The sequence below is a fragment of the Rana temporaria genome, chromosome 1 (assembly GCF_905171775.1).
Source record: "Rana temporaria chromosome 1, aRanTem1.1, whole genome shotgun sequence".
In the NCBI taxonomy this organism is placed as follows: Eukaryota; Metazoa; Chordata; class Amphibia; order Anura; family Ranidae; genus Rana; species Rana temporaria.
This window is the reverse complement of record NC_053489.1, coordinates 216,088,758-216,160,846: the sequence shown is the minus strand read 5'-3', so window position 1 is coordinate 216,160,846 and position 72,089 is coordinate 216,088,758. Positions and strand designations below refer to the sequence as shown.

The following is a 72,089-nucleotide window of genomic DNA, read 5'->3' as shown; positions in this document are numbered from 1 at the left end:
TCTTTAAATGACTGATTTATAAGCTGTGTGATTGGAGGCGCCAGGATGTCGGCACATTCCTTCAGTAGCTTGGTGGAAATGATGTCATTGGGTGCTGTGCTGTTCCGCAACGCACCAATGATATTTTTGGTGGTATTGACGGAGATTGGTTCCAGAATGAACTTAGTTGATTGTAGAGGATTTCTGTCGGTGTTTTGTAGTTGATTGAAGAGGGGGCTGAGTGGAGTATTGTTTTGCAGAATACTTACCCGAATTTTTTCAATTTTGTTGATGAAGAAATCCGATAGTTCATTACAGAACTCTTGGGTGTCTGAAGTGGGGACTTCAAGACATCCCGGATTCATGGTCTGGGTGACCATCCTGAAGAGTTCTCGTGGGCGATTCATTGCGCTGTTAATCACCATGGAAAAGTGATGTTTTTTGGCTTTGAAAATTTCTTTGTGATATCGTGTTGTTACTGCTTTGTAGAAGTTGAGGCGGTCTTCTGAAGGACTTCTTTTCCAGGCGGCTTCCGCCCTTCTGCGCTCTTGCTTCAGTAGCGACAGCTGGTTATTAAACCAGCTGGACTTTTTTTCCCGGCTGCGGACTTTGCGCTTTGGTGCTGCTAAGTCGGCTGACTGTAGCAGAGCTGCATTTATGGCATCCAGTGTATCTGAGGCTGCTAGCTGAGGAGGAATAGCCCCAATTCGGTTTCCCAAGGTAGATTTGAAGAGTTCCGAGTGGAGCTTCTTCTGAGATCTAGCCCAGTGTATTGTCACCGGCTTGGGTGCTTTTATAACTAGTGGAATTCTGGGAATTATGAAGCTAATTGCATGGTGGTCTGTCCATGGCAAAGGTTCATTACCCAAAATGTTTATTTTCAGATTTTGTCTGAAAATTAGGTCGAGTGTGTGACCTGAAGCATGCGTGGGTCCGCATATAAGTTGCTGTAGTCCTAACCCTTCCAGGTGGTCGATGCAGGCCTCCGCGATGGGATCCTGTGAGGAGTTGGCCCACCGATTGAAATCCCCGAGCAGCAAAAGATGATTGCTGTTGAGGGAGTAAGTGGATATGAACTCCGTTAATGCTGGTAGCAACTGCGATTTGGGCCCAGGGGGCCTATAGCAGAGGAGAATGTGAACGGTCTCCTGGGAGTGAGATTGAAGTTGAAGCGTAAGGGTTTCCATAAAGGGTAGAGGATTTTGAAGGACCGGTTTAGTGATTGCAATATGAGACTTATGAATCACCGCCAGGCCTCCTCCTCTTTGCCCTATTCTGTTTTCCGTTAAGATGCGATAATTTGCTGGTACCAGTTCTCCGAGAATGGTGTTGCAGTCGTCTGAAAGCCAGCTTTCTGTAATAAAGAGGCAGTCTAGATCGTTTTGTAGTAAGAAATCATGGATTTCTGATCGGTGTTTTACTGCCGATCTAGTGTTAAGCAACGCACATGAAATGTGCTTGAGCTGTGTTGAATGGTTGAAATTTTTGATGATCGATCGACGATCGAATCTCAAGAGTTGATCTGTTTTCAAGGCTTTTGTGGTGACGGCAGGTAATATTGTTGCGAATTGTCTCAGACCCCAAATGGTTTCTGCAGAGTATCGCAATTTAACCATTGTTGCCAGTCACCGTGGGCGGGGGTGCGGGTGTTGGGTGAGAGAGGATTCGCAGAATCCTCGCTCTCGGCAATTTTTGGTCCAGAGGAAGGCAAAAAAAACCCTGGGCAAGCTTGCCAATGTGCTGCGGCAGGGAAAAAAATTCCTTCCTGATCCCTAAAGGCGATCGGATCAAACCCTGGATCAAAGACTGTTGGCTTAAGGAGGGGAGAAGGGGGGGATGCTGGGTGTCACTGCTGCTGGGGTGCACCAAGATGGCCGCCAGGCAAAACACAGGACCCAGGCTGGGGGGGCAGTCGATCTGGTCGCTGAACAGGGGGTGGAGGGGACCTCTAGGGGTGCGGGGGCGATAATCCAGAGAGATCTGCACTATTGGTAGCAAGTGCAGGGAGAACGGTCGGCGCGCCGGTAGGCCGCAGCTGAAGCCGCAGACTTTCCTGAGGCGCGGCGGCCGCGAAAAGGAGCAGGCTGGCGCGGGCGTGTAGAAACGCCGAAAAGCGCCGAAAATACACCCAGGGGGGTGTCTGGGGGCCACCACAATCGTGGGTGGCCGTGCGGGCGGCGATGCCGGGCGAAAGACGGGGCAGAGAGCCGCAGTGTGGGGTCTGTGTGACGGCTGCCCTGAGAAGGACGGCCGTCAGTGGTTCCCCAGGATGGCAGGCCCTGAGAGACAGGGTCTTACCTGCGGAGAAAGATGGAGTCCACGAGGAGAGAAAGGAGCTGGTTCCTGGTTCCTAGGAGCTGTTCCTTGTGCAGCACAGGTATGGAGAGTCTGCCTAGCTTCTGACTGCCAGGTCAGGGTGAGAGCAGGCTCGTAAGCGGAAGGTCCGAAGCACCCTACTCCACCGCTGACACTGACTGACTGTCAGCTCCCCACTTTCTTTTATTTAAGCCCTTGTTTGTCACTTTTTGTATTTTTATGTTTGTACATGGTTATTGCCCGTGTAGGTCCTCGGGCCTGCCCTGAAAGTCTTGGGAGGGGGTGGACATGGCCTTCTGGCTTGGTTCGCCCTCTCTCATAGGGTCCCCTTTCGGGGGAGCACCACCAAGTACTTGGGTGGGTCTGTTTCGGCAGACCTTCCAGAGAAAGGGGTCCACCTGGTTTCGGCCAGACGGACCAAGTGTAAAGTACCCCCGTCTGGAGCTTAACGCCCCGGGGATCAGGGCAAGGCCCTCTGATTTTAGAGGGCTTGTGTACACCCGTTGCACATTTTTGTGTCACCTCTTTATGTGTGTGCACATTTTTTGGGCACAGGGTGACGTTTTCTAGTGTGTTTCACACGCCATGGGCTTTCTAAAAAAAAAAGTTGTTTTTCCAGTGTGGACGTCCGACAAAAGCCGACCAGCTTCTGTCGGAGAGACCGACATACCCACGGGCCGAATGCCAGCCATTTTTTTTAACCGCCCGTTATCTCCCAGCATTTGGCCCGTGTGTACCTGGCTATACTGACATGATTAACCCTTTAATTGCTAGCTCATCCCCGGTGACTGGACATTAACTATTTAATTGTTGTCAGATCACTGATGGAAGCACATGATTAACCTTCTTGTAGAATCAGGCCCATATTAAATGAATGTCCCACCCCTAATTAAAGTACATGCTCTGCCTGGACGCACAGAAAAAAAGGTGCCCCTAAAAACCTTTTTGAAATGGGCAGGCCCGTCGGAACTAGGGTTGCCAACTCATCCCTTTAAAACAGAACACATATTAATTACACAGGTTCTGTGGCTGATTAAGGAGGTAATTAAACTCACTTGGTGCCTTATTTGCATTAAATTAGCCTCAGAACCTGTGTAATTAATATGTGTTCTGTTTTAAAGGGATGAGTTGGCAACCCTAGTTGGAACTAGACAGGCAAACCAAGCAATTGCTTGGGGCCCCGAGCTGGCCAGGGGCCCCCAAGCAGGGTCCGCGATCCGAATGGGTTGGCCTGTTCGGATCGGCACAGATTGCGATCCGCAGAGCGCACCGCGGCCTTAGGAAAGGCCGCGGCTTTGGCCTAGCTCCGGAGCGGTCGCCATCTTGGTACACCCGGCAGCGGTGCGCGCTGACGTCATCACCCCTCTGCTCGTGGATCTTCTAGTCCTACGAGAGCGCGCAAAGCGATGTATTCTGCAACAAGTGCAGTGAGTAGGATCATCATTTTTGGACTGGCTTTTATTATGCTAAAACTACTGGCTAATGGCTATTATTACTAATATGTGGGGGCAATGTTATACTAGTACTACTGGCTATTATTACTAATGTGGGGGCAATGTTATTTATACTAGTACTACTGGCTAGTATTACTAATGTGGGGGCAATGTTATTTATACTAGTACTACTGGCTATTATTACTAATGTGGGGGCAATGTTAAACTACTGGCTATGGCTATTATTACTATTGTCGTGTGGGGGCAATGTTATACTACTGGCTATTATTACTAATGTGGGGGCAATGTTAAACTACTGGCTATTATTACAAATGTGGTGGCAATGTTAAACTACTGGCTATTATTACTAATGTGGTGGCAATGTTAAACTACTGGCTATTATTACTAATGTGGGGGCAATGTTAAACTACTGGCAATTATTACTAATGTGGGGGCAATGTTGCACTTGAACAGTGATGGTGATGACGAGTGGGGGCAATGGTGGACATTACGTGATAAGTGGGGGCAATGGTGGACATTACGTGATGAGTGGGGGCAATGGTGGACATTACGTGATGAGTGGGGGCAATGGTGGACATTACGTGATAAGTGGGGGCAATGGTGGACATTACGTGATGAGTGGGGGCAATGGTGGATGCAAGTATAAGTATTGCGGGATGCAGTAATTTCAACACAAAACGGAGCTTATTTGCTTAAATACAGTATTTGTAAATCCGACTGACTGTTTAAATGTTAAATTAAAATCAGAGGTGTTCTGTTGTGTGGGGCTCTGATGGGGGACACCTGTTGTGGGGGGCTCTGATGGGGGACACCTGCTGTGGGGGGCTCTGATGGGGGACACCTGCTGTGGGGGGCTCTGATGGGGGGACACCTGTTGTGGGGTGACTCTGGTGGGGACACCTGCTGTGGGGTGGAAGGGGGAGGGGGGAGTAAGAAGTATGTTGGATTTAGTTATTGTGCACTTTTTTATTTATATTAATTGATTTTATGGTACAGTGGTGTTTTTTGCAAATGTTCATCTGTTCGTATTTGGATCACTATGCTGTGGTTCCTGTAGGCTTTGCGGGCGTTCGGGGGGGGGGGGGGTTTGGGGCCTCCATGTCCATTTTGCTTGGGGCCCCCAAATTCCTTCAAACGGCCCTGGAAATGTGTTCCCTTTACCCTTCCTTCTCACTCTGTCCTAAAATTCTCAATTCTTAATATCACACAAACCGTCCTCCGCTCTTCCAAAGACCTCCTGCTCTCCGGCTTCCTTGTCTCCTCCTCCACCCTGAGTTTAGAGAGGTATAGAGTGCCTTGAAAAAGTATTCATGCCCCGCAAAAGTTTCCAATTTTGTCATGTTACAACCAAAAACGTGAATGTATTTTGTTGGGATTTTATGTGATAGACCAACACAAAGTGGCACATAATTGTAAAGTGGAAGGAAAATTATAAATGGTTTTAAAAATGTTCTACAAATAAATATCTGAGTGTGACATTTGTATTCAGCCCCCCCCCCCCCCCCCCCCCCCCGAGTCAGTACTAGTACTTTGTAGAACCACACAAGTCGGTCCGACTTTGAAAATGCTCCCTGTACTACTTTTGGTCCTACATTGATCCTACTTCAGCCCATTGAATATCATTGAAGTCGGACCAAAGTAGTATCCTGTTCATGAAAGTAGGATGGATGTAGGACCAATGTAGGATAAATGTAGGACCAATGTAGCAGAGCAAAGTAGGATGAAAGTAGTGTAGTAGTGTGAACCCAGCCTCAGACAGCTCTCATAGGGAAACATTGATTTTCGCACGTCATGCTACATGAGGCTCCCAATGTAGGACCGTTTGTCGGACAAGTGTGAACCCCGCCGGGTGGGGGGCCGCTTTCTTCTTTAGTTCTTTCACAGCGGCCCCCTCCCGGTCTTCCTCCGATGTCTTTGGCGGGCGGGGGGGGGGGGGGGGGGTGGTGTTGCCTGGGCTTCTGTCGCCTTCTGCCTTCTCCTTCTTCTCTGTTGACACGTCACTTCCTCCCGCTGTAATGCCGTGTGCGGCAGCTCGCACCGACATATACAAGTCTCTTATGACGTCACAGTCCCATCATGCTCCGTGCACCCGGAGCATGATGGGACTGTGACGTCATAAGAGACTTATATAAGTCGGTGCGAGCCGCCACACACGGCATTACAGCGGGAGGAAGCGATGTGTCAACAGAGAAGAAGAGGGCAGAAGGAGAAGGCAGAAGGCGACAGAAGCCCGGGCAACACCGCCCCCCTGCCCGCCGAAGACATCGGAGGAAGACCGGGAGGGGGCCGCTGTGAAAGAGCTAAAGAAGAAAGCGGCCCCCACCCGGCAGAAGAGAACCAGACGGCGGTGAAGACTGGACCCCCCCCCCCCAGAAGACGTCGGGAAGAAGCAAGCCCCCCCTCATGAAAGAGCTAAAGAAGAGAGGGGGGGCCCCGGAGCTAACTAATAAAATATTTTAAAAACCTGTGTAGCGTGTTTATTTATTTTTAACACTTTACTTCCAGGTGAATGGGTAGGGGTACGATGTACCCCATACTCATTCACCTAGGGTGGGGGGCCGGTATCTGGGGGCCCCCTTGTTATAGGGGACTCCCAGGTACCGATAAGCCCCCCACCCGCAGACCCCGACAACCAATGGCCAGGGTTGTCGGGAAGAGGCCCTGTCCTCATCAACATGGGGGCAGGGTGCTGTGGGGTGGGGGGCCGCAGTGCGCCCCCTGCCCCATAGCACCTACCTCCCCATGTTGAGGGCATGCGGCCTGGCACGGTTAAGGAGGGGGGGCGCTCGCTCGTCCCCACCCCCTTTCCTGACCGGCCGGGCTGCTGCTCGGATACGGGTCTGGTATGGATTTTGGGGGAACCCCCTTGCCATTTTTCGGTGTAGGGGGTTCACCTTTAAATCCGTACCAGACCCATGGTCCTGGTATGCTCTTGGAGGGGAACCCATGCAAGTTTTTTTGTTAAAATTTGGTGTGGAGTTCCCCCTCAAGATCAGTAGAATACATGTCCCATGCCAAAGTCAGAGCGTGCAAGACTGCGTTCCGACTTTGATCCTACTTCAATGATGTTCAATGGGCTGAAGTAGGATCAAAGTCGGACCAAAGTAGTACAGGGAGCGTCTTCAAAGTCGGACCGACATGTGTCAGACCAGTTAAGACGGCTCCCATAGGGAAACATTGCTTTTCACACGTCATGCGACATGAGCTCTCAATGTCGGAGCGTTTGTCGTACCAGTGTGAACCCAGCCTGAAACTTCTCCACAACATTTTTCCCTTGCCTGTCTGGTGTGTTCTTTGGCCTTCATGATGATTTTTGTTCATTAACCACTTGCCCACCAGGTAAATTCTGGCACTTCTCTCCTTCATGTGAAAATCACAATTTTTTTGCTAGAAAATTAATCAGAACCCCCAAACATTATATATTTTTTTTTAGCAGACATCCTAGGGAATAAAATGGCAGTCATTGCAATACTTTTTGTCACACCGTATTTGCGCAGCGGTCTTACAAGCGCACTTTTTTTGGATAAAAATCACTTTTTTGAATTAAAAAATAAGACAACAATACATTTTGCCCAATTTTTTTATATATTGTGAAAGATAATGTTACGCCGAGTAAAATGATACCCAACATGTCACGCTTAAAAATTGCGCCCGCTCGTGGCATGGCGTCAAACTTTTACCCTTAAAAATCTCGATAGGCGACGTTTAAAAAATTCTACAGGTTGCATTTTTTGAGTTGCAGAGTAGGTCTAGGGCTAGAATTATTGCTCTCACTCTAACGATCGCGGCGATACCTCACTTGTGTGGTTTGAATACCGTTTTCATATGCGGGCGCTACTCGCGTATGCGTTTGCTTCTGCGCGCGAGCTCGTCGGGACGGGGCGCTTTAAAAATTTTTTTTTTGGTTTTCTTATTTATTTTTATTTAGTTTTATAATTTTTTACACTGAAAAAAAAAAAAAAAAAAATTGATCACTTTTATTCCTATTACAAGGAATGTAAACATCCCTTGTAATAGAAAAAAGCATGACAGGTCCTCTTAAATATGAGATCTGGGGTCAAAAAGACCTCAGATCTCATAATTAGACTTAAATGCAAAAAAAAAATAAAAAAAAAAAGTCATTTTTTCAAATGACAAAAAAAAAAATGTTTCTTTAAGAGGCTGGGCGGGACTGACGTTTTGACGTCACTTCCGCCCAGCAGAGCTATGAGGACGGGTGAAGGAGATTTCTCCTTCAGTCCCGTCCCCGCTCAGCTGCCGGACACATCGGATCCCCTCCGCCGCTACCGACGGCTCCGGTAAGCGGCGGAGGGCGCGGGAGAGCGGCGGGAGGGGGGGGGGCCCCTCTCCCGCCACCGATAACGGCGATCTCGCGGCGAATCCGCCGCGGAGACCGCCGTTATCGTGTACACCACCGCCCCCTGAAAAGATGAATATCTCGGTTGTGGCAGCAGCTGCTGCCGTTATCGAGATATTCAACTTTAAAAAGGAGGACGTCTTTTTGACATGGGGCGGTGGTCAAGAGGTTAAGGTTCTCTAACTTACACACAGGTGGACTCTATTTACTAATTAGGTGACTTCTGAAGGCTATTGATTCCACTAGAATAGATTTTAGTTAGGGGTATCAGAGTTAAGGGGCTGAGTACAAATGCACACCACACTTTTCAGATATTTATTTGTAAAAAAATGTTGAAAATCATTTATTATTTTCCTTCCACTTATGTGCCACTTTGTGTTGGTCTATCACGTACAATTCAGAATAAAATACATTTACCTTTTTAGGTTGTAACATAACAACATTTTGAAAATGTCAAGGGGTATGAAAGTTGGAAAAGGTAGATACTTTCGAGTTATACAGTATAATAAACAGATCAATGCTATCTAGCCTGTCACAGGCAGACCTCTTTATCCTAGTAGCTCAGTAATTTGATTAGGAAGGGTCTGAGCAGCTTTCCCAATGGGTCAACTTGGTACCCTGTGGGCCCTGAAACTGAGCTGAGAAACATTTCCTCTTCCCCAACAATGTACCCTCATAGTCCCCAGAGAGGCTGTCAGGGTGATTAGGGAGCACAAGGGGTCTATTGGTGTGCTTGCCAGCAAATCTCCTTTGCAGGTGTGGAGGCAAAGTATTCAAGCTTGGCTGCCACCTCCTTGCTCCTATTGGAATTAGAGCGAGTACCATCTTGGACTATGCAGTCTGATCCCAGAAACACTACTTATTTTTAAACAATCAGAATTTTTACACATAAAAAGTTACTAAACCCACAACAGTAAAATCTGTACTCGTCGCTCTCTTCGCCGTATTGCGTTCCACGCTGGAATGCATACGGCGACCGCGCACCGACGTCATCGCCCGGCGCCGCGTGCGTTCCAGCGTGGAACGTGAAAGTGCCGAGCGTAATCAACGCTTCATTCGGCACACATGCCTGGCTCCTATAAACAGAACAGCCTGTGTATTACAGGCTGTTCTATTATTGTCGGCCGTAGCCGGACCATGCTACAAACAAACTACTGGCAATACTCCCCTGAACTGAATACGGATCCATGCCACCACTAAGCTACAACTTAACCCTGCTAAGTTCTCACTACTTGGATCCACGCTGCCATCCTTACTGCAGTTGCTGGGGACACCCTAAGAAATCTTCCACTAGGAGACCTTCTTTTACAGAATCCCTTGCTGCTACAATACTCTGCTTACTGAAGAACTGTCATCCTCTGCAAACAGATAAGTACCATTACTATGTTACATTTATTGCTCTAGAATTACCCGGTTCACATGTAGCCTTACTAAGTATCGTATTTGAATCTGGCTCTAGTTTATACTACCGTGCTGCTTGGTATTACTTATAGGGTCTTCATGTAACACCTGTGGAATATCTTAAAAGGACATACAACCTTAAACCAATTAAGCTACTGTTGCCTCTCTCAAGTATATGCTGGTTGCATACAGTATTTTTATATGCTACGGGCTTGACATTTGTTCTTTATAGTATAGGCCCCCCTGGCCTAAATTGCTGAACATGTTCGCTATACCTTTTTAAAGCTAAGGGTTGAAGGTATCTACTACCTCCTCCCTTAGTAGCTCAATGTATTCCTATATGTGAGTGATATGATGTAGTGAACCCCCAAACTCTTTTTCTCTGATTAGAGTAACGCCTAGGGTCCCGTACTGATAATCACTTTACATAGAGTAGTGCACATTCAGATCCTTTCCTTAATGCAGTTGTGCTTCACTCACATTCATCGTAGCCTTTTAAGGCTAGGGTTGACAGTCAGAGTAGAATAAAAAGTCCTTTTACAAGCTTTAACCAGACACTGATAGAAGTCACAAGGCTGCTATATACTGCTGATGAGAAAAGGTATTTAGCAGTTTATATTTACTAAAACTATTGCATTTCCATGTGCTGGCCACTGAGGGAGACCAGATATAGTGAATACAGGATCCTGGGTTTAGTAACACTTTAAAGTTTAGCGCTAATAAATACACCTTATGTGGTTACACCCACCTATCATCTACTTATTGAACTGTGAATGTATCTACTTGTTGGAATGATCCATTTACCTTTATCACTTTGGAGATTTATTTGGACTTCATTCACCCATTTGTTTATACATTGATTGTTGTGCTCAATTTGCATCAATCATCATTTATTAGCGCTGCACTTTTTGTTTCACTATTGCTTGGTACTTTGTTTGTTTTTGTGCTAGCTGCTTCCTTATCTGTATTTGGTTTAGTGCAGTTTTTTCCCCTTCTTTCGCACTTTAAAGTTTCTTCTTGTATTCATTAAGTACCTTCCTACACACATCTTGATTGAACACAAACTAATATCAGATTACATGGCTGAAGCAGTAAAGATCTGCTAGTTGGCTAGAATCATATTGAACACAACCAAGAAAACCTTATGGCTGACGCCATACCCAAAGTACACCTTATTCATGTTAGGACTTGTGTGATCTCTTACAAGAGAAAGTCACTCAAAATAGTCAGTGGGGATGCACCTGAATTGATTTCTCAAGATAAAAAGAGGAGACATTAGGATATTTTGGACATAAAACAAACCAGAGATCAGGCCAAGAAAGCCATATATTTTAATGTGAGGAAAGATTAGGAGATCAAAAACTCCTCTTTCGCTGCCAGCCAGAAGTCTTTACTGGTGGATGCTTCCTTCCAACTTCAGGTATGGCTGACTGCTCTCTGCTGTTCTAGATAACTCTTACTTCAAATGGCAGACTTCATAGTTCAGCAATGCATTGCTTAGATATTTACCTCAAGGCAGCTAGGACAAGCAAATTGCAATGACATCTAAGAACTATGTTTGTGTTCATTTTTCGCATTTTTGTAATTCTATATTGGCATGTGGTGCTACCAGAACTTACAAGACTTGTATCTAACAAATGCATGGATTCAATTGTCTTATGGACTTCCCTGCCTCTTTTTTGTTTTCTGCAGCTGTGGGTCATTATAAAGAGTTGTGCATTGTATGCTATTTTATTATGATTAAAGCAGAGTTCCACCTAGAATTTTTTTTTTTTACATTTTCACAGTACTTTATGTGTATTAAAAAAGATTTGGAGTAAAAAAAAATGTTTTAACTCACCAGAAATGCCCTGTTGCTATGTGGTGGCTCCTAATCTGCCACTTCCGGGTTTGCGACACTCTGCATCACTTCCTCCCTCGCCTGTGCTCCTGGAAAATGTGAGTCAACATTTCCCAGGAGTCAGTGGTAAGTACTGCGAGAAAAAATTGTGTTATATCTCAATAGGAAATTAAGTGATTTAAGGTGTATCCTCTTAATTGCCATCACAACGGGGTGGGCACTTCCACCGCCACCACCCGTTGTGATGGCAATATGAGAAGTTTCCTGCGCCACTTACTGCACATGCACGAGAATGGGCGGTGCATGTTGGTAATACAGCAGCACCGTATCCTGTCAGATTGTTAGTTCGTTTACTAACATCCAAGGCATAGCACCCGATTTTCCACAGTTCCAAGTCCTCCCATGTTTAAAAGTGTAAAAAAAAAAAAGGCAAAGTAAGACCACAGACAGCACTGAGAAAACCTTCTTGAAAGTAGGCCCCCAATTAAATTATGCCTTGGAAGGTGGAGAAGGGGTTCTATCTTTCATTAGCTTCTGGGTCAGTCATATTTTGAATGCCTAGGTTTGCAAAGTAGTCTCCAGGCTACAAAATGGAATACTAGTCTGTTCCCCTGGAGCATTTGTGTATGTCCTATCTCCAGCTGACTCCCCAGAGGGTGACAATACAATTGGACGGCCATCAAGAAACTCTTGGCACTAGGGCTAATTATTCACACTCCAACTATGGATAGATTCAGATAGTTCTATTTGAGCCAATTTACTGTTGCCAAAGCCTAGGTCCAATTCATCCTGGACTTTAAGGCTCACAATGTACTCTTTTTCTCTTTCGTTAATGGACGGACACAGCTCCAAATAATTTTGACAGTAGGGTTATGTTCCGTCTATCAGGAGAGGACTAGGCAGACATGTTAAATGGTTAAAAAAAATGTAATACAGCAAAGCTGAACAGCACTGCCCACTTAACCCCTCACTCTGCAGTCAGAAGCTCAGTTTTTTTCTGCCTAGCATAGGAGAAGGACCTGGCTCCCTGGGGGCCCATTGGTCCTAGGAGAACTTTTTATTTTTTGATCTATTATCAACTGCCGGCTGGGTGACAGGCTGGATAATATAGATCCTTGTAGTCTCCCCAGTCCCGCCATCGAGCATGAGCAGACCTTTAGCTGCATGCGGGGTCGGCCACGACATGCCCCATTATTTCAGGGGTGGCCGGTGAGCTTCATGCTCCAGGGCTCACTTATGACCGGGCTACTGCAGTCCGTGTCACGGTGGGCCGTGGCTGGCAGCTACCCCATACTATATGGCGGTGGGTCTGTCAGGAATGCATCCAGCAGTCCTCGCAGGGATGGGTAAGTAGGTTCCTTCTGCTCTGGCAGGATGGAGAAGCTGGGCTTTCCTGGGGTGGACGTTTAGGCGGTCTCTCGCCCTCCTTTTCCTTCCCCCCCTGTCCTGCCCTCCTTCCCATGCGTTGCTGGGCCTGCTATTTCCGGGGGGCTCCGGGTCCTGTACTGGGGAATGTGTGCTGTGGTGGGGTCCGCTGACTGTGTGGGGTGGTCTGCCATTAGGGGGGTCTCCGCTTGGAGGCTCTGCGTTGCGGCCTTCTTTTACCTCAGATTCGCGCCGGCGCCATTATCCTGGGGCCGCACTGTATTTATTTCAATGCAGCTGGCGGCCATTTTCTTGTAGCCGCACTGTTTCTATTGTAATTTGCAGTCGGCTGCCATTTTCTTGTAGCTTGTGCTCTTTTTTCATGAGGCGAACAGCGGCCATTTTGTTTTGGCTTCTAGTGCTCAGATGGCTATTTCTGTACGGTGCGAACGGCAGATCACCTCAGAGACTCCTCAGGCACACACTGAGCTGTGTGCTAGTGGCGAACTGCAGCGCTAACAGTAACCAGGTCAGGGCGGTGAGTTCTTCTGGGGTTAACCCCTCGGTCTCTGGCAGCAAGGAGGGTGGGTTGTTCATTTCAGATACCTTGACTTGATTCCTGTGTGACTGTCAGGTTAGCAGTATGGCATCAGAGGCTGGCGCTGCTTTCCCAGAAATTCCAGTGATAGCACCTGGTCCCCCAGCACCTGCAATACAGGTAGACGCTTTGTCAGCGGTCCTGGAATCATTGGTTGCCAGGGTGGAAGTGGTGTGTGGGCGTAAGGGGGTAAAAGTGCCCCTACCATCGTCTGGGGACAGCTCTGATTCAGACTTGGGCCTGGCCGTGGCCCCTGTTCTGAGGTGTCAGAGGACGCAGACCGCGACCTTTCGGACAGTGAGGAGGACTCTGTCTGGGGCAGCGCAGGAGAAGGCGCTTCTGGGAGCACTTATAACTGCGGTGCGGGAAACCCTCAAATTGGAGGATGCGCCTGGGGCATCTGCTGAGGTGCGGGTCCGTTATGGGTCCCGCAAGTCAACCCGCACTGCTAAGGTTTTTCCTTTTCTGTCTTATTTTGATAAATTTATAGACAAAGAATTGGAGCGGCCGCAGAGGACCTTTGCGGTCCCAAAACGCATGGCGGTCCGTTACCCTTTTGAGGAAAGCCTTTTGAAAAAATGGGCATCCCCCCGGTATCTAGGTTGAACAAGTTCACCACAATTCCGGTGGAAGGGACCCCTGCTTTTAAGGACCCTACTGTCAGGAGGTCCGAAGCGGTGGCCTGGTACATATTCACCATGCTTGGGTCAGCATTGCGACCAGTATTGGTCTCGGCCCTGATATCACAGACTCTTACCGAGTGGCCAAAATTGTTGCAACGCGAGCTGGAGAAGCAACAGGCTTCCCCGGTCTGTGTGGAGTTGGCTGACCAATTGGTGCATGGTCTTACCTATGTATGCGATGCAGCTTTGGATACAGCTCCCTTGCTCTCCAGAGCCTCAGTATCTGCGGTGGTACTACATCGCCTAATTTGGCAAAAATGCTGGTCCGCAGACCAGATTTCCAAGAAGGTTCTGGAAGATTTCCCCTTCAGGGTGAGAGGCTATTTGGAGCTTCGCTGGACGACATTATTAAGAATGACATTGGGGGTAAGAGTACCTTACTCCCACAATATAAAAAGGGTAAGGAGCCACTCCATAGGTCAGGGTCCTCCTTCTCTGCTCAGAAGTATTTTTGTCAGTCTGGGCCCGCAGGTAAGCGTTCCCAGGCTGACAAGGGGCCAGCTGAGTAGAGGTCGACCCATATATCGTCAGGCCGATATATCGGCTGATATTTGGCCATTTTGGAGAAATCGGCATTGGCCGATTTTTATCCAAATTAGGCCAATATTTTACATGGCCGCTAGCGGTGCCACGGATCCGGAGCTAGGCCGAAGCCGCGGCCTTTCCTGATGCTGTGACCGCGGCGGCAATCCGCGGATTGCCGCCGCGGTCACAGCATCAGGAAAGGCCGCAGCTTCGGCCTAGCTCCGGAGCCACGGCCATCTTGGTACACCCAGCGCGGCGGCCCTCCTCTCTGTTTACACCCACAGAGGAGGAGGGGCCCGCGCTCGTGGGACACACACCGCTCTCTGGTGTCTGTAGCAGGGGGGGTGTCTATACTGGAGGGAGAGGGGGTCTGTACTGAGGGGGGTGACACCATTTTTTTTTGCGCCAGTGGCAATTAGTGCCACTTGCCATCCAGTGCCATCTGCCAGTGGCAATACCAGTGCCACTATCCAGTGCCAATTAGTGCCACCTTCCATCCAGTGCCATCTGCCAATGCCACCTGCCAGTGCCAATATCCAGTGCCAATTAGTGCCACCTTCCATCCAGTGCCACCTGCCAGTGCGATCCAGTGCCACCTACCAGTGCCAACTAAAGCCATCAGTGCCACCTGCCAATGCCAACCAGTGCTATTGCCACCCAGTGCCACCTGCCAGTGCCAATTAGTGCCACCTGCCAGTCAGTGCCACTTGCCAGTGTCACCTGTTAGTGCCACCTGCCAGTGCCACGTGCCATCTGCCAATCAGTGCCACCTGACAGTGTCAATTAGTGCCACCTGCCAGTGCCAATAAGTGCCACCTGCCAATCAGTGACATCTGCTAGTACCATCTTTCAGTGCCATCCAGTGCAACCTGCCAGTGCCAATAAGTGCCTCCTGCTAGTGCCATCTTCCAGTGCCAATTAGTGCCACGAGCCAGTGCCACCAAAAAAAAAAAAAATTGGCCTAAAATATGGGCCACAAAAATCGGTGGCCCAGATTTCTAAATATCGGCATCGGCCAGAGAAAAACCCATATCGGTCGACCTCTACAGCTGAGGGGAAAAAGCATCCCTGGATTCGCAAGCAAAACAAACCTGCGAACAAATCTGTGACAGCATGTAGGTTTGCCCCTGCCCGACTCTCGGGTGGGGGGTCGCCTTCGCAAGTTTGCAGCTCGATGGACCTCCCTACTTTCCGACCAGTGGATTTGCGAAGTGGTTTCATCCTGATACAAAATAGAATTTCTTTCTTGCCCACCAAACAGATTTTTCCCCTCAAACGTTCATCTTCTTCCGGCTCGTCGGGACGCCCTATTGGGGGCAGTGCAGGACTTGCTGAGGCACGGGGTAATAGTACCTGTGCCACTCCTGGAATGGTTTCAGGGGTTTTACTCCAATCTGTTTGTAGTCCTGAAAAAGGACGGGGTCCGTCCAATCCTGGATCTCAAGGCCCTCAACACCTTTGTGAGGGTACGAAAATTCAGGATGGAATCAATTCGCTCAGTGGTCGCTGCACTTCATCCGGGGGATTTTCTGGTGTCTTTGGACATCAAGGACGCATACTTGCATGTTCCAATATATTCCAAGCACCAGAAATGTCTGCGATTTGCAGTAGGGGACAGCCACTACCAGTTCGTGGCTCTCCCTTTCGGTCTGGCATCAACACCAAGGGTTTTCACCAAGGTGCTCGCCCCAATTCTGGCCTATCGTGGGCTACTTGGATGACCTCCTGCTCAGAGCCGCTTCGGGCTCAGACTTAGAGGAGGATGTGGCAATCGCCAGTCAGACTCTTCAGGAGTTCGGTTGGGTACTGAATCTACAGAAGTCAGTGTTGGTGCCGACTCAGCGCTTGGAGTATCTGGGGTTAATTCTGGACTCCTCAGAGGCAAGATTTTTCCTCCCCTTGGAGAAGTTGCAAACTCTTTGGTCTGCGTGAGGTTACTGGCATCTCGCAGGTGGTCGACACTGTGCTTCTGCATGCGAGTCCTGGGGCTCATGGTGGTCACCTTCGAGGTGGTACCATATGCTCAATTCCACACTCGTGTCTTGCAGAAGGAAATCTTGTCCAAATGGGACAAGTCTCCGTTGTCCCTGGGGGAGTCAACTAGTCAGGGCTTCCCTGGTATGGTGGCTGAGGTCTCCAGGCCTTCAGTTCAGGAGGTCGTTCCTTCCTTTTGACTAGACGTGATCACGACGAATGCCAGCCTGACTGGCTGGGGGGGTGTCTGGGGTGTTTTGTCAACACAGGGTGGATGGACGCAGAAGAAATCCCGTCTGACAATCAATGTGTTGGAACTTCGGGCGATCAGACTGTGCCTCTCCACTTGGTCTAAAAAATTATAAAATCAATAAAAATAAATAAGAAAACCCCAAAATTTTTTTTTTAAAGCACCCCGTCCCGACGAGCTCGCGCGCAGAAGCGAACGCATACGCGAGTAGCGCCCGCATATGAAAACGGTGTTCAAACCACACAAGTGAGGTATCGCCGCGATCGATAGAGCGAGAGCAATAATTCTAGCCCTAGACCTTCTCTGTAGCTCAAAAAATGCAACCTATATAATTTTTTAAACGTCGCCTATCGAGATTTTTATAGGAATAGTCAGGGCGTGTATCTGTAATAACCCTAATGAAAATGAGGTCTATGCATGTGCACTAGATGCCATTCAGGGGGGAGGGGGTTGCTTCCTTCCTGAGTTTTTGATTCTTTACTATTCTAAAATAAAGGCACAGAGAAACTTAGCTATAAGAAAAAGGTGCTATCTTCTCCAAATGAAAGAGAAATATCTATACCTGGCTGGATGTCTCTCCAGCGTCCTTGGTCTCTTGATGAGCAGCAGCACCACCAGCATTCTCAGACATCCGGTGATCTGACGATATGGTTCCGGCTATCGAGATGGTTCCTGTAAGGACTGCGCAGGCGCAATCCTTGGAGACGGAAGTCTTCGAACCTCGGCCGTCATCCAGGGCGACGTGGAATTTGAGGAAAGTGGGCAATCGGCCTCACGTCCTCGCTTCGCTCGGACGGCCTCCTGGCTCTTTTTTTAACATTCTCCAATCCACGGGGATGTTAAGGAATGAGCCTGGATGCCGACCGAGGTTCGGAGATTTCCGTCGGGAAGGATTGCGCCTGCGCAGTCCTTACAGGAACCATCTCCATAGGGGAACCTTAACGACAAGTCACCGGCACTACTACATCAGCAGTGGACTGTCCTAGCCTACCTTAAAATGTTTTAGAGCTTATTTACACTCCCCTTTATGCTGCAAAGCCAGTGGCCAAGAGGTGTACAAATGCTGCAGAGAACCGGGGTTCACAATATTCTGATAATACCATATAGCCTTGAGGTGCTTTTGTTTCTGTGCACCGATTTATACATGTGATGTAACCGTTTATGAGGCTGTTTGAATTGTCCTTGCAGAAAATCAATAAACAAAAATAAAACAAATGCTGCAGAGGCAATGCTTGCCCACCGAACGCAACCCATTCAAGTGAATGGAGCCGTGCTACCACCACATGCAATGCGCGGGTATTTAGGGAGTTAAAACAGACACTGAGGGGACATTTTGCCTCCTCTCATCCTGTCAAATGTTCTCTGAAAAGTGATTAGAGAGCAGAACACTTTTCAGAGGAGCAGCAGTCTTTGCCGTAAATGTAAATGAGCCCTTGAGGAGCGACCACAAAACCAGTTTCCTTTAGGTTGCGCCCTACCCACCTCTTCATCGCCCCCTCAATCTAGCCATGCGCAAAAGGGGATCTAAGAGGTGCCCCTGATGAAACACAGCAACAAAAACTTACAATGGAATGGAAAGGGGGACTCCAGTAATTCTAAATCCCTGCCAAACCGGAAATGACTGGATGTATTGTGCATTCAACTGTGTCAAAGAATGCTGCCATGACCCATGTGGAACATCCATCGCTGCACCCTTAAGCTTACAGCTACCATGCTCAACCTCAGGAAGGAGCAGCATGTGATTAACTCCACCTTAAGCCTGCTGCAAGGCCTGGGGATGACTATCTCCTGCAGGACTAACACCCAGTTGCCGACAGGTGATTCCCCAAGTCCCTTTACCCCCTCAGGCTGGGACCTTAATGGATTTTCTCTCCTGTGAGTTATACCTTCTAGGGGAAAAGAAGGGACCAGGCTGAATGGGAGACACTAAAAAAAGCCCAATGTTCCATAGCAGTACTCACTCTGATTTTGCTCATGTGAGGGACAGGAAATCACTGAGGGGGTGCTTGAGTATGCCTTAATTTTCAGGTGTACTGTCATGTCACAGTGAAAATACCAGGTTCACTAGCCAGATCAGTGCGGCATTGTTCTATCACTGATGGAAATGCAGCAGAGCCTCTCTTACCAAAGCTGGTATTTTTGTGCCTCAGTATAGGGGTCCTGTCACGGACACATCACCAGTGTTATGTTAAAATAGAACTATATTCAAAACTTTTTTCATTGTTGGATAGAACAGGGGGGGGGGGGGGGGATTGGAAGATTTCCCCTTTATTTCTTTTCTGGGGACACCCTAAATTTTGTGATTTTCTTTTACTTTCAATGATAATGGTAATCAGGACAAATAGAGAGGGAGAATCTCCTTAATGGGGGCTGAGACAGCAATAAAAACTGACAGGTGTTCTAATCTATCTCCACTCTATCCAAAACTAAAACAAAAAAGTTTTGCCTTTAGTTATACTTTAACCACTTAAGGACCGCCTCCTGCAGATATACTTCGGCAGAATGGCACGGCTGGCCACAAGCATGTACCTGTACATCCTCTTTAAGTGCCCAGCCGCGGGTGCGCGCCCGCAACCCGGTCCAAAGCTCCGTGACCCAATCGCCGCCGGAGTCCCGCGATCGGTCGCCAGAGCTGAAGAACGGGGAGAGCTGTGTGTAAACACAGCTTCCCCGTTCTTCACAGTGGCAGCTTCATTGATCGTGTGTTCCCTAATATAGGGAAACACGATCAATGACATCACACGTCCAGCCCCGCCCCCTACAGTTAGAAAAACATATGAGGTCACACATAACCCCTACAGCGCCCCCTAGAGGTTAACTCCTAAACTGCACTGTCATTTTCACAGTAAACAATGCATTTTTATAGCATTTTTTGCTGTGAAAATGACAATGGTCCCAAAAATGTGTCAATTGTCCGATGTGTCCGCCATAATGTCGCAGTCATGAAAAAAATCGCTGATCACCGCCATAAGTAGTAGAAAAAAAAAGTTATAATAAAAATGCAATAAAACTATCTCCTATTTTGTAAACGCTATAAATTTTGCGCAAACCAAACAATAAAAATGCTTATTACGATTTTTTTTACCCAAAATAGGTAGGAGAATACGTATCGGCCTAAACTGAGGAAACAAACGTTTTTTTATATCTTTTTGGGGGATATTTATTATAGCAAAAAGTAAAAAATATTGCATTTTTTTCAAAATTGTCGCTCTATTTTTGTTTATAGCGCAAAAAATAAAAACCGCAGTGGTGATCAAATACCACCAAAAGAAAGCTCTATTTGTGGGAAAAAAAGGACGCCAATTTTCTTTGGGAGCCACATCACACAACCGCGCAATTGTCAGTTAAAGCGACGCAGTGCCGAATCGCAAAAACTGGCCAGGTCCTTTACTTACATAAAGGTCCGGGTCTTAAGTGGTTAAAGTGGAAGTTCACCCAAAAATAAATTTCTAATAATACCTTGAGCTGACAGGTTATTCTGCGAGGATGCTGTTTTTTTTTTTTTCATACATACCTTGTTAGCGGCGTTTCATCCCTCGGCTTCCGGGTACGATTCTAGCGGGGCTGGGCGTTCCTAGTTGATTGACGTTTCTCCGACCAACGCATATTGCATGTCACGACTTTCCGAAAGAAGCCGAACGTCGCTGCGCAGGGGCCGTATAGAGCCGACTCTATACGACGCCTGCGCAATGACGTTTGGCTTCTTTCGGAAAGTCGTGACGTGCAGTATGCGGCGGTCGGAGGAACGTCAATCAACTAGGAACGCCCAGCCCCACTAGAATCGTACCCGGAAGCCGAGGGATAAAAAAACTGCTAACAAGGTATGTATGAAAAAAAAAAAACAGCATCCTCGCAGTATAACCGGTCAGCTCAAGGTATTATTAGAAATTTATTTTTGGGTGAACTTCCACTTTAAATAGGAATTATCAGCGATCAGGATTCACATCATATTGAAAAAACTATGCAACACTAAACGCGATGCCTACATTTTCATGTCCTGTAGAGAGCTCCTAGCAACTCTAAATGGAAGCTTTGATAAACATGGAGGCCAACATTGCTTACCTCTCCTTCTGAAAATGCTAGTTATCTGGCTGTCATGCTGATATACTGCCTTTAGTACTTTCTCAGCAGATAATCAGGAATTAAAGTTTATTCCGACTTCACTGACGGTATGCTTGCTCTAGAACAGTGATTCTGACAGAAATGAAAAAGAACATTGCATGAAAACACAAGATTCACTTATGCCTAGTACACACGATCAAAAAATTGAACAAAATGTTTTAAATGATCGTCCGATATATGTGATCGTTCGTACTCAACTTTCGAGAGCTGATCACGATGATTCATGTGAAATTATCTGAAGGAACAAACAGGAAAAATGTTCTTGTACGATATCAGATCATACGATTTTTGTTTAACCACTTCCCAACCACGCTATAGCCGAATGAAGGCTAAAGTGCAGTCGTCCAGTTCTGGAAGGGCGTAATATTTTTGCTCTTTTTTGGTTTATTTAGCAAAAAATAAAAAACCACAGTGGTGATTAAATACCACCAAAAGAAAGCTCTATATGTGTTGCATGACCACACAATTGTCATTTAAAGTGCGACAGCACTGAAAGCTGAAAATTGGCCTGGGCAGGAAGAGGGTGAAAGTGCCCTGTAGGCAAGTGGTTAATCAGTACAGTATTCATCCAAAAAAAATTGGAACACTGAGACCACATGTTCTCAAAAACTACAGTGTACATTACAATACAACACATTACATCACTTCAGAAGTTGTATTCTGTTGTATGAGAATTTTCGGAACTTTAGTAACCTATTGGTTTTGGACATGAGACTATTGGGGTAGCACTGATACTGAACAAACAAGCATTTGGGTAGCCAGAGATAATCAGTGCAGCGGTGGGGGGTTACAAGCACCGATCTCCCTGTATAGCTTTTCTGACAACTGCTTCTCCTCCCCAGCCTGCTGCGGCTGTCAGGGAGATCGTTGCTTGTAACTGCCCCCAGCTGTCCCCCACGGATCCCCCTCTGTGCTCCCTGTGTTCTCCTACGGGTCCTTAACCCGTTTTGTCCCTGGCTCTCTGTGTCCTATTCTGCCCCCCCCCCCCTCATCCTGGATCTTTCAGGATAGAGAGCGGAGGAAGGAGTCGGTAAACCTGTCATTTACCGGCTCCTTCCTTTTCCGAATGCACAGAGTCAGTGATCAGTGACTGTCCATTCATAACTGAGCATCGTAAACTGTGTTAACAATGCTTCAGTTTATGAATGGAGAGGAGCCTCTGTCTCCTGTTCATTCATCTTCAGTGCAGCTGAGGCTGCAGAGAAAGGGACTGGGGAATCTCTAAACCCCCGATTACTCACCAAAGCCCCCCCCCAGGGCTGATAAAAATAAAAAAGAATAACTCTTGAGCCCCATACACACTATCAGTTTTCCTGCAGGTTTTTCTCTTCAGGTTTACCAAAACCATGTTTTGCAAGGGCCTGCCTGATTGCATACAAATTTAAACTCTTAGGCCCTGTACACACGATCAGTCTAAACCGATTAGAACGGACTGAAGTTCAGTTTCATCGGTTAACCGATGAAGCAGACTGATGGTCTGATGTGCCTACACACAATCAGTTTAAAAACCGATCGAGTCCAACGTGGTGACGTAAAACACAACGACGTGCTGAAAAAAAACGAAGTTCAATGCTTCCAAGCATGCGTCGATTTGATTCTGAGCATGTGCGGGTTTTGAACCGATGCTTTTGCATACTAACCGTCGGTTTTGACCTATCGGTTACCAGTCCATCAGTTCAATTTTAAAACAAGTTCTAAATTTCTGGACCGAAGGATAACTGACTGATGGGGCCCACACGCGGTCGGTTTGGACCGATGAAACTGAACTTCAGTCCGTTCTCATCGATTTAGACTGATCGTGTGTACAGGGCCTGAAGGTTTGACCTCATATTAGATGGTTTTGGTAAACCTGAAGAGAAAAGCCTGCAGGAAAACCGATAGTGTGTATGGGGCTTTACTCTTAGACCTTTCCGCTGCCTTTGCTACAGTTGACCACCCCCTCCTCCTCAAAAAAAAACAAAAATTGCTCTCATTGCACCTTCAGTATCATTTACAACTCCACTTCCTCCTCTCCAACCCCTATTACCTTTGGGGTCCCCCAAGGTTCTGTCCTTTGACCTCTACTATTCTCGATCTACTCGTCCTCCCTGGGTCAGCTGATAGCCTCCCATGGCTTCCACTACCATTTATATGCTGATGACACCCAAATCTATCTCTCTGCCCCTCAGCTCACCCCATCAATCTCACGCATCACTGATTTACTAACAGACATATCAGCCTGGATGTCAAACCACTTCCTCAAACTGAATCTATCTAAAACTGAGCTCTTAAAGTGGTTGTAAACCCTTTACAACAGGGGTCTCAAACTCAAATTACCTGAGGGCCACAAGACAAGTTTCCATATCCCATGGGGGGCCGCATGCAAACTTTCAAACTGTAAAAACAGTACTGGTGTCAGCAAACGCATTATTAACCCTGACCACTACACTGCACACTGACTACTACACTACACACTGACCACTCACCATCAGGGTACAGCACATCAGGGCACAGCACACAAGAGTGCACAGCGCACATCAGGGTACAAAGCCCAGCACATCAGGGTACAAAGCCCAGCCCAGCACATCAGGGTACAGGGCACATCAGAGCACAGCACATAGGGGTACAGCACAACAGGCCACATCTGCACGGCACATCAGGGCAGGGCATATCAGGACATGGCACATCAGGGCACATGGCACATCAGGGCACATGAGAGCACATCAGGGCACATGAGAGCACATCAGGGCACATGAGAGCACATCAGGGCACATGAGAGCACATTAGGGCACATGAGAGCACATTAGGGCACATGAGGGCACATGAGAGCACAATCAGGGCACATGAGAGCACATCAGGGCACATCAGGGCACATGAGAGCACATTAGGGCACAATCAGGGCACATGAGAGCACATGAGAGCATATCAGGGCACATGAGGGCACAATCAGGGCACATGAGAGCACATCAGGGCACATGAGAGCACATCAGGGCACATGAGAGCACATTAGGGCACAATCAGGGCACATCAGGGCACATGAAAGCACATCAGGGCACATGAGAGCACATTAGGGCACATGAGAGCACATCAGGGCACATGAGAGCACATCAGGGCACATGAGAGCACAATCAGGGCAAATGAGAGCACATCAGGGCACATGAGAGCACATCAGGGCACATGAAAGCACATCAGGGCACATGAGAGCACATCAGGGCACATGAGAGCACATCAGGGCACATGAAAGCACATCAGGGCACATGAGAGCACATTAGGGCACATGAGAGCACATCAGGGCACATGAGAGCACATCAGGGCACATGAGAGCACAATCAGGGCACATCAGGGCACATGAAAGCACATCAGGGCACATTAGAGCACATCAGGGCACATGAGAGCACATCAGGGCACATGAGAGCACACCAGGGCACAGGTCAGCATTTACTTGTTGTTTTCTTCAAAGGCAGAGTAGCGCAGGAAGCGTCTGTCATAAGTTCACTTGTCTCTCATGTCACGCTGCTACTCCCCGGCAGCCCCCCCACCTCTCTTCTTGTCCATCTCATATAATGTCACAAGCAAATGGGGATGGACGAGAAGAGAGGAGGGGCCGCCGGGGAGTAGCAGTGTGACATGAGAGACAAGTGAACTTATGACAGACGCTTCCTGCGCTACTCTTCATGCACCTCGATCTACACTTCCGCGGCTCCCGCGGGCCATTTAAAACCGGTCCGCGGGCCGCAATTGGCCCGCGGGCCGGTACTTTGAGACCCCTGCTTTACAACCACTTCAACCTACAGGTAAGCCTAGATTAAAGCTTACCTGTAGGTGCAACAAATATCTCCCAAACCTAAAAGGTTTAAGAGATATTTGCAAAAAAAATGCAGCACCGATGTCTACGGCGCATGAGCCGTAGACATCGGGCGCAGGCGCACTGAGCGTGCCACTACAAACGGCACCATGCCGTTATGTGTGCGGGAGTGACGTCATCGCTGTTCCAGGCCAGTCACAGCGCTGGAGCAGCGATACCCGGAAGTCACTCTGGGTATCATGGCGACATCGGTGGAGGCGAACGAGGGCCACTGCGAGGACTTCAATCTCAGGTAAGTAATTCAGAATGAGCTAGTATGCTATACATTAGTGATCTAGTGATCATTATGCCTTTGTCTTGCAGGTGGTCTTTTTTATTTATTTTTTGACAAGAGGGTTTACTTCCTCTTTAATATTTCCTCCCCCACATGCCTCTTCCCCTGACTTCTCTATCAAGATCAATGGCACATCTATCAGTCTGTCCCTACATGCCAGGGTGCTAGGTGTAACCTTAGACTCTGAACTGTTCTTTCAGGCCCACATCCAATCCCTGTCCAAATCATGCCGCCTTAGCCTCCGCAACATTTCCAGAATACACCTCTTTTTAATGAATGACTCCACCAAGCTTCTAATTCACTCCCAGTTTATCTCTCGCCTCGACTCCTGCAACCCCCTCCTCATTGGATTACATTTACATAGACTATCCCCCCTTCAATCCATCATGAATGCTGCTACAAGACTCATCCACCTTACCAACCATTCAGTGTCCTCCACCCCTTTCTGCCAATCCCTCCACTGGCTTCCACTCACCCAACGAATAAAATGTAAAGTACTAACAATAATTTACAAAGCTATCCATAACTTTGCCCCCAGCTACATCACTAACCTAGTCACAAAATTCCAAGACCTCCTGCTCTCACGCTCCCTTGTCACCTCCTTCCATGCTCACCTCCAGGATTTCTCCCATCCTTTGGAACTCCCTACCCCAATGTGTCCGACTGTCCCCATACCTAACCCTGAAAACCCTTCTCTTTAAAGAAGCCTGTCCTGCTATAACTAAAGCCTCATACACACGATCTCACTTCCATCAGACAAATCCATGGAATTTTTTTCCGAAGGGCGTTGGCCGTGAACTTGTTCGGCATACAGATGGCAGAACTTTTTCAGCCAACATACACACGTGATACAGGCAACCAACCGGAGGCCAGCAGACTGTAGCCGGCTAGCTATACGCCGCGTTCTATGCTGGGCGGCTAGTTCAAACTGTACCGCACCTGTATGGAATAAACAAGTTTTAGTTTACCTGGACGTGCTTCACTATTATTTGGCATCCTTCCTTCCCACTGGGCCCTACCTGCACATATTCACGGATCGGAGGACATTACATCCGAGGACCATCCATCCTACCAGGATATCGGTGGAGTGCATTTGGAACGGGGGATCGGTGACACTGAACCTGCAGGAGAAGACAGCATTTGCCCTCTATGTGAACAAACTACTGGATGAAGGTAAGGGCAATGTGAGACTGTTGCTGGATTCATTCACCTGATCTAGAAAACCTATTTCCCATCTTTTCCCATTTAGTTCAGCCACTAACTCTCAGTGATTTGTGCAGTTGTACACTCCATATTGCATCTGTTATAACATTGATCATTCGTTCTTCCTTTTTTTTCCATTTTTTCCTTGTATTTCACTGGCTTTTTCTCCTCATAGAGGGTATTGTCAATGTATATTTTGGTTTTGCAGTTCATTGGCTTTTATCACCTCTTGGGGTGACTTGCTGTTGTAGCCTATCAGACGACTACACGGCCCATTGAATGCTAGGTTTGCACTGTTATTATTTATTTTTGCTGTTTTTTGTTTAAACTGTAGCGCTGATCACCAATTTTCTTATACACAAAACTATGTTTGTCAGCTCTTTAGCGCCGCCCTTTGGGCAACTTCTGCTAATGTTGTCTGATGGTTAGCACTGGTTCGGAGCGTGTGTGTTTGTACTTTGGATTTTAGTTTGACGGACTTGTGTACACACGATCGGATAATCAGACGGAACACATTTGTTGTCAGACAATTTGAGCGCATGGCTATCCAACATTTGTTGTCGGAAATTCCGACAACAATTGTCCGATGGAGCATACAGGCGGTCGGATTATACGACAAAACACATCCATCACACAATTGTCAGAATATCAAATCGTGTGTACGGGCCTTTGGCCCCTTTCAGACGTCCGCTCCGCTCGTCCGTCCATTACAAGTCCGTTTACGGACTTGTAATGGTTCCCTATGGGATCGCGTCCGTTAGCGGATGGAGCATCCGCTAATGTCCGCGACCATCCGCGTCCGTTTTTGTGAACTGAAGAAAACCTATTTTTCTTCCGTGCGGCGGAACGGATCGGATGCAGACGGTCCGTCTGCATCCGATTCCCCATAGGGGAGAGCGGAGCAGAGACAGGGCGGTCTCTGCACAGTGTGCGGGGACCGCCCTATCCGCCAGCAGCTCAGCGTCGATGACGGATGATCCCCGCTGAGCTTTTGCGGACACAGAAAGGGTCCGCTCCGTTTGAAAGGACCCTTTCTCTATTAGCTCATCCCCCACAGCTATTACCCTTTTGTATCAATTGACCCTCCCGTTTCAGATTGTAAGCTCTATTGAGCAGGGCCCTCGGATTCCTCTTGTACCAAATTGTAATGTCTGCCTTTATTTTGTTAAAGCGGAGGTTCACCCTAAAAGAATTATATACCATCCCGTCCAGCATACTTGCGTCAGCTACAGTATGCTTTTTTTTTTGCGCTGTATTTACCGTTTAATCCTTCAGTTTCTTTTCAGACTCCGGCAGGGAAATAGGCGTTCCTCTGAAGAGGGGAACATGATTGACGTCCGGCTATGGCGCGTCACGAGTTCCGAAAATAGCCGAAATAGGACTCGGATATATACGGCGCCTGCGCAGTCAGCTCCTAGTCCGCAAGCAGGCGCCATATAGCGTCATGAAGAACTGAGACCTAGTCCGGCTATTTTCGGAATGCGTGACGCACAATAGCCGGACATCAATCATGTTCTCCTCTTCATGGGAACGCCTATTTCCCGCGGGAGTCTGAAAAGAAACTGAACGATTAAACGGTAAATGAAGCGCAAAAAAAAAAAAGCATACTGTAGCTGACGCAAGTATGCTGGATGGGATGGCACATAGATGTTTTTTTAGGGTGAACCTCCGCTTTAAGTGCTGCGCAACCTGTTGGTGCTATATAAAATCTGTATAATAATAATAATTTTTAAAAAAATTATAAATATTTCAAAGTTAAAGTGGAGGTTCCCCCTAAAAAAAATGTCTAACAATACATTGCCGATACTTCCTGACATACCCAGTGCAGCGACGGAGCCATGCTAACAGGCTGTTAGCTGCTCCACAGATATCTTTTGGTTTTAAAAAACTTTTATCTCTTTGAGCAACCACCCCCGCTCTAAACCTATTTTTATGTTCATATTTTTTATTATTTTTTATTATATATTTTTCTGATATACCCTGCATGCTTTTGTGAGTGCTAAATAAACCAAGCACCTATTCCAAACATACCACGCTATGTCAGTGTGTTTTTTTCTCCGGAGGGCTGCTGGTTTTTAAAAAAACAACTACCCACCTTGGATTCGGATAAAACACCACTACTACATCTAGGAGGTCCCAAGTACAACTGAGGAACTACGGGAGACCACTGAGCCGTCCGAGGCTGACTACTTTGCACTTTACCCCTGCAGGGGTTAGTGCCTCTGGTAAGTGGGGACCCACAAGGGGGAGCACCGTGAACACTGCGTGCAAGTTCCACTACTGCATACCTGAGCACTCACCTTCACAGGTGCACCTATCACAGCACGGACTTTATCACCCCCTGGATGGCTTTTTTCATAGTATTGCTGTAAAAAGTTCTTTCACCGCATCCATATTGCTGGACTATATTTTTTCTATATAAGCACATTATTGGACTATTACAATATATATATATATTTTATATATTTTTTACAAGTACCACAATTTTATATTTTGGTTACATGCTTTTCTTTTGTCACATGTATATGTATTCGCATTATTGTTTTACTTATAGCACATTGGAACCTTCACAGGCTAGTTTATAGCCTACTAGTGATATTTGCATATATCCCCACCCCATAACACATATTTATATGTGGTGGGGCATTTTATGTTATATTTTTTTAATATTGTATTTTCACCTTAATATTTTGTCGGTATACAGGTCTGGTTTACTTACTGTACTGACCACTACACGTCACCTCACACCCATTTGGGTTACTGTTCACAATTATTGCTGTGCCCAGTTGCAGGTAGGGCAGCGCCACCACCCCTCCACACGTTCATCCAGTCTTTTACTATCTCCTATGGGGATTTGTTTTTGGGGGGCTGCAGCCTGATTATTGAATATTTTAATTTCAATTATTCTGATTATTTTATTTATCGGTTTTCCTGGATTTGATTAGACATCTGTCTAGTATCTACTGTCATATATATTAGCCTGGCTAGAGCCTAAGCGCAGATTAACCCCTATTCTACGTAATACATTGAGAAGACTGATTACACTGCGGGTATGCTGTTTTTTTTATTTATTTTTCGTACATACCTCGTTATCGCTGTTTCATCTCTCGGCTTCCGGGTATGATTCTTGCTGGACTGGGCGTTCCTAGTTGATTGAGGTTCCTCCGACCGGCGCATACTGCGCGTCACGACTTTCTGACAGAAGCGCAGGCACCGTATAGAGACGGCTCTATACGGCGCCTGCGCAGCAACGTTCGGCTTCTTTCGGAAAGTCGTGACGTCAAGTATGCGTCGGTCGGGGGAACGTCAATCAACTAGGAACGCCCAGACCCGCAAGAATCATACCCGGAAGCCGAGGGATGAATCGGCGATAACGAGGTATGTACAAAAAGCAGCATACCCGCAGTGTAATCAGTCTTCTCAATGTATTGTTAGAACTTTTTTTTTTAGGGGGAAGCTCCACTTTAAATTGAAAAAACAAACAAAAAAAAACACCAAAACTAAAACTGTATGAATAACATTGTAAAATAAAAAAATATATACTCATCAGTGCCACCTATCAGTGCTGCAAATTAATGCAACCAAAACTTGAAAAAAAAATAAAAAATTAAAAAAAAAAGATTGGTACTTCTACTCGTTCTTAAAAAAGTGGCATCGGTGCAACCCTAGAGACTATCATGGAAAAAAAATGTTCTGATATTGTAGTGTGTAGGAGGTCCCACAATATCAGATTTATAAAAGCATTCACATGGTTTTGGTAGGTAGGTTGATCTAACAGGACCTCGAGGTAGTTTCCTGTGAAATCTCAGGATTGCACAAGGTGTGACAGGGCACTCCCATACCACATTCCCATAGCATGTGGGATCTTCAGATTTCAGTCACCCCACCATTATGTACAAAAATGGTCCAGAAGATAAGGTGTCAGCTTAGGCTTTTCCTGAGCATTTTTATTTTAAAGATGGCCGCAAGACCTTCCTTTTTCATGTTGAGCCAGCCAGTCAGCCCACATTTCTTAGAATTGGCCCTCCTCTAAATCACCCGAAGAGCGGGCCTTTGTGCGTCCGCCCCCTCAGGACTAACAGCCCAGGTGGCCAGACTGGTTCTCAGTCTCCCCTCAGCCGCCGACCACAGTCTTTGTGCCATTCTTCTTCCTCTGTCGCGTTCCCGCGGCCACCTCCCACAATAACGCGCGCTCTCGCCAGCACTTCCGCTCTCAGCTACATCCGGTGCTCTCCCGCCGTGCTCTGCGCGGCCGGTCACAGGAAGCGTAAGGATGTCTAGCTGGGAGCGTGAGAGCGGACGGGGCTCCGGGGATGGACGGAACACTGGGGATGGGCGGATTTACGTCGGGAATCTGCCGTCCGATGTGCGGGAAAAGGAGCTGGAGGAGCTCTTCCATCGATACGGCCGAATCCGCACCGTCGAATTAAAGAACCGCGGCGGTGCCGCCGCTCCATTCGCCTTTATCAGCTTCCAGGACCCGAGGTGAGAAGGGAGCAGAGCGGTGTGGGATCGGGCGGTGGTGGGGGGCGGTTGTTTGGGATGAAGGGCGCACATGGAGAGTTTGTAGTCGGGGATGGCGGGAGAGGCGGTGGGGGGAGGGGACTCCCTCCCATGTGGGACTCTGTGACTTAGCTCTGCCTTCTTCTCCCAGGGATGCGGAAGATGCCGTGTTCGGGCGGAACGGATACGAGTTCGGATCTTGTCGGTTACGGGTGGAGTTCCCGCGATCTAACAGAGGGCCCGGAGGCGGTTATGGCGGACCTCGAGGAAGAAACGGCCCCCCATCCCGGAGATCGGAGTACCGGGTCCTTGTATCAGGTAGGCGCTGTGTGTGTGTATGTGATAGGCTGAGAGCACCCCACCGATTACAGCTGACCAATCAATGCAAGCTCATTGATCAGATCCGTGTCTTTATCACACAAAGGAGCTGGGCCACAACCATGGCAGGCTGATCACACCACAGATAACTCTACAATTGCCCACCTCTTTATGTACAATTCTGTGTATGGGCCTACACACAGGTCACATTCCATAGTAGTCAATGGCACTGATTATGTATACAACCCAAGATGTGAGTGCGCTACCTTTTGGCTCTAATGGTACAGATCTCATTGTATGGTTTTACATTATTATTATTATACAGGATTTATATAGCGCCCAACGGTTTGTGCACTTTACAACACGAAGGCCGATGGTACAGTTCCAATACAGCATAGGTGCTCAACCTGTGGCCCTCCAGCTGTTGCGGAACTACAATTCCCATCATGCCTTTGAGAGTCATGCTTGTAACTTGGCCTTGAATGAATGAAAACTTTTTTATAGCGCAGCACATGCGAACTTAATCGCCTCTGGGCCTTGCAATGCCTCATGGGATTTGTAGTTCTGCAACACCTGGAGGGCCGCCGGTTGAGCACCCTTACAATACATTTACAATGAGCCCGTGTCCAGACTATGCAGATTAAAGTAAACATTTGGTCTAAATCTCCACGGAAAACAATGGGGTAAAGGAGATTTCATCACCTCTTCTGTAATTGATGATTGTCTTCACAATGCCCTTAGATACAGAGGCCGATGAGGGTTTGTTTAAAGTGTTTTTACAGCTTGATTAAAGTATAAATTACATAATCTGGTTGAAAAAAGACAAATCCATCCAGTTCAACTATAAAAATAAATACAAAATATCATACAATCCTATACCCACAGTTGATCCTGAGCAAAGCGAAAAATCCCAGCAAAGCATGATCCAATTTTGCTACAACGGGGGGGAAAAAATTCCGTCCTGATCCCCCTGAGAGGCAATCAGTTTTTCCCCGGATCAACCTTACCTATAAGTCTAGTCTAAACTAGTGTTTGTTACCCCAACACTTCTGATATGATCTTGCTGTACTTGTATGAGAACGTATCCTGTTCTTTGTATTGCTTCCTTTGCAGGAAATCCCTGGTGTTCCTGCCAGTCCCCCCCTGCTTTCCTAATAAAAACTGACCACGCTAAGCAGGAGAGCACAACATGGTCAGTTCTCTAGCCACGCTGGAAACTCAGTGTACTCTCCTCTTATTATTATTATTATTATTATTATTATTATTATTATACAGGATTTATATTGCGCCAACAGTTTGCAGAGCACTTTACAACATGAGGGCAGACAGTTACAATACAGGAGGAATCGGATGATCCGATTTTGTCCTGACACGCCTCCTCTGCACAGCCATTCACTGGGAAGCTTGATGTGTTCTGTTGCTTCTCCTCTCCCCAGCTCTTATGCAGCTGAGAACGGAGGAAATGTTCTCGCTTATAAAAGACAAACGTGTGTGTGTGTATAGATGTGTGTATATATATATATATATATGTGTGTGTGTGTGTATATATATATATATATATATATATATATATACACACACACACACACGCGTTTTCCCTTACATTTCTATTTTATACTGAATGGGTTGCTTTACAAGGTGATCACTTTGAACCTTCTCCCACTCCTATTCAAAACCCTATACTAACTATCCTGTAAAGCGGAGTTTCTCAAACTTTGTCTTGACCAAAAACATCTAAAAAAATTCACTTATTTATTTTTACATATATAATTTTTAATTTATTGTGAAGGATGTGCCTGCTTTTCAGCGCAAATCAGATTGAAGCGAGGCTCCAAAGTCAACAAATGGGACGGTCTCTATTATAATTGAATTAGAGCGATCAAGTCATCCTGAGATCTCGCACAATTCTCACATTACCAGAGGAACCAATGAATGACATACTGACAGATTGCGTTTTTATGTTACTTTTTAACTTTTGCAACATTGATTTACCATTGAAATTTTTAATTATGTTCAAGGTTTCAAAAAGGTAGCAATTTTAAATATTTTTCAAAACTCCCACGGCACAGAGTTTGAGAATCACTACGGTAAAGCATGGGTGCTCAACCCGTGGCCCTCCAGCTGTTGCCAAACTATTCCCATCTTGCCTCTGCTTTTGGGAGTCATACTTGTAACTCTCTGCTTTGAAATGCCCCCATGGGACTTGTAGTTCTGCAACAGCTGGAGGACCAAGGTTGGACACCCATACTGTAAGGAAAGATGGTATATACTTATTTTAAAAGTGGTCCAGTCACATGATGTCGCCAGCTTTAGTGCAGAGGAAGCAGTGACAACAGCTGCAGTGCCTGGGCAGTGATGTCACCCATAGACATGGGATGTCCGCTGTCCCTTCTCTCCCCTGAAACTGGCACTGGAAGCTGATCACGTGACCGAACCCAGAGCACCATTAGGTAAATATACACATCATTCCTTTATCGGCTAATTAGTATAGGGCTTAGAATGGGGATAGGAGCAGGTTTAAGCCTAAATAGATTTAAACTGGACTTCTACTTTAATCTTTTCTGATTTGAGCAGTAAAAGTGCTTTAACAAAGGTCTCATTCACTTCTGTATCTAAAGGCATTGTGAAGACCTTCATCTTCAATTTCACAAGAGGCAATGGAATCGCATCTCCTTTACTCATTTTTTTTTTTTCTGTGGAGAACAGAATTTTGGCAGTCTGGCAGGCGCTATTGGGGCTCATATATGGATTTATTGGGTTGCATTTTACCACCTGGGAACCACTGGTGTTGCATACAGCCTCATGTACAATGAATTGCACGATACAGCTGTATGTGGGTATACGCGACTCCTAGCTTAAACTTGGGCAAACTTTTAGACATAAAGAAAAAGGACACAAGAAAAGGCGGTTACCTATAGACTAAATTGGCATCAAGGGGTTAAAAGTACAAAAATGGCTTTATTGAAAATCTGTAACAATGCACAAGTACTTAAATTTGAATATTCCTACAGCCATCACCACATAAAAAGACAACATTGTCACTCGCATCAAACACATAACCTAACCCCCCCCCCCCCCCCCCCCCCACACAGGATGTCAGGATTGGGCCACAAACCCTGTGAATAGGGTCTGAAAGTGGATCAGATGCACCTGTGTACATTTTCTTGTGTTCAGATTATTTATCTTTACACTAACCCCTTTTTCTGTAGGTCATTTTTGGTTACAAGAGACTGTGCACACTGCGTAGGAGTGTCACAGGGTTATTTATACTTCCCTCCTTAAGTTACATTTTCAGACATATGCCCCTAGGCAAGGACAGTCTAAATTCAGGGCCATGCATCTGCACCAATGTTTACACTTGGACCTTCTTATATATGCCTGTGGCTTCTGGGTGTATTTTACTTTATATTCTCCAATATGTCCATGTGCATGAGGCCAACTGAACCCTAAGCCTGTCATCTTTGCAAATTCTTTCACCATGCATGCAGTGAGGGGGGTCAGCAAGAGCTTGTTTTAAAAGCTCTTACTGTTTGTTAAAGGGGTTGTAAAGGCTTGTGTTTATGCACCCTAATGCATCCTATGCCTTAAGGTGAAAAAACACCTGGCAGTTTAAAGCCAGTCTGATTCACGTTGTGCAAATCGGATATGGTTAAAACTTCACCCGATTCGCATATATGTAAACCGAGCCTTACTTTAATAGTGTAGTATGGGTGACCATTCTGAGGCCATATGACCCGTTTTGCTTTCTGTTTCTTTTGCTACAGTAAGTCCTATTGATATTCACATTACAGGCTCAGCAGGTTTTGCATTCAAAGGCATGTCTTTGAGTAGCGCTGCATTCAAATGTAATAAGTCTGCATTAGTAAACAACCCCTTAATTGTACGCCCTAAATCTCGCATTCAAAATGCAAAAAAAAAAAAAAAACCTTCAATACTGGAGAAAGAACTTCTGTTACTTTTTTTCATTGTTTTTAGTATTGGCACCTACAGCCAGTCAGATTTTAAGTTTTAATTTCTAACCAAAGTAAAAAAAGTAATGTCTGAATTTATTACTATATACCAAATTTTTTTGTAATTTTTTGCATGTTTTAAGTATTTTTTTTTTTTTAACTCTCCATCTATTAAATCTTATGCCCTTGTTTTAACTTTGGATAGATTTTTTTTTCTGCCAGTAAATACCTTATACAGCCCACTTCCTGTTTCTTGTCTGGTCATTATCCCAGACTTGACATCATGCACAGCTCTCACTCTTGTGAGCGTTTGCCAAGAAGGGGGGGGGGGGGGGGGTTGGTTGTAAGAGGGCCAACGAGAGCTGCAGGTGTGTGTGTAAATCCAGGAAGTGAACAGGCAGCAACTTCAGCTGACCAGTTAAAATGGTTGCAGCCAGACCAAGTGGAGGGAGATTTCTGCAGTATATATAAAATATTCAAAGTGGTTGGAGGGAAGCTTCAGAATGGCAAAGAGGTTTTTATTACCAATTATGTGGGCAGACTGCAGTTCCTCTTTAAGAACACTGGCAAGTAGATGCTGTCAGTGTCTCTTGACTTGGGGATAGCTGATAAAAATGCACTTTCGTATAGGCGGCTTCATATTGCCCCCTAACATGTATGTTTGTTCTGCATGTAACACATCACATAACTATGTATGTGTTCATACAAGAAGGTCTTGCTGAGGAAAATAGGGGGGCGGTTGCTGTAGTTGGACTCGGGTTGCTGCTAATGCATTTTGTCTGTATAAAGACTTAAGTTGGCCATACACACAAAGATCCCCCCCCCCCCCCCCCGGCTATTTTTGAGCAGGCACCTTTTTAACAGTGTCTGCATCTGTCTGGATACAGCCACTGTTTGGCTGACACTTGTCTTTCAAAAAGTCAATTGGAACAAAATTGATGTTTATGGAGCAAGGTGATTCTGATAGGCCCACCCACAGCTGGAATAATGACATATTCAGCTGGATTTGGCCAAAATGTAAGCTGTTTATGACCAGCATCACACTTGAGTTTGTTCGTGTGGACTAGGGAGCGGGTGGTAGAACCAAGCAATCAAGCTGGTTTAACAGTCATGCAGCTGCTCAGAGATGTACACATACCACAGCGCTGTGTTCTTTTCAGTAGGCACTGGCTGTAATTAACTGTTTGTTGCTCCAAAACTTTAGGTTCTAAACCGGAACATGCATGTGGATTGGGAAAGGCAGTTGGTGCATGCTTGGTATGGGCTAGTGACTTAGAAGTCAGAGAGGAGGGTAAGGAGATCCAGTAGGAGTGGGTGGCTCACTTGCTCTCTCCTTGGTGTCAGTGTTGTGGAAGGCAGGTTTTTGTAGCCTCCAAGCAGCTGACTCCAAGGTGGAGGTGGTCCCCATTCTGCCCTAATGTTCAGTGAGTAATGGTAAGCTGCAAGACGGCATTCTGGTGTAGCTTGGCATTCTACATATTTCTGGCACCGTTTGAAAAGCTGGGCCCCTTCATCCCCAATGGAGAGATTTCCTTTCACTTCCTGTTTTAGTGATTCAACAAGGAAGGAAAGCCCACAAATGGGGGTCCGTTTTACCTCATAGTGACCGAATTGCTGTTTGTGGTGTTTCATCACATATGGCGACCCATCACATTTGGCTTACCCACTGGTGTGCGCATGTGCGATGCCGCCATATGCATTCCAACACTTTTACAAATGTGAAATTCTCATCGAAATAATGTTCACAAATTCCTTTCAGCTAAATTCATGAATGTGGTTTACAAGATTAACTGTTTGACCGTGGTTAGAACATCAACTTGTGTGTATATTTGCGTTTTTGTTTAAGTATAATATGTAAGCATTAGGGTTGTCCCGATACCACTTTTTTAGGACCGAGTACAAGTACCGATACTTTTTTTAAAATGTGTCCCCCCCCGTCCCCCCACAAATGCAGCCATGTCCCCCCACAAATGCAGCCATGTCCCCCCACAAATGCAGCCATGTCGCCCGTCCCCCCCATATGCAGCCATGTCGCCCGTTCCATATGTCGCCCGTCCCCCCCATATGCAGCCATGTCGCCCGTTCCATATGTCGCCCGTCCCCCCCATATGCAGCCATGTCGCCCGTCCCCCCCATATGCAGCCATGTCGCCCGTCCCCCCCCCCCCATATGCAGCCATGTCGTCGTCGCCCCCCCCCCCCCATATGCAGCCATGTCGTCGTCGTCGTCCCCCATATGCAGCCATGTCGTCGTCGTCCCCCATATGCAGCCATGTCCCCCATACCTAATGATGATGCCGCCGCGTTAATCACTGTGCGGCGAACAGTACAGGCAGCTTTCGTTTGAATAGCTGTTTTCCCCGCCACGCCGTGTAAAGGACACTCCACCTTGCTCGGGATTGGACAGATCCGTCCAAGGGGGAGTGTCTATGCGCGGCGGGCAAAACAGCTATTCAAACTAAAGATGCCTGCAATGTTCGCCGCACGGCGATTAACGCGGTAGCGGCGGATTTGCGATAGGCTCCCGCAAATACTCGGTACCGATACTGGTATCGGGACAACCCTAGTAAGCATTCCTGACCTTTCCTTTTGAAAGTGCTAGTTGACAGGCTATCATGCCTTTTTGCTTTGGTACTTGTGTTGCTGAGCTAGGATGTGTTTGGTGTCTTCTACCTTCTCCAATGTGCATACAAGTTCAGTGATGCCTGCGAGTCTGCATAACAGGAAGGTGGTCAAATGGCCTTGCCCATTGTCTGTCCCAGGTCTACTTTACATATTAATCCTATAATACTGTGAATGTAGAGATTCCTTGTGATTAAAGACCAGCTTTTTTATAATCTATATTGTAGGTCTTCCGCCATCAGGGAGCTGGCAGGATTTGAAGGATCATATGAGAGAAGCTGGAGATGTCTGTTATGCTGATGTACACAAAGATGGAATGGGAATAGTGGAATTTATACGCAAAGAAGACATGGAATACGCTTTGAGGAAACTGGATGACACTAAATTTCGGTCTCATGAAGTAAGCGGTGGCTGCATTACCACAAAAAAACAAAACAATGCATGCAGTTGATCGTGTATAACCTTATTTTTCTCTTGTAGGGTGAAACTTCTTATATTCGCGTGTGTGCAGAAAGAAATGCCAGTTACTCGCGATCCAGATCCCGCTCCCGTTCCCGTTCTAGAGGTCGTGATTCTCCTTATCAAGCTCGTCGTTCTCCTCGTTATGCCTCCCCCTTCCGACAGTACTGAGCTGCCACACAGGGACACTTTCTATAAAATCAAATCTGAAGACCATCTGCTCTTACATTCCACAACTGATGGAGTTCATTATCTTTTATACCATTATTTCTGCCCCTACTTTTTATTTTTAATTTTTTTTTTTTCTTTCTTTTTTTTAAAGGAAAGTGTGATCTTTGCATCAGATGTACTTGTTTTCTTTTACGTTTTGTCATCTTTTAAAAGGCAACAGACGGTATTGTGCCTGGTCTGATGTTCTTTGCATAAGTGTGCAGTGACAGTGAATGATGGCTCTATGGGGTATAAAAAAAACTAAAATGTGGAATGTTGTGGCACGGGGCAAACATAAGGGAAGGTACATGTTTGTCCTTTATATATAGACCTTTTCCCCCTCAATTTGTTAGAACGATATTATTTGAAATAACTTTTAATCCTCCTCAATCAAGTTTGTATGTGTTTATTTTTTCCTTTTTATTATGAAAGTGTTTCAGTTAAAGTAAACATCTGTAGCTGTCCTAATAAAACAGTGAGATTTCCAAAAGGTGTATTCTTTGCCTGTTTTCCCCTTCAGTCATCTCCTTTGGAGGATACGTAGTTATTTTCCTTCTGGGGTAAGGGAATATTTCCTGTTGGTAGAACGAACATTATTGTGTGTTTTTTTTTAAATATAAGCATTTTGCCAATCTCAAGTTTTTTTTTTTTTTTTTATACCTGGAGGCGCTACAAAATAATCTTCAACTACTGAGCTGGCGTTCTGAAGTAGTTTTTCTGAGCAACTGCCAGATGTAACCGTATCACTTCTTATATACAATGCCCTACAGGAAGAAAACAAGATGGTCATTATGTACATGAACCAACTGTCCCAATCGAGCTGTTGATGCTTACCTGTCCTCTAACACAGAGACAAGTGGCTCTATGCCATCGGTGTTCACACTGTGGAGCTGATTTGCAAAATTAACTGCACTCTGCAGGCGCATTACTCCCTCTTGATTCCGGAAGTCTACAAGTGCTAACCGCTCTAGATGATCGATGACCTCTGGAGTGACATGGCTGTCCTGGGAATTGCACAAAAAAAAAACTAGTTATGAAATTGTATTTCTTGGAATTTCAGAGAATTTGTGAAAATGGATTGCCGGAATTGCTTGGATACCAGCTTATGTGACCTATGGATGGATAACGCATGATAACTTGCATTGCGAGTTGGTGCAGTAAATTTGGTCATGTATAATAACTGCAAAATGCAATAAATAAACTGTGGGAAGGCAGCACATTGGCATTCTCTTGATGTAAAGCTAGTTTTGTTGGGGGATGCCTTTCTATAATTGACTATATTTACTGCAAGGATTTTTAGGGGAAAAGCAAATTCATACTAGTATGTAAATATATCTGTCTAGGAACTATGAAATGCAAGTGGAATCATTTTCCTACTATAATCGGGTTAGGCTATCGGTATTGAAAACTGTAGCCTTAAATTATGCAGCTACCCCTTAAGAGGAAAAGCTATCTGCTGTAAACCTAAGGACAGTGGGCCTTATCCACTTACGCCCGCCGTCGTTGTACGTCCGTACTTTGAGAGTATAGTTTTGGCAGCAGCTAGCTATCATAACCCCGGTATCCTCTTCTTCAGTGGGCGGTCTGCTTTCAGATAAAAGTGGTTTCTGTGGCAGATTCGCCGCAAGATCACTTATTAGCGGTGGGAGAGGACCCCCGCCACTTACCGGAGCTGCCGGCGATCGCCTCCTGTTAGGTATGGAGATGAGTGAGGGGAAAATGGCCTCCACCCGTCCCATACCATTGCAGGGCAGAAGCAACAACAAAACATTTCTTTCGCCCATGGCTCTTAACGGGACTTTAAAAAAAAATATTGCATTTTAGTGTAAATATTTCTTCTATTACAAGGGCTGTTTACATTCCTTGTAATAGGCATAAAAGTGACACTATTAAAAGTTTTTTTTTTTTTTTTTTAAATGCAATCATACTTTTCGTAGCTGTCACCTCTAAGACCACTGATCACTCAGTTCTTGGTCTTAGAGGCGAAAAGAGGGCAGTGGCAGTCAGTCATCAGCTCTGTCCCTCCAGCACTGGACTGTGGAGGGGTAGGAGCAGCTGCCTCAGTCTCTCAGCAGTGGGTTGAGAGACTGAGTAAGCTGCCGGTTAGGCATTTGGGTGGATCCTCTGACATTAAAGTTGGGATCCCTTCAGAGTCTGACCGACACACTTTAGCCTGCTGTTGGTTGAGTGCAGAACGAAGTGTACTCTTGTGACCCACAGGAGAAGTATGGCCAATAGAGCTTTGGCCTGATGTTTCCTTTAAAGTGAAACTGTAACAAAACCCTGACAGACTTTTCTTTTTTGGCCAGAGACTGTATGGATGTTTCTCCCTGCCGGAATGGTTTTCTGCAAGTGTAAACGTTGGCCATATTGTGCTAATATGCTGCATATACTGTACTAGCACATTATGGCAAAAGCTACAGGGAACCCAACATTTTAAGATTCCTCCTGGTAGTTTAGATCTACTTTAAAGCTCAAACTTTCAGTGGGAAATGTCCAGATGTATTATTATACAGGATTTATATAGTGCCAACAGTTTGTGCAGTGCTTTACAAGGTTGGGGAAAACATTACAATACAGGAGGAAACCGAGGGGCCTTCTCAGAGCCTACAATTTAAAAACTTAGAAAGTAGCTATAGCCGGAGCAGAAAAGCCTTTCCCCTGCCAGTATGTTAAAGAGAAGGACTCTGGAAGAATGGTCTTTCTGCAGAGTTGGAGCTCATGCCTTCTGCAGGGAGACTGCTTCTTCAGAGAGAAAGGGCCCTTCTCTGCAGAGGAAACATTTTTATATTAATGCTGGCCATACACTATACGAAAATTCGGTCGTAAAGAAAGATCCTTCGTTTTTCGGCCAGTTAATGGGCACAAAATCAAAAATTGTTTGGACGTTTTTGAGCCGAAAAAACGAAGGACAAGTTTGGAAATTTTCTGCCGAACGAACGATAAATCGGAAGGTTAATGTGTTCCCGTCCGAACTTTCTGCACTAGGTATATGTAAAAAAAAACGAACCATTTTTTTTTTTTTTTTTTTTATGTCCACTGAACGATTAATCGCCCATTACATGATTGCACTATCGTTTGCACTCACGAAAGAACTTTAGTTTTTCGAAAGTTCTTTTGGACGATTTTCCGTGGAGTGTATGGCCAGCATTAGGCTGTAGTTACTTTAAAAATAAATCACAAGACTTTCTACACCTTTTTATTTTATTGCAATTGGAATAATTTGGGCTGATTAATTGAAAGTTCAGTTGAACATAGAATTGTATCCTATGCAAAAGCAGAACTTTGGAAAATACATTGCTATAAAAGGAACCTGTAATGTTTGTTTTAGTATACACACTCACAGCCGACTGTAGATTCAAACTAAAAGGTAATTTTTAAGCTAAACGCACTCGTAGGAGGCCAGTATTATAATCCAGACACCTCTACCACACAGTACAGAGCATAATCCCCTACTTGCTGAATGGACTGTGTAGTTGTGGCATCTACTTTCTAGTATCAGCACATGTGTACTGCGACACTTGCCTGTCAAACTCCAGGTGCCTGTGCACAAAGGTTTGCATGAGGCTACCAAGAAATTCCAAGCACTTACCCTAGTTGAATTTAAAGCTGTTCTAAAGGTGCAGCTTTCTTTTCTTAAAATAACGTTATTTACTCGCGCAGTGACCTCGAACCTCCGCCTCTTGTGCGTCTGCCACATAGCAAGCGCTTGCTATGGTGGTAGACTTGTGGGTTCGCTCCTGAGCTAGGCTGTGTGTGTCCATAGACACACACGGTATGGCTAGGGTTGCTACCACATCCCTTTATGGCTAGGTTCCCACTGCTGCGAATTCTATTGTGATTTCTCAAATTCACAAGTCATTTAAATTTACATAGCTTAACATTAGTGCTGTTCACATCAATGCGTTGCGAATATAAGCTGCAGGAAAAAAGGGTCCTGTGCGAGTTTGATCCATGTGCGATGCAAATTTAGCTCTATAGACTGGCATTCCCTGAAATCGCGGCCGTGAAATCACTGTAAAAATCGCAAAATTTTGAATTCGCAGCAGTGTGAACCTAGCCTAAAACCAAACATATTAATTACACAAGTTCTGTGGCTGATTAAAGGAGTTCTCTGACCTAAAACTTTTAACCCCCGCTGTGCCCGGGCTGTAAAACTATACAAAATAAACTTTCACTTACCTGCCTACGATCCCCCGTTGTTCCGATATCGCCGTCCCGTTCTCCGGTCCCGGTCTCTTCCGCTTCCTGTGTGTCGGTGACTCATAGTGCGCTCAGCCTATCAGCGGCCGCGACGGGACATTGCTGCGGCCGCTGATAGGCTGAGCGCACTATGAGTCACCGACACACAGGAAGCGGAAGAGACCGGGACCGGAGAACGGGACGGCGATATCGGAACAACGGGGGATCGTAGGCAGGTAAGTGAAAGTTTATTTAGTATAGTTTTACAGCCCGGGCACAGCGGGGGTTAAAAGTTTTAGGTCAGAGAACTCCTTTAAGGTGGTAAACTCACTTGGTGCTTTATTTGCAATAAATGAGCTTCAGCACCTCATATGTTCGGGTTTAAAGGCATGAGGTGGCAACCCTAACTATGGCCCAGTCCCACCCCTCACAGGATAAAACTGAAATCAGGAGACAATGGCCCTCACTGCTGCCTCTGCCTTGTGGGAAGAGAAGAAGGAGCAGCGTGGGCACTCGGGCTCGGTTCACATTGGCGTGATGCGGGAAACCCTGCGAGTTCCCACATTGCACCTGACTCGCAGGCAGGTCACACTGCCTTTATGCGAACCGCTAGGAGTGTCAAAGTTAATGACACCCCCAAATCGGTCTCTCATATTGCAGTGTGAACTGTCAATTCAGACAGGAATCTGAGAGCGTGAACACCCATGCCATCCGATTCTGGTGCCAAAAAAAAGGCTCCTGCATGACTCTGGTCCGAATGCAATGCAAATTCAGCCATACAAGCTATGGCTGAATTTTCATCGCATGCGATTTGCACAGTAGTGCGGCATGAATCACATGTAATGTCTGAAAGTGCACCAATGTGAACTGAGCCTGAGGCACAGTTCACATACGATGTCGCACAGCACACCAATGCAATTCGATTCCTATCAGAATCTACAGTTCGCACTACGATACCATTCTGGAGGTGTCATCATCTTTGTTTTGACACTCCCAGTGGTTCACATAAGGCTGCGAGTCAGGTGTGATGCAGTGGATTTGCAGGGTTTCCCGCATCACACCAATGTGAACCAAGCCTCAATGAGTTTGGATGAGAAGCAGTTTAATTGTAAATTATATATCAGACAGGAGGCTCATATCTTATGCATTATCTTTCTTTACTAATGCTCATAGCAGAAATACAGTAAAACATTTATTGTAACTTAAAAAATTCAAAGAACTACCCTTCCCAGCAGTCCCTGGGCCAACGTAGCCCCTCCTAGACCGTAATCTATATAAGGGACTGTCTGAGGTAACCTATTCCTCTTTCTTTCTGCTCATGGCAGAGATAAGTATTCCAATGTGTTTGTTCTTTAATATCTGATGTATAATATAGACATCTGTGGCATTGTGGATAGTTTTTCACTATCTACGGTGCGCCTTTATTTATTGTATTTTAATTTAATGTTAATTTTAAATGTAATTTTATGGATGTCGTTTGGTATGTAACATCCTTTTGTAGGGGACGCAGCTCTCCGCTACTGTGTACATTTTTGTACAATTATTGAGCTCATTATTGCGCTTTTTAATGGTTATTCTCTGAAAACCCGTTGCTCGTTTTTTCTTTGTTTGTCCCCTTGCTTTGTACTCCATTCCCGGCTCCCGGTTGGGCTGTGCGCTCTAGCACACTCGGCACAGTTTCTGACTGGAGGTAGGACGGCGCCATTTAAACACATTGGCGCTTTTTTTCCTACCTCCCTTCTTCTCCCCCCCTGCATCACTCCGACAGTGTGCGGCGTGCGGGGCAGGGCTTGGAATGCGGTTCCGCATGTCTAGTCTTGTAGTGGGGAGTTTCTCCCCTCACAGTGATAATCTTGTATGAGTGAGGGAACGAACCTTGCCTCACTCCTACAATCCATTTCAATGCATACAGTTTAGGTTGGGGGGCGGATTTTCCGCCGCGGCCGCTCCTCGCCGTCACAACGGTGCCTCTCTCGGTAACGGGAGGCGCCCCCCCCCCCTCCCCCAGTCTCCGAGCGGGACGGGAAAGAGCAATTCTCATCGACCGCTCCGTCCCTCACCCCTCGGACCAATAGAGACTCCAGAGGCCGTAGTCTCGCGAGACTTCGCCTCTGGAGCTGAAATCTCGTCAGGAACCTGCTGCTGTTCCTTCATATTTGCAGCCAGTAGATGGCAGTGTAACCTCACAGGAGGATGAGAGATCTCATTTCGACCACTAGATGGCAGTACATCATTCCAAGTCGAGATCAAAATATATAAATAAATATATATATTTTCTTTTCCTTCAGGTTTCCAATAATTGAATGAAATATTCTAAATAATCAAAATTTAAATAAATAAATTAAATAATTTAAATATTCAAATCTCAATGAATAATTAAATAAAATAAATGTATATAATAAATAAATAAATTACATAATTTTAAATGAGCCAGGACCTCGCTCCCCCTGCATTGCTACGCCAGTGTGCGGCGTGCGATACAAGGCACAGGACGCGGGTCCTCATGCTTGGCTCCATTGTTGTGGGGAATCACTCCCCTCACTGTACTGTCACAAACAAATGAATACGTTTAATAAATAAATAATAATACATATATTGGTGAATAAGTATTTTATGGGTATATATTATATATAATATTATATGATTAATTTGATATGACAAAATATATGATGTATATTTTATAAATATAGATCATATTATATTAATAAATGAATATATTATTAAATAAATATCATACTAATCATCGGTTTATGTCTCTGGGGAATTTATTTCCCTGGCATGTACTCTACTGAACAAATAAATAAATAAATAAATATTTTAATATACAAAGAAATGTATAAATTATACAAATAAATAAATAAATTATACCAATAAATAATTTTATCACAGGTTTCTAAAACCTGATCGGTAGATCCGTCCGGGCCGCCCTGGCGTTGGTTATCCCAACCCGCCTGCACCCCCTATGTCCGGACCATCCGGCAACGGTTTACCGCCCCTAAGAGGGACTAGGTGTCTACAAAACACCGCCACATTTCTGTGGCCCCCGACTCCCCGGCAGGGGAAGTAAATAACATGCCCCAGGCAGTACCCCACCAGGACTGCCGACCCACTGCTCTCCCAGACTCCGATCGACCCCCGAGCCTCGGGGAGATGCACAGGCAGAGGCAGCGATCCGCTAGACGGACTAAGCCAGACCCATTCGTGGACTCTTCCAGAGTCGTCCGAGGCGGCTAACACCTTTGAGTCTGAGGATGAAGATGATGAGGATGATGATGATTATTATTTGAGCAGTGGGCACATGGCGCTTCATGACGACGCCAACCCTGTGTACCAGGGTGGAACATTATTGGACTCTCATGGAGAGCCATTGTCGATCCGGGGGCGATTGCCATCCTCACTCCGGTGACTGGGCACCTCTACCCGAGGTGGCCCAATATATCAATACTGGACCCGGACATCGGTCGGTAAACCCCACCGAAATAAATTGAGGGCGTTCTACCCCCTTCCATTGCCAAATAAGATTGTGCATACTCCCGGGGTGGACCCCATACTCTGGAGGTATCTCACCAAACACGGGAAGTATCCCAAGAAGGGAATAGAGAGGTCCTTTCGGACCATTCAGGCCAGGGTCTTAGACCTTTTGGTCCTATCACCACAGCCTACGCCTTAGCGAACAGACTACTACCGCTGAACTACCGTTCGACCCAGCTCAACTCAGGGGCTGGGCCCAACGGGCAGTTGCCTCCTGGGATGCACGAACACTACGTGTCCGACAGGACACCGCCGCTCAATCTCAATGAGACTTGATCCCCAGCGGTTCCACCTAGCCGAATCAGACCCCGGCCATACCACCGAGGGCATGCTACTCGGGATCACGCGGATAAAGATATTACAAGTCGGTAGGGCTCCGGGCTTCCTCAGTACCATCTTCCTGGCCAGGTAAGGGTGGCGGTTATCGCCCTGCGGTAAAATCTCACCTCTGCGGTTCAGAGGGGTGAGGTTGGTTATCTACTTGGACGACCTACTCTTAACGGCTCGTCCTCCTCGCCTGGCGAGCGAACACGCCTCCCGGACAACTCCCCATAGATCACAGGGATCTATCCTCTCCCCATCGCAGGGGGATAGAGTTTTTCGGGTTCTTGGTGGACACCAGCCGAGCGGTCCTTCGGCTACCCATGACCAATTGACCGCCATCTGCAAGAGATCAATATCTTACTGGGCAAACTACGGGTCCCCTTACGCGGATTGGCTCGCCTAGTCGGCCTGTTATCGGCGTTAATCCAGACCATTTTTCCGGCCCCCCCCCCCTTCATTATCGAGCCCTCCAGAGACTCAGGGCCCTGCGTCTTCGCTAGGGGCTTCACTGTGCAGACGAAGTCGCTTTGGACACAGAAGCCATGCTGGACCTGGCTGGGGTGCTCGGTGCGGTCCCTCGTCCGCAAGAGGGACTTGGTCCGCAGCGGAGTCTCTGCTGCATGTCAACACGTAGAACTCCTGGCGACCTTCTTGCCGTCAGGACTCTGCTACCACACACGTCCAACTACTGTGTGTTCTTGCGCATGGACAACGTAACCGCGGTCCAGTATGTCAATCACTTGGGGGGGTCCCAGATCCAGAATCCTAGCGGATCTTCCAAAGACTTCTGGCACTTATACCTGGAACGCAACTTCGTTCCGGTTGCGGAATATGCCCCAGGCACTTCCAATATGATGGCGGATTGGAATTCTCGTTACCCAACCGATTCCGGCGATTGGCGGCTTCGCCGGTCAATGCTCCTGGCCCTCGCTCACCTATGGGATCCTTGCTAAAAACTATGGACCCATTCGTCTGACCCTCAGGGTCCTCCTTCACATTACAGACATGAGAACATCAGTCGTGCGGTTCACTCTGCGGTGGCCGATGTAACCAAGGCTTCCCCTCCTTCTGGGGATGTCGGTGGATCTCCCCGGGTTGTTTACTCACCCCCCTCATCTCCTTGCCAGTCCCGAACAGGGATCTGCACCCTCTACTCACGGCGCTCATCCTACCTCGCCCCGCTTGGGTGGCTTCTGGGTGCCGGTCGCGGACAGCGATCTTAAAAGTTCAGCTGGGGTCTCCTTGCTTGGGCCTGGTCCCCGAGGCTAGATCGACATCTCGATCTAACTGGGGACTCTAGTTGGTGTGATCAAGGACAGGTTGGCCTGTTCAGGCGTCTGCCTGTAGTGACCAACTATCTGATGGACTCTTTTGAATCCGGGAGGTCCTATGGCTCCCTTAACGTCTATCGCTTTGCGACTCTAGCCTACCGCTCCCTTGTAGTCTTACTACCGGTGGGTGAACATCCATGGGTGTATTGACTTTGACAGGCGTTAAGTTTCAACGCACTCCACGCCCAAAGTATCAGCACTCTTGGGATGTGACCTAGGTCCTGACCATGCGCTCGGACTGGGGGGGACAATCTCACTCTGTCCTGAGGTTATTGTCCTTCCAGCTTACTGCCCTCTCGTGTCTGACTCCGTCTTACGTGCGTCAGGCTTCACGACGTGGGACATAGCCAGGCGTCGGGTCTCATCTCAGTGAGTCAGGTTTTTTCCATCATGTGTAAACCAGCGAGGGGTCTTCCATCGGCTTTCTACCCGTTCTTCCCCGCGCATCCACAACTATGCGTGCTCCGCTCTATACAGGCTTACGAGCCCTTGACGGTCCCGCTGCGATCTTCGCAATTCTCCCAATCCCTTATTTCCTACGTTAAACCTCAATTTCTGGATTTCGCGGCTACGCTAACCAGAGGGGCACGGTCAGTCATGGAAAGGATAAGGTTTGACATAACCCCATTAGGTGCCCATCACTAAGGTCGTCACCTCGAACGACTCCCTCTAGGACTTACGGCTAGCGGCGGACTGGTCGTCCCGATCACCTTCCGCCAATTCTGCTTCAGACCGGAGGAACACATATCTGTATCAGTTTGTAGTTGTTCCGATTGTTATCATTTATATATACATTGTTATAGCTTTGAACTTGCATAAGATATGAGCCTCCTGTCTGATATATAATTCGAGATTTTCCTAGCTTGTGACGGAAAATATTAATTATATGAAGACAGGAGGCGAGTATCTTCCCTCCCGACCCAACCCTATCACGGTGTTGTCTCTCTCTCGTTCTAGGCTGTTGAACCACGCATCCTGCAAATCGGAGGCTGATACGCCCCGGGAGTTGAGATGGCTGTTCCGTTTCGACCCATGGGTTTTAGTTCATCGCAGACCAAAAATGGAGGTTCCTACTGCGTTCCAGATCCGGAGTCGGGATGCCGTTGACCGAATCCGGTACCGAAGGCTGTTGAACCACGCACCCTGCAAGTCAGAGGCTGATACGTCCCGGGAGTTCGTTTTCACTAGCCCCGTTGGGATTGCTGTTCCATTTCGATCCATGGGTTTAGTTCACCGCAGACCAAAAATGGAGGCTCCTACTACGTTCCAGATCCGGAGTCGGGATGCCGTTGACTGAATCCGTTGGTCCATGTTCCTGAAGACAACTGACCGGTCGGCTCCGAATGGTTTGGGTTTCCTACAGTCCCCCGTTGGGATGAAGTTGGTCTGGATGAAGTTGGTCCGTGTTGGCCTTGTCCTTTTCGTTCCCTCCAGATCGGATGTCGTGTTCCGGTCGGAAGGTTCCCGGCAGCCACGGAGATGTCTAAATGGACTTTCGGTTCCTGTTTACGCTAATTCGCACGAAGAAAGAGGAATAGGTTACCTCAGACAGTCCCTTATATAGGTTACGGTCTAGGAGGGGCTACGTTGGCACAGGGACTGCTGGGAAGGGTAGTTCTTTGAATTTTTTAAGTTACAATAAATGTTTTACTGTATTTCTGCTATGAGCATTAGTAAAGAAAGATAATGCATAAGATACTCGCCTCCTGTCTTCATATAATTAATATTTTCCGTCACAAGCTAGGAAAATCTCGAATTGCGTAGGGGTTCTTTACAGTTAGAGCAGTAAGGATGTGGAACCCCCGTGCACAGTTTGTGGTGTCAGCAGGGAGCATTGATAATTCAAAAAAAACTTTTAGATGCGTATCCTAGGAAAGGCTATATACAGGGGTATGGGAAATGGTTGTCTTAAAGTGAATCTAAAGGAATTTTTTCTTTTTTTTAAATAACAAACATGTTACGCCTGCTAGACGTTTATATATATATATATATATATATATTATATTTATATATAAAAAAAAGCCAGTAACGTTGGCTGTAGAGTGAGTTTCAGTGTTTTTGTAGTAGCGTTTTCTTTAGTAAGACTATACTCCCATAAAAGCTTATGGTTCAAAAACGCTGAAAAATGCCGAATAGCTGCGTTTTTAAGTGGTTTTTAGTTTTTCTCAGAGTTGGGTCGCTTTCACACCTGCGGACTGTATGTCCGCTTTTTCCATCCATCCGTTTGCGGATGAAAAAAGGGACATACATTGGTCCCTATGAGATTGCGGGTGTCAGCGGATGAATATCCGCTGACACCCGATCTTGTCCGCCTCCGTAATGCTCCAATTCTGCAGACGGAAGAAAACCCTATTTTTTTTTCTTGCGTCATCGGATGAACACCGACATACGGTCCGTGTTCATCTGATCCCCCATAGGGGAGAGTGGAGAAAAGACAGGGACCGCCATGTCATCCGCCGGCTCAGCGGGGATCAAAGGAGCGATCCCCGCTGAGCATACGGAGGTTCACGGTTCATTACTGATCCGCCCCGTGTGAAAGGGCCCTTAGAGCATTTTTTCAGCTGAAAAAGTCCTGCCAAAAACTGCTGCCAATAGCCTATTTATGCATGGAGACATAGCATAAGATGCTGGGGAGTTTATTGACTGCAGAAAAAAAAACATCCAAAGCCAAAAACAGCAGCTCCAGTGTGCATAAGGCCTTATACTTACCTGCTCTATGTAATGGTTTTGCATAAAGCAGCCCCAATCCTCTTTTTTTTTTGCTATGGGGCCACTTGAGCAGGCTTGCACCTGAGCCACGGTTTGTGTGTCCATTTAATGGCCCATTTGCCCCTGCTATCTACTCATTGGCTATGGTTGACAGCAACAGGAGCCAATGGGCTTCTGCTGCTATGTGAGCCCATGAAGAGAGAGACCCAGGAGAGCTACTGCTCCTCATGCACATTACTGTATTGAGATGGGGCTCAGGTAAGTATAAGGGGGAGCTGCATTCAGAAGGTGGTTTACCTTAAAGTGGTTCTAAAGGCTTTTTACCTTCTCTGTGCAGCAAAGCCAGGTGCACAGTTGACCCGAGTGCACCCGTCATTGGTCAGTTGGAGCAGGGGAGACATTAGGGGACAAATAGATCCCTGATGTCTTCATAAAGAAGCTGTCACCTGCCCAAATTATATCACATAGGGCAGTGATGGCAAACCTTGGCACCCCAGATGTTTTGGCACTACATTTCCTATGATGCTCCTCTACACTGCAAAGTTCAAGAGCATCATGGGAAATGTAGTTTCAAAACGTCTGGAGTGCCAAGGTTCGCCATCACTGATATAGGGGCTTGTTAGTCCCGGTGTGATAGCAATCAAATTTAAGTGGCTGTAAACCCTTAAGGCTGTTAAAAGTGCAGCTTGTTCTGCATGCATAGCGTGTGGGGCAGTTGTGTCCAGAAAAACTGTTAGAATTGACTCATGCAGGCAACAGAAACTTTGGATTCAGGCAAGTACACACTATACAATATTCTGGAGCTTTAAATAATTTAAGCCAAAAATGACAATTTTAACACGTGTGAAAAATGATAACATGAGGGGGAAACGGTTAAATATTATTTATGCAGTTCAGCTTTAAATGAACCATCTTGCTAATACTGCATTTGATGTGTGCATGTGTCTCGCCCAGATGTACACAGCACTATGAATTCATCTTATACGGTCATCCAGACCTACTATTCTGTTAAATCTTTAAAGCTGAAAATGAACCTGTGATTGTGGCTCAGGAGCAGTCACAATACAAATCCCATATATACACACCTGTGATTGTGGCTCAGGAGTCCTCACAATACAAATCCCATATATACCTGTGATTGTGGCTCAGGAGTCATCACAATACAAATCCCATATATACCTGTGATTGTGGCTCAGGAGCCGTCGCAATACAAACCCCATACACACCTGTGATTGTGGCTCAGGAGTCCTCACAATACAAATCCCATATACACCTGTGATTGTGGCTCAGGAGTCATCACAATACAAATCCCATATACACCTGTGATTGTGGCTCAGGAGTCATCACAATACAAATCCCATATACACCTGTGATTGTGGCTCAGGAGTCCTCACAATACAAATCCCATATATACCTGTGATTGTGGCTCAGGAGTCCTCACAATACAAATCCCATATATACCTGTGATTGTGGCTCAGGAGCCGTCACAATACAAATCCCATATATACCTGTGATTGTGGCTCAGGAGTCCTCACAATACAAATCCCATATATACCTGTGATTGTGGCTCAGGAGTCATCACAATACAAATCCCATATATACCTGTGATTGTGGCTCAGGAGCCGTCACAATACAAATCCCATATATACACACACCTGTGATTGTGGCTCAGGAGCCGTCCCAATACAAATCCCATATACCTGTGATTGTGGCTCAGGAGCCGTCCCAATACAATTCCCATATACCTGTGATTGTGGCTCAGGAGCCGTCACAATACAAATCCCACATATACCTGTGATTGTGGCTCAGGAGCCGTCACAATACAAATCCCACATATACCTGTGATTGTGGCTCAGGAGTCCTCACAATACAAACCCCATATACCTGTGATTGTGGCTCAGGAGTCATCACAATACAAATCCCATATACACCTGTGATTGTGGCTCAGGAGTCCTCACAATACAAATCCCATATATACCTGTGATTGTGGCTCAGGAGTCCTCACAATACAAATCCCATATATACCTGTGATTGTGGCTCAGGAGCCGTCACAATACAAACCCCATATACCTGTGATTGTGGCTCAGGAGTCATCACAATACAAACCCCATATACCTGTGATTGTGGCTCAGGAGTCCTCACAATACAAACCCCATATACACCTGTGATTGTGGCTCAGGAGTCATCACAATACAAATCCCATATACACCTGTGATTGTGGCTCAGGAGCCGTCACAATACAAACCCCATATACCTGTGATTGTGGCTCAGGAGTCATCACAATACAAATCCCATATACACCTGTGATTGTGGCTCAGGAGTCCTCACAATACAAATCCCATATATACCTGTGATTGTGGCTCAGGAGTCATCACAATACAAATCCCATATATACCTGTGATTGTGGCTCAGGAGCCGTCACAATACAAACCCCATATACCTGTGATTGTGGCTCAGGAGTCATCACAATACAAATCCCATATACACCTGTGATTGTGGCTCAGGAGTCCTCACAATACAAATCCCATATATACCTGTGATTGTGGCTCAGGAGTCATCACAATACAAATCCCATATACACCTGTGATTGTGGCTCAGGAGTCCTCACAATACAAATCCCATATATACCTGTGATTGTGGCTCAGGAGTCATCACAATACAAATCCCATATATACCTGTGATTGTGGCTCAGGAGTCCTCACAATACAAATCCCATATATACCTGTGATTGTGGCTCAGGAGTCCTCACAATACAAATCCCATATATACCTGTGATTGTGGCTCAGGAGTCATCACAATACAAATCCCATATATACCTGTGATTGTGGCTCAGGAGCCGTCACAATACAAATCCCATATATACACACACCTGTGATTGTGGCTCAGGAGCCGTCCCAATACAAATCCCATATACCTGTGATTGTGGCTCAGGAGTCATCACAATACAAATCCCATATACACCTGTGATTGTGGCTCAGGAGCCGTCACAATACAAACCCCATATACCTGTGATTGTGGCTCAGGAGTCATCACAATACAAATCCCATATACACCTGTGATTGTGGCTCAGGAGTCCTCACAATACAAATCCCATATATACCTGTGATTGTGGCTCAGGAGCCGTCACAATACAAATCCCATATATACCTGTTATTGTGGCTCAGGAGTCCTCACAATACAAATCCCATATATACCTGTGATTGTGGCTCAGGAGTCATCACAATACAAATCCCATATATACCTGTGATTGTGGCTCAGGAGCCGTCACAATACAAACCCCATATACCTGTGATTGTGGCTCAGGAGTCATCACAATACAAATCCCATATACACCTGTGATTGTGGCTCAGGAGTCCTCACAATACAAATCCCATATATACCTGTGATTGTGGCTCAGGAGTCATCACAATACAAATCCCATATACACCTGTGATTGTGGCTCAGGAGCCGTCCCAATACAAATCCCATATACCTGTGATTGTGGCTCAGGAGCCGTCCCAATACAATTCCCATATACCTGTGATTGTGGCTCAGGAGCCGTCACAATACAAATCCCACATATACCTGTGATTGTGGCTCAGGAGCCATCACAATACAAATCCCATATACACCTGTGCTTGTGGCTCAGGAGTCATCACAATACAAATCCCATATACACCTGTGATTGTGGCTCAGGAGTCCTCACAATACAAATCCCATATATACCTGTGATTGTGGCTCAGGAGTCATCACAATACAAACCCCATATATACCTGTGATTGTGGCTCAGGAGTCCTCACAATACAAATCCCATATACACCTGTGATTGTGGCTCAGGAGTCATCACAATACAAATCCCATATACACCTGTGATTGTGGCTCAGGAGTCCTCACAATACAAATCCCATATATACCTGTGATTGTGGCTCAGGAGTCCTCACAATACAAATCCCATATATACCTGTGATTGTGGCTCAGGAGCCGTCACAATACAAACCCCATATACCTGTGATTGTGGCTCAGGAGCCGTCACAATACAAATCCCATATATACCTGTGATTGTGGCTCGGGAGTCATCACAATACAAATCCCATATATACCTGTGATTGTGGCTCGGGCTCAATTCTCCACGTCGGATTCTGCGGCACCTTCAGAGGATGAAAATCATATTGTTTATTGCCAACATTCATTACATCCTAGGTATAATATCCAGCTGCTCGGGCACTACAGGTCCCAGCAGGTTCTCCATCACACTGTGCACAGAGGCCCCCTGGAACTTGTAGTCTCTGATCAGCTGGAGGACAGTGAGCACTCCTATACCTTACTCTGCGAGGACAGGAGGCGTACAAACCCAGCCGTCCTCCACTGTCTCACAGCTGCCTTCTGCACCCACATTTTCACAGGGTCGCCTTCCAGTGACGCCAACAGCGGCGCGACGGCTGACGTGACCTTGAGCAAAGAGCAGCCATCTTTAGAGAGGGCACAGGAGACATTGCTGGGTATGGTGCGCGTTGTCCGGTAGTGACACAGGCAGCGACATGAACAGTGTGGGCGAGGAATGCACGGACATGAAGCGGGAGTATGACCAGTGCTTCAATCGGTGGTTCGCCGAGAAGTTCCTGAAAGGGGAGGGCAGCGGAGACCCGTGCACCGAGCTCTTCCGGCGGTACCGCTCCTGTGTCCAGGTGAGATCCAAAGAAAGGGATACACGGTTCTTTAACGAATGTGCGATAGATAGAACTTCCTGCCAGGCTCTCTGTGTCTCCAGTGGGGGCATTTCTTTCACTTCCTGTAGCAGTGGAACAATATAATACAACTTACAACGGTTCATTAGAAACGATTTCATTGTCTGTGTCAAAGAGGAACAAGGCACCCTGAAAGGGGAACTCTGCTCATCTTTTACAAAAATAAAAGTCAACATTTACAAATATGTTAAAATGTAAATATAAGCAAACAGGCAGGTTCTTTATTGCAGAAGAGACATGCATTGTTTCCTTTGTAATCAAGTACACTTACCTGCCCATTTGCAGTCCCCTGAAACTTACCTGCCAGCAGTGTGTCTGGAGTGACATCATCCCACACCAGCCAATCAAACTGGCAGAAGACCAGCATCTATAAGAACCTAGGGAGAAAATGCCACAGCGGCAAAGGAACTTGCTGGTGTCTGTTGGAAATGGTAAATATGTGGGCGCTTAAAGCGGTTCTAAAGGCGATAGTTTTTTTTACTATCATGCATTCTCTGCATTAAAGCTTAGGTGCCATGTGCACGCAAATATGTGTCTGCCGGCATTGGCACCGAGCGGCCATATATTTGCGTGCAATAGCGATGTGCCAAGAGCGCGCTCCCAGCAGCACCCGTTCACATCCCGGCATTCTAAACCTCTTAAACGGCCGACATACGCCAGCTCTAAGACGCTAAAGCAGAGCTCCACCCAAAAGGGGAAGCTCTGCTTATGTGCCTCTGGTAACACAGACAGGAGGAGCTGTCATTAGGGAACCAGCAGGATTATGTAACGTGATATAAGTGGGTTAACAACCACTTTAACTAGTTAAGGACCAAGCCTGTTTTTCAGACTTGGCATTTACAAGTTTAACATTTTTTTTTATTTATTTATTTATTTTTTTGCTAGAAAATTAAGTGGAACCTCCAAACATAATGTTTTTCTTTTTTCCCAGACACCAGAGAATAAGGTCTAAACACTATTTTCATATGCGGGCACGACTTGATTATTCATTCGCTTCTGTGCGCAAGCTCGGCGGGACGGGGCGCTTTAAATTATTATTTTTTCTTTATTTTACTTTTACACTGTCCTTTTAAAAAAATGTAAAAATCCCTTGTAATAGAAAAAAAGCATGACAGGACCTCTTAAAGCAGAGTTCCACCCAAAAATGGAACTTCAGCTTTAAAGGGGTTGTAAAGGTACAATTTTTTCCCCTAAATAGTTTCCTTTACCTTAGTGCAGTCCTCCTTCACTTACCTCATCCTTCCATTTTGCTTTTAAATGTCCTTATTTCTTCTGAGAAATCCTCACTTCCTGTTCTTCTGTCTGTAACTCCACACAGTAATGCGAGGCTTTCTCCCTGGTGTGGAGTGACGTGCTCGCCCCCTCCCTTGGAATACAGGAGAGTCAGGACGCTCTCTACATTGCAGATAGAGAAAGGAGCTGTGTGTTAGTGGGCGTCCTGACTCTCCTGTAGTCCAAGGGAGGGGGCGAGCACGACACTCCACACCAGGGAGAAAGCCTTGCATTACTGTGTGTAGTTAGACACAAGAACAGGAAGTGAGGATTTCTCAGAAGAAATAAGGACATTTAAAAGCAAAATGGAAGGATGAGGTAAGTGAAGGAGGACTGCACTAAGGTAAAGGAAGCTATTTAGGGAAAGAATTGTACCTTTACAACCCCTTTAAGTGCAGGTGACCCCCTGACATGCCTCAAACTCCTGCGGCTGAGCAATTGACCCAAGCATACAGTGCATGCAGGAGAGGGCACCTGCATTGTTTTGGAGCTTGCCCGGCCTATGCTCTACTGTAAACTTAAAGGGCTGTAAAGCCAGAAACCTTCTTGTCACGTGACCGTTTTGCTCCCTGTTGTCACACATCCACTTTAGGGGAGAATGCTTGGTGACCCAGCTTAAATGACCTCCTCAACAGGTAATACTTCAGGGAGTCTAAGACCCATTTAATAGCAAGACAATCCTCGACAATGGCATAGTTTTTTTCATGCTTGTTCAGTTTTTGCCTCAGGTATACAACCGGGTGCTCCTCACCATCTCTGTTCTGGGACAGTACAGCACCTAGGCCCACCTTAGTGGCGTTTGTCTGAACCACAAACCCCTTTGTGAAGTCAGAGGGTCACACCGGTTGTACACAAAGGGCCAGCTTTAACTTCTGAAACGCCTCGTCGGCTTCGGGATTCCATTTAACCATGACCGGCCCTCTACCCTTCATCAGGTCGTTCAGAGGGTCGGCAATGGTGGCAAAGTCGGGTATAAAATGTCTGTAATATGCCAAAATGCCCGAACTTGTTTACTTGTTGGGGCCCAGGGCTCAAGTCCTGCAGGAACGCGTGGGAACGGAGTTCCTGCACTTTTTTCACAGCAGGAACGCAGTTCCCTTTGCAGGACTAGAGCAGCCGAGAGCAGCGGAGCCGCCCGAGCCAATCCTTCACTAAACGGCGATGCCCAGCTCGAGTCACTGTCAGGGGCAGACAAACCTTAGTAATTCTTTATGTTACTGGCCGCTTCCTGTATATGGATTCATCAGGTAGTGTGCGGGTATTCCGTCACTTCCTCGATGCCGCAATGTCTCCTGGGAGCTTTTGTCACTGTTCCCAGGAGACATTGCGGAGGTCTACCACGAGTTATCGTGGGATTTAGAAAGAGCTTGCGGTTTAGTAATTATGCATATGAGCGTATCTTTTTTTTTTTTTTGGTGGGGGAGTGGATCTTGGGTGGGAGTTCCCACACTTTTTTCCCCAGGACTTGACCCCTGTTGGGGCCATTTTTGAATTGCCTCAATCTTATTGGTTTGGGGCTTTATTAGTCCCTGGCCAATAACGTACCCAAGGTATTTGGCCTCCTCCAGGCCTATGGCACGCTTTTTGGGGTTGGCCGTGAGACCTGCTTTCCTAAGGGAATCTACCACTGCTAAAGTCTCTGTCCTTCCAGGGCTTTAAGAGATTCACATGATAAATTTGTTGTGGTTTCCTTTTCCCTGGCTGGTAGACTTTGTAGTTTACCTCCCCTACCCTTTCGACAATCTCAAAGGGACCCTGCCACTTGGCTAGGAACTTACTTTCAACCATGGAAACCAGTACCAACACTCTGTCCCCAGGGCTGAAAGTCCAGGCCTTGGCACCCCGATCATAGACCCTCCTGGGCTTGCTCCATATATTCTCGTATGAGGGGCAGGACAGCTGCGATTCGATCCTGCATCAAGGAGATATGCTCTATGACGCTTCCCACGTTTTTTTTGCGGCAATTAGCAGCCACCTGGGATGTCTACGAATACAAGAACTCAGAGGGGGAATTGCCTACAGAACCTCTTGTATGGCAAACATGAGATATGGTAGCAAAAAAAAAAACAATTTCTCATATCTTTGTTGACCACCTTTTTAAGCATATTTTTCAAAGTTTTATTAATCCTTTCCACAAAACCATCCGTTTGGGGGGTGGTAGACAGAGGTGCTGAGATGGGAGATTTTTTTTTCATAATTTACACAGTTCCTTGGTAACCCTGGACTTAAATGGGGTGCCCTGATCGGTTAAGATCCTTCTTGGGATCCCCACTCAACTAAACACCTGGACTAAATCCTTGGCGATAGTGTTGGCGGATGTGTTGCGTAAAGGTATGGCCTCAGGATAGCACATTGCATAGTCCAGGATTACCAGAATATGCTGGTGACCCCGGGCATACTTCACTACCAGCCCCGCCAGGTCCATGCCAATTCTCTCAAAAAGGACCTTGATTATTTGTAGTGGGACAAAGGGACTGCAAAACTGTAGTGACCAATGCCGACATTTGGCACTCGGGGCACGATTCACAGTACTCACCTGACATCTGCATATAACCCGGGCCAGAAAAAATCTCTGGGTGATTCTCTCCCTGGTGTTTTCGATACTGAGATGTCCCCCCCCATTACATGACCATGGGCCAGGTCTAGCACCACCCTGCGGACGGGTTTGGGAACCACTAGCTGTTGTACCCCATCCTCTACGTTTTACCACTGATACAGCAAATTGCTTTTAAAGGCCATGTAGAGGAGAAACACCCCCTAGTTAGGATTCACTGGTTTCCCATCCATCATCTTAATGTTTTCACTGGCTCTAATTAGGGTGACATATCACAGTTGCTCTGCACAGAAATCCTGTCTCCTGACCTCTGTCGGGTACCACATTCTGTCAACTCTTATCAGGGTCAGAGATGTTCTCCTGTTCGTTACCCTCGGGCTGGGAGCTAGCTTCCAGGTCCCCCAGCTCCCCCAGCTCCCCAGCCATGACAGGGAAAGGAAGAGGATCTCCAGCTTCCTCGACCCTCCCAACCTCCCTTTCCCTTTGGCAAAAAGGGGTCTGGTGAGAGTTCCTGTGCTTCCCCAGCAGGGGGAGCTCTATCTAAGAGCCTCCCCTTGCTCTCCCATAATCTCCAAAAATGGGGAAAATCTCCCCCCACTAAAGCTTCATGAAGCAGTAAAGGCACCACCCCCACTGACTGTGTCACACTGCCACAAGGGGTATCAACCTCAATCACTGCTGTCTGGTAGTCCTGATTGTCCCCATGGAGGCAAATGACCCTGATAGTACCGGGGTGTAGTTTTGTGGGGTTTACACAATCAGGACTAGGGTCACGACCACACTACCAGAGTCTGGCAGGGCTGTGAGTGGCTTTCTATCCACTGAAATAACACACATTTGTTTTTCGATGGGACTCTGACATGATGGAGTACATGAAACCTGTGCAAAAAGATGTGCGGCTTTTCAAATAAGCATAATCGCATTGCATATGCTCATCATTTAGAGCGCAGTTTGCAGCAATATGATCTAATACATTGCAACAATCACAATGTGCTGTGCTCTACACCCAGTCCTGTCAATGGTCCCAAAGACCTTCCTGGCTTCTTTGGTCTAGGACCCACAGTCTAGGACCCACAGTCTCTCTGTGGCTGTAACAGCGGTCTTATCAATCTTCCCCATGCCCTTGAACCCTGGAACAGTCTTATCAGAACCGTTGGGCGATCTTGCACCCCTAGACACACCAAAGTGGGGTGTAGACGGGTTCGCCAAGTCCTCAGTAGCAGTGTACCTCACCACTTGGGTTATAGTTTTGAGGTACTCCTGTCTGACCCACTTTCTCAGAGTAGCAGGGAGCGCATGCAGGTACCGTCCATTACCACACGCTGCAACCACTTCCTGGTGAGGTGGACCAGGTTGAACATTTTTAGAATGATGTGGCTTGTCGCTGGAGTAGGTCCACTGATGCAAAACTTCTGTGCAGAAAAGTGAATATCACTCAGTTCTACACTCAACAGATAGCAGCACCCCTGCAGGGGTAAATCGCATATAAACAAATCTGCCTTTCGTCTTGGTGTCCAATGGAAGTGCCTCCTTCTCTGCATATTAAATCATGGAATGTCCACATGTGAATGGATGGAAAAGGTTGACACTCATAGTGTGAATCTGATAAAGGAATTTTATTTAGTCAATTGCATAGATAATATAGGCACTGCCAGGGACAAGTACAGCAAAAATATCGTAGGTCTGGGACAGCATGCGTTCCACAGACTGGGTATGCTAAAACCAGAAGTGACGTGATTGCGTTCCAAGTTCCGCCAGGCGTCACGTCACGTCCGGTTTTAGCATACCCGGTCTGTTGAGCGCATGCTATCCCAGACCTATGATTTATTTTGCTGTACTTGTCCCTGGCACTAGCTGAGTGCCTATTTTAACTTTGTGATTGACCAAATAAAATTCCTTTATCGGATTTACACTATGAGTGTCAATATTTTCCATCCATTCACATGTGGACACTCCATGTCAATCTTTTCCACTGAAAAGTGAAACTCTTGCTTATATGCTTCCTCCCACCCTCCGGGGCCACATTTGGTACCTTTCAGGGGGGAACCTGTTTTTGACAGTTCCCCTTCCCCACTTACAGAGCCGTGTCGTGGCCCGATCTCCTGAAATTTCGGGCCCCCCATCCTCCTTCCCCCGCCGCCGGGCCAATTAGAAAGCGCAGCGTGCTTCATGCATGCACAGTAGGGAACCAGGAGTGAAACCAAACGTTTTTCACTGCCTGGTTCCCTTACCATGAATGGTGGCGGCAGCACCTGGGAGTTGATCCGAAGATTGGCTGGGGTGCCAACACCACGGGCTCCCTGGACAGGTAAGTTTCCTAATATTAAAGTCAGCAGCTGCAGTAATTGTAGCTGCTGACTTTTTTTTTTTTTTTTTTTTTTTTTACCCAGGCTGGACCACCTCTTTAAGCACCTTTGCATTTTTTGACAGCACATTGTTTATTTGAAGGTTCAAGCATATGAACATATAGGAGGATTTTTTTTTTCACTGATTGTAGTCATTACACGTTTGAGTTTCTGGCAGCGCCATTCACCCTTTTATACTTCTACACTTAATTTACTCAACTTGGTGGAGCTCTCGGGGGGGACAGCAGCCACATTTATACCGAAGCGTGGAATCTAATATATATTATAATGAGCTGGTTTGCACCACATACTAGCTCATTATTAAATACTTGCCTTAGAACAAAGCGCCGGAATCGCCTCCTGGTCACCGCTGAGTAGGGTTGCCACCTCATCCCTTTAAAAAGGAACACATATTAATTACACAGGTTCTGTGGCTAATTAAGTTGGTAATTAGACTCATTTGGTGCCTTACCTGCATTAAATTAACCTCAGAACCTGTGTAATTCATATGTGTTCCTTTTTAAAGGGATGAGGTGGCAACTCTACCGCTGAGGGAGCTGACATGTTCCCTCAGCGTTTTTTCCGGGTTTGCGGCTGTGGTGCTTTGAGTGGCCGGAGCTGCAATGACGTCATTCGCGCAAATGCGCGTGGGAGTACTCTTTCTGGCAAGGAGCTCTGATTTTCTGGCAGCATCCGTCAGACCTTTAGAGCGCATGCACTGCTGACGTCAGCAGCTGCATGCAAGGTGAATATCTCCTAAACCTTACAGGTTTAGGAGATATTCATTTTACCTACAGGTAAGCCTTTTTTAGGCCTACCTGTAGGTAAAAATGTGAAAGCAGAGTATACAATTGCTTTAAGTAGCACTTTAACCACTTGACGACTGCCTGACCACACTGTACTATGGGCGATTGACGGCTTTAAGCATAGCAACGTACCTGTACTTAACTGCTTACTTCCGGCCTGTGATTGTACAGCTTTTCAGCAAGTTCCAGCCAATGATTCAAGGCCAGGACCTGCTGATTGGCAGTGTGCAATCACAGCCCAGAGCTCTGTGTTGGTAAACAATACAGAGCTCTGAAAAGAGGAAGCGATCTGTCAGGGAAAGCAGGGATGTGAAACTGAGAGAGCTAGAAATAAAAGCATCACACTTTACACACATTACACATTGTTAGGCACACATTTAACCCCTTGACCACCCTAGATGTTAACCCCTTCCAGTGTCATTAGTACAGTGACTGTGTATAGTATTATCACTGACCACTGTGGTATTAGTGTCACTGGTGATTTCAGTGGCCATTAGTCAGTTCCCCCCAGCATCCGTTAGTGTCATGTTGCCCGTGCACTATTGCAGTTCTACTATAAGTTACTGATAACTGCCATTAGTGATATAAAAAAAAAATCCAGTATATATACTAGGGTTGCCGATACCCAGTATTTGTACTCGCGCAAATGCACCAATACCTGAAACCAATACTTTAAGGCTCGCTTCTTTGAGCTGTCAGTGAGTCTCCCCCGTTGACAGCTGAAGTGTTAAAGAAGTCCGGTAATTGGAGCTGTCAAAAAAAAAAAAAAAACGCAGCCGGCAATGTTTATTAACAACATTACTCGGTGCTGAAACACCAAAATAAAAATAAACATTTAGGTAGATTCAGAAAGAGTTAGGCCGTCTTATCAGTAGATAAGCCGACCTAACTCAGAATCTACGCCGACTTATGTTTAAGTGTATGCTCAAACAGAGATACGCTTAAACATATCTAAGATAGGACGCCTTCCGCCGTCCTATCTTAGGTTGCAATATTTCGGATGGCCGCTAGGTGGCGCTTCCATTGCGGTCAGCGTAGAATATGTCAATTAGTAGATACACCGATTCACGAACGTACGCCCGGCCGCCGCAGTACATTTAGGCCGTTTCTGTAAGCCATTATCAGGCCTAAAGTTATTCCATCTATTAGATGGAATAGCAATGTTAAAGTATGGCCGCCGTTCCCGCTTCGAGATTCGAAATTTTTACATCGTTTGCGTAAGTCGTCCGCGAATAGCGATTTACGTTGTTTACGTCCACGTCAAAATCAATAGGCCCGTGCGGCGTACTTAGCCGCAATGCACACTGGGAAATGTAGGTGCATGCGCAGTTCGGAAAAAAAAAACGTAAGGTCAAGCACTATTAACATAAAACACGCCCCCCTCAAACACATTTGAATTAGGCGCCCGTCGCTTTAGGCTACGCCGCCGTAACTTAGCAGGCAAGTACATTGTGAATCATGTACTTGCCTCGCTAACTTACGGCGGCGTAGCTTAAATTCCTTAAGCTACACCGCCGCAAAGTTGCGGCAATCTTACTGAATCTATCTAATTGTTTCTTTTTGTATCTTCCTGTTTCTTCATCTGCAGATCAAAGGGATGAACAAATGTTCCTCTGTTTAACCCCTTGTTAACCCTTAATTTACTCTAATCAGCCTTGATTAACTCCCTTTTCTCTTCCATTTAATTATTATTTTCCTGCTTTCTTTTTTTCTTTTTTTTTCATGTCTACTTTAAAAACGATAAACAATTTGTATGCTTTGTTAGTGAATATTTTTACGTGTGTGTGTGTATATGTATATGTATATGTATATATATATATATATATTATAACATTATATTTACACATTTCACATTGAAAAAGCGCAAAATTACAAAAAAAAAAAAAACTATTTATTTAATTTGTAAATAAACTTTTCAATGCTTTGTACCATTTGCTGACAGCTAAAGTGGAAAACAACACAGGTGCGGTAGGTATCGGTAATTGGTATCGGCGAGTACTAAAAAAAAAAGTATCGGTACTCGTAAAAAAAAATGGTATCGGTGCATCCCTAATATATGCCATAGTTTGTAGGCGCTATAATTAACTTATTGTTTTGTTTTTTTGTTTTTTTATCAAAAACATGTAGTAGAATACACTTTGGCTAAAATCTATGAATACATTTTTTTTTTTTTGGACATATTTTATAGCAGAAAGTAAAAATACTGTTTTTTGTTTTCAAATTTTTCGGTATTTTTTTTTTCATTTATATATCACAAAAAATGGCCTGCTCATGAAGGGGGTAAAATCTTCTGGAGCTCATACATACATACATACATACATACTTGGTAGGCATTTGGGTCCAGCAATGTTTTACTAGCACCCGTAGTATGCCCCAGTTCCCGCACCGCTATCTTTACTTTGGATCCTCTTTATTGTTAAACTGCCTACATACAGTACTTATTCATGCATGCTCACCTTTTCTTGCATTTTGTTACTCTTTTGGAGCCCCGTGTCTCTTCTGGGTCACCACCTTGTGTTGTCCAGCCAGGCCAATCCCACACATGCACGCACCTGGCACTCTAACAAGCGATCTTTTGTTTTACACATTGCAATAGTACTGGCAATGGAAGCACCGCTGGCTCTGCAGTGCTTAGGTTGCCATTAGAATGGCAACATCTAAACAGAATCAAATAGACCCTCGATGTTTCCATGAAGAGTGCCTGTCACTGCCTGAAGCTATTACAAGGGGGCTTGTTCCCCCCCCCCTTGTGATAGCGATAAAGTTAAATACATACATGCAAACGTGCACATCTGGCAAACATATGCAAACAGTGATTGCACCACACATTTGAGATACTTTATCACTACAAAATCAGAGTGAGAGCAATAAATCAAGGCCCCTAATTCACAAATAATTCTAAACCATTAGCCTGTAAAAGCCTTTAAGGCATCACCCATGGACAATTTTTGGTACCATAGTTTAATGCCATGTAAAAGGTATGCACAATTAAAAATTTTAACATGGTTGGTATCTATTTACTCAATGCAACATCATCTTTTGTGTTTGTGTGTGTATTAAAATTAATTTAAAGTATAACTAAAAGCAAAAAAAAATCCTTTATTTTCCTTATTGGAAAGTCTTGTTTTCTTACCTGCTCTGTGCAGTGGATTTGCACAGGCCAGGCCAGATCCTCCTCTTCTCGGGTCCCTCTTCTGTGCTCCTGTGCCCCTTCCTCCTTTAGAGTTCACCCACAGCAACAGCTTACTATGGGGACACCCCATTGATTGGCTAACTGACTTTGGCAGCAGCGGGAGTCAATGGCGCTGCTGTTGTGTCCCAGCCAATCAGGAGGGAGAGTCCTGGATGGCCGACACACTCGTGGACATCACTGGACAGAAATGGGTCTCGGGTAAGTATTAGGGGGTGCTGGGGGCGGCTGCTGCACACAGAAGACTTTTCATCTTAATGCATAGAATGCATTAGGATGATAAAACTTTTGCAGGGATTTACTCTCACATCCCATTTGGCTATGGGACAGGAAGTGAAGGTAAACCTCGCAATGGGACACAGATGGTGATTTATTTTTTTATTTTTTATCTGACAGTGGTTATAACCCTCCCTTTTTTGCCTATAGTTCTACTTTAAGTTTTTTTTTTTCCTGAAAGCTTGCTTTTGATTAATAGCTGCACAAATACCGTGCAACATAAAAAAAGCAACAGCCACCATTATATTCCACAGGGCCTCTGCTTTAAGAAAGTATTTGTTTGGAGGTTCTGTGTAGTTTCTAGCAAAAAAAAATGCTGATTTTTAGGAAAGCGGTATTATTTGAGTCTGTCCTGCTTTAAAGTGGCTGTAAACCCTTACAGCACACTTTTTGCTACAGGTAAGCCTATAATGAGGCTTACCTGTAGCTACCCTGGATATCTTCTAAACCTACATGGTTTAGGAAATATCCCCTGTATTTGCATGTGCCGACGTAATCAGCACATGCGCACTGAAGCATGCGCTGGAGTGACATCGCCGGAGCCGCGATACCCGGGAGTGATGTCGCCGGTCGGTGCTGTGTACGGGCACCGCAGCGAGGGCTTCGATCTCAGGTGAGTATTACATACTAGCTTATTATGCCTTTGTCTTGCAGGTGTTAGTTTTTTTTTTTTCAAAGTGGGTTTACAACCACTTTAAGATCTCTAAGGCCTCTTTCACACGAGAGGTATGATCAGGTCTGCCTGTCTGTTTTTCTGGCAGAGCAGACGGGACCCTCCATTCTTCCCAGCATCCAATTTTCATGTCAGGAGATTGTGACTGCCTCTCTATGGAGCCAGTTCACACATCTCCGGAGCAGCTCCAGTGTGAATTCCACAGGAGTCGTGCGTCTTCTGGTCTGTTTCAGGTACAAATTCAGCCAAAACTTCAGACTGAAGTCAGCCCCGAAATGGTGAACAGGGACGCACCAGACCCCTGCTGTGAGCCGCTCCGTACTGAAGTGTGAACCCAGCCTTAGAGAGAGTGGAAGCCAACCTCGCCACTTGCAGATATAATATGTTGAGAAGTGGCCATGTTCAGCTCCTATAATTTACCTCCTACACATGTGTTTGTTGGTGGATTGAGGATCCCATAAAAAGAGATGTAGATTTTTTTTTAATTACACTGGGTTATATGCACATATGATGACGTGTGTAACTGTACATGTGCTTTTACATGATTCAGCTTTCCATTTGCTTTTATATTTTATTATTTCATTATTTCAATTTGTCCTTTTTTAATGTAGTATAGTAAATATGCCATGTCTGTGCTGTGGTGTGCGGTAGTCCTCCAGGACGTTACTTGCTATAGAGGGCTTAAAGATCTTTTTCAAGCATTTTAACATTGAGTATTACATTTACTGTATTGTTTTTCTTTTGTAGAAAGCTATCAAGGACAAGGACATCCCTGTTGATGGAATAGAGTTCATGGGACCCAGCAAAGACAAGCCAGAATCGAATACGGATTGTTGACCCAGTGTGGGCCCTGCACTTATGGGGCCCCCAACGTTACATTTTCTACATACTAGTTTAAATAGGAAATCCTGTGTGCAGCCAGACTGGAACAATTGTACTGATATCACAGCCACAATGAGCTGTATAGGTCCTCATAAGAATATTTTTACAAGTTGGCTCATTCAAAATATTGCAGTTACTCCTGTTTTATACATTTTGCGCTATGTAAATGTTACTTATCAATGCATAATAGAAAAGTCTTAATCAGTAATGTTGCATTCCGCTTCATAAATTAGATAATAATTATTCATGTGTAATTTATCAGTGTATTGTGTATAAAACTCCAAGTGCACTAAGCAGCATGTTCATAGTTTATTCACACTACCTACAGCTCTGCAAACGACAGCCTGTACAGAGGAACAGACAACAGAGCTGTATGGTAGTGTGTGCAAACAGGGTGCTGGAGGTAGTGGAATCAAACAAAATACCATGTATTAACATGGCACACTTACAAGTTTAAATCTCTTAATCCAGCCCGGGAAGAGCCATAGATGGAACCCAGCCAATAGCATGCAGGCAGTGTAGTAGAGACTCTCTCTTCCAATATGTGTTGTTTTGGTCCTTCAAAGTAATGGTAAGACTCTCCATAACTTGGACATCTGCAATTCTTGTCTTCCAATGCAAAATTGTACGGGAGCACGTACTTTTCCACAGAACCAATATACAGGCCCTGGCCGCTGTAAGCAAATGTCTCTAACGAGTTCTTCAAATTTCTTGTTTGACATTGGAGTATCACTCAATAGGTAAGCCGTTGGATTCCTACCGAGTGAAACTTCGGTCAGCATTTTAACAGTAGATTCTACATCAGTCCAAAAAAAACGATTCAATTTTGGGCAGTCCGAGAAAATGTGTAGAAGGCATTCCACAGTGCCAACATGTATTTTGGACCTGCGGGTACATTCTATGCAATTTGGCTGGCGTTCTATACCACTGTGTGAGGAGTTTATAACCTCATCCCTGTTATCTACTAGCCAAGGAGGCTTTGTGAGAAAAATAAGTATGATCTTGTCTTTCTGAGGCTGAGAAAAAGTAGTTTGGAGGTCTGTTTCCCATTGTTGTAGAAAAATTAAATCCGACAGAGTGAATGAGAGAGCTGATCACCATCTATGCAAATCTGCTCAAGTGGTGTGAGTTCACGTAGGGTTTGGTGAGCAGCCGGTAATGACCCAAAGTGAGCATTGAGTTGCGCACGTCGAAGAAGGTCAAGCTCATCATGAAATCGGATCTCGACTTCACGACTTGACAAAAGCCTATCGTCCACTGAAATTAATGTGTCAGAAAATATTCTGCCTCTGGAGTAATTGAAATTTTTAGTCTGTTAGGCCCAGCGAAAACATATGATTCTGATATCGGGGTGAGAGGGCTCGGTTCTGGAGAGAGAGAGAAGGCATGGTCCTGAAAAGGTGTTTTGCTCTAATCGTAGGGTGTAAAGTGACCATTGTGGGGCAGCCTTGTAGAGGAGATCAAGGTATACCCGCCAGGGTTGAATCGATTGGTCGCTTGTTCTAGATCAACCCACAGATTGGGTTCCGATCCCACACACCATTCCATTATTCTGGTTAAATGGGAGGCTTCATAATATCTCACCGGGTCAGGGAAGCCTATACCCCTCTTATTTTAGGCAGTGTCAAGATGGATGTACATTACCTGCCCAGACAAAAAGTGTAAACCTCCTCAACTCACTCAAGTAACTCCTTGAGAGTTTAATGGATAGCGTTTGAAAAAGATAGATTAATCTAGGCATTACGTTCATCTTTAAAATACTTGAGCAACCAAACCAAGTAGAAGTTTCCTTTTCCCAACGTAGGAGGTCTGATTTGAGGGTTAGAAGAAGGGGCGAAAAAAAATATTTGAAAATCCTACGGAGGTTCAGGCTCCTGTTTAAAAAAAATAAAATAATGTACCGTACATTTTTTTTTACTTGCTATATTATGTGTGTTTATTATTTTTTATGTAAAGGACTATTGGAATTGATTGGATTTTTTTCTGAAGTGCCCTATTTCAACTTGGTCCTGTCAAGGACTGTGGCAGAAGACAAAAAAAAACCTGCTTGTTTATTTATTTAAATATATGGGATATATTGCATACATTAGTTTGGTACAAAGCTCCAAAATAAACATTTGTTGCCATGAACGTGCTGGCTCAATAAAGTATATCTACAGCTGCAAACAAAAATATTATATATTTTAGCTTACTAGCCCTTATATATAGTGAATACAATGGTATTCTTTTTTTCTCATTTATTTTCACCTGGTGATTCTGTGATTAACACACTTTCTATGCCTTCATGTCTAAGATAATTTATGGGGCAAAGACAAAAGGACCAATGGAAATGTCACATCATCTATATAATGTGAAAGGGTATAGATAAGTGAAAAGTGTCCCAGGATGCAAATAGCAGTCCTAATGGTCCTTCGATCTGGCCCATGACCCATCCTGCAGCAAGTGAAAACTGGACATGCACTGGAACAGTGTGGCTGGACGACAGTAATGCCCTGTACACACGATCTGATGAAAACGGACCGATGGATTTTTTCATCAAATATCCGATGAAGCTGACTCATCAGTCTTGCCTACACACCATCGGTTAAAAATCCGATTGTGTCCAACGCGTTGACGTAAAACACAACGACGTGCTGAGAAAAATGAAGTTCAGTGCTTTCGAGAATGCGTCGACTTGATTCCGAGCCTGCGTGGATTTTTGACCGATGGATTTCCCCACAGACGATCGGTTTTTTTTTTTCTATCGTTTTTTTAACCATACGAAAATTTTAAAACAGGTTCTATTTTTTTTCACCGATGGGGAAACAAACTGATGGGGCTCACACACGATCAGTTTGTCCGATGAAAACGGTCCATCGGTCCGTTTTCATTAGATGAACCGATCGTGTGTACACAGGGCATTACTGTGTAGCTGATAAGGAAGCAAGGGAACTCCAATTAATAGTATACACTGGCACTTTTTTTTTTAAACAGATAGTTATTATTACATTTTTTTTTTTTTCATTATACAACAATATTTAAAAACACACAAAACATTTCCAACAAACAACCCCACCAAACAAAAAAAAAAAAGATTAATATTTGCGCCCACCAGACTACACTTCGACAATTGCTCAGGACCTTCCATCACATCAAACCCAATAATGACCCTCCTCTCAGATAAGGTTAACAGCATTATGAAACTAACCAAAGTATTCCATTTAATTATTACGCCTTAATGGCACATATGCAGTTATCCCACTCCAAACATCTCATTATTAACTCTCCTCAGTATCACTAGTATGCTCAACTGACTGCTCAGACAAATTGGAGACTAGCCACCAGTACCAGATTTTCACAATTTTTCTTTTAGGACTCCTGTTTTATGTCAATTCCTCTCGTCTTAGATTAAGATTAATCCCTTCAATCCATTAATCGTTGGCCGATAGTTTGATATCCATTTTTTGTTATATAAAATAACATTTACAAGCCATATACATAGATCTAAACCACATCACATGCATTTCAGCTGGGAGAGTGCCTTCCGATACAATCCTTAGCAATGCTATTTTTTGGATCAAAATGAACCAGTGTAGAACATAAGGAATTAATACACACTCCTAGTAGCGATGCAGTTTGGGACATCGCCACAGCATATGTATTGGTGTACTTGTATCAGTAGTACACCTTGGACAATTTGATGTGGTTGCTTTGCCCCAGGGGTGCAACTTTAACCTCTTGATGACCGCACCATAGCCGAAAGATAGCTACAGAGCGGTCTAGTTATTCTGAGAGGACGTCCTCCCAGAATCTTTCTCCCACGCGCCCCAGGGGCTGATAGCGGCTGTTTACCACGTGATCGCTCCGTCCAATGATGATATGGATACAGATCCATATCATCTTTATGAAGTTAATGCTACCTATTATCGTTAGAGGTAAAAAGCGCTTAAGTAGTGGAGCTAAATTCCCCCCTACATATGCACTCATTTGTGGTTTAACTTGTACGCCTAGATATTTAAATGTAGAGGTTGGCAGATTAGTCACCAGGGGGTTTACAGGTAAAAGAACTAACATCCCAATTTATTGTAAAGTCTGAAAAAGAGCCATATGTATTAATTAACCACTTACCACCCACCATCATTATACGGCGGCTGTTTGAAGAGGAATACCCCGGTATCCTCTTCTTCAGCGGGCAGTCGGCTTTCAGATAAAAGTGGTCTCAGTGGCAGATTTGCAGCGAGGGCCCCTCCCGCCGTGCTCCAGTCATCTCCACTGCTTACCGGAGCCATCGGTAGCGGTGGAGATGATCGGGTCCTCTTCCCTCACAGACTGGATGCTGAGTGAGGGAAAAATGGCCCCCCGCTCAGCTCCATAACATTGGAGGGCGGAAGCAACATCACTTTCGCCCTCCAGTCTTAAAGGAAATTTTTTTATATATTTTTTTTAATTACAATAATAAAAAAAAAATGTTTTGCCATTTAGTGTAAATATGAGATCGGAGGTCTTTTTGACCCCAGATCTCACATTTAAGAGGTCCTGTCATGCTTTATTTTCTATTACAAGGGATGTTCAGGAGTGTAACAGAGTGCCTCCACAGATCTACCACCAACAGTTAATTTATGCATTGTCATTTTTTGACTAGCTGACCCAGTTTGATGTGGTCCGCACCTAGTTTGGTGGTATTTTGGTTTGGTAGGCATGTATTGGTTTCACCCCTGTTTTTTTGTTTTTCCAGTGCTCTCATTTTCCAGACCAACTATAGATAGGGGCAGGTCTAGGTTACCATCTGATCCCTGTATATTGATTAGCACACCTGTGCTCCTCTTTTGGAGGCTTTAAAAATCATAGTTAGAACTGCAGCTACACAGAGTGCCGTGACGCTTGGCCTGCAGCTTTCCAGGTATTTGCAAATAACTGCAACTAAACCTCTGTTTTAATTACATCCAGTTAGACAGATTAATTTGGTTTAGTGCTTCTTGGGCTGGTATTTTTGAGCCTGGTCATTATGGAAACAATTTTTATATTTTCCATATATATACTTAATCGCATACTGCTATAATCGCAT

The 72,089-nt window shown here is 45.6% G+C and overlaps 3 protein-coding genes across 3 annotated transcripts; 2 read left to right on the top strand and 1 right to left on the bottom strand.

The window, feature by feature from the left end:
* Positions 1–30,272: 30,272 nt before the first annotated feature.
* On the top strand, positions 30,273–38,736 carry SRSF9 (serine and arginine rich splicing factor 9). Its single transcript, XM_040350153.1, has 4 exons — positions 30,273–30,670; positions 30,840–31,006; positions 37,805–37,977; positions 38,058–38,736. Exons 1-4 carry the CDS (start codon positions 30,459–30,461, stop codon positions 38,205–38,207), a joined length of 702 nt encoding a protein of 233 aa, XP_040206087.1. The 5' UTR covers positions 30,273–30,458; the 3' UTR covers positions 38,208–38,736.
* Positions 38,637–54,788, bottom strand: GATC (glutamyl-tRNA amidotransferase subunit C). The gene is made up of 5 exons (XM_040350162.1): positions 54,623–54,788; positions 54,403–54,450; positions 39,081–39,250; positions 38,907–39,010; positions 38,637–38,821 (listed from the first exon to the last, which is right to left on the bottom strand). Exons 1-5 carry the CDS (start codon positions 54,695–54,697, stop codon positions 38,763–38,765), a joined length of 456 nt encoding a protein of 151 aa, XP_040206096.1. The 5' UTR covers positions 54,698–54,788; the 3' UTR covers positions 38,637–38,762.
* Positions 54,789–54,828: 40 nt separating this feature from the next.
* TRIAP1 (TP53 regulated inhibitor of apoptosis 1) lies at positions 54,829–69,175 on the top strand. Its single transcript, XM_040350173.1, has 2 exons — positions 54,829–54,987; positions 66,911–69,175. The coding sequence occupies exons 1-2, from the start codon at positions 54,841–54,843 to the stop codon at positions 66,998–67,000; spliced, it is 237 nt and encodes a 78-aa protein (XP_040206107.1). The 5' UTR covers positions 54,829–54,840; the 3' UTR covers positions 67,001–69,175.
* The last annotated feature ends 2,914 nt before the right edge of the window (positions 69,176–72,089 follow it).

Excerpts from the sequence above, each read along its gene's own strand:
- SRSF9 (XM_040350153.1), top strand. The coding sequence starts at position 30,459 with ATGTCTAGCTGGGAGCGTGAGAGCGGACGGGGCTCCGGGGATGGACGG. Across the intron at positions 31,007-37,804 it reads GTACCGGGTCCTTGTATCAG|GTCTTCCGCCATCAGGGAGC; the intron begins GTAGGCGCTGTG and ends TCTATATTGTAG. Across the intron at positions 37,978-38,057 it reads CTAAATTTCGGTCTCATGAA|GGTGAAACTTCTTATATTCG; the intron begins GTAAGCGGTGGC and ends TTTCTCTTGTAG.
- GATC (XM_040350162.1), bottom strand. The coding sequence starts at position 54,697 with ATGTGGGTGCAGAAGGCAGCTGTGAGACAGTGGAGGACGGCTGGGTTT. Across the intron at positions 39,251-54,402 it reads AGCCCGAGCCACAATCACAG|GACAGCCATGTCACTCCAGA; the intron begins GTATATATGGGA and ends TGCAATTCCCAG. Across the intron at positions 39,011-39,080 it reads GTCTCTGTGTTAGAGGACAG|GGCATTGTATATAAGAAGTG; the intron begins GTAAGCATCAAC and ends TTCTTCCTGTAG.
- TRIAP1 (XM_040350173.1), top strand. The coding sequence starts at position 54,841 with ATGAACAGTGTGGGCGAGGAATGCACGGACATGAAGCGGGAGTATGAC. Across the intron at positions 54,988-66,910 it reads GGTACCGCTCCTGTGTCCAG|AAAGCTATCAAGGACAAGGA; the intron begins GTGAGATCCAAA and ends TTTCTTTTGTAG.